Source organism: Melanotaenia boesemani, chromosome 12 (genome assembly GCF_017639745.1).
Source record: "Melanotaenia boesemani isolate fMelBoe1 chromosome 12, fMelBoe1.pri, whole genome shotgun sequence".
Taxonomy (NCBI): domain Eukaryota; kingdom Metazoa; phylum Chordata; class Actinopteri; order Atheriniformes; family Melanotaeniidae; genus Melanotaenia; species Melanotaenia boesemani.
The window spans coordinates 8,916,788-8,978,159 of record NC_055693.1 but is presented as its reverse complement, the minus strand read 5'-3'; the positions used below and the strand labels follow the sequence as shown (position 1 = coordinate 8,978,159).

The 61,372-nt window shown below is 37.4% G+C and overlaps 2 protein-coding genes, 1 long non-coding RNA gene and 2 other non-coding genes across 5 annotated transcripts; 3 read left to right on the top strand and 2 right to left on the bottom strand.

Annotated features, from left to right (window-relative positions):
* Positions 1-2,386: 2,386 nt before the first annotated feature.
* Positions 2,387-23,864, top strand: wdfy2 (WD repeat and FYVE domain containing 2). The gene is made up of 12 exons (XM_042001022.1): positions 2,387-2,703; positions 4,636-4,703; positions 5,675-5,748; positions 7,783-7,837; positions 9,614-9,764; positions 11,096-11,208; positions 12,364-12,490; positions 14,452-14,557; positions 17,264-17,365; positions 18,396-18,526; positions 18,633-18,741; positions 21,260-23,864. Exons 1-12 carry the CDS (start codon positions 2,567-2,569, stop codon positions 21,287-21,289), a joined length of 1,203 nt encoding a protein of 400 aa, XP_041856956.1. The 5' UTR covers positions 2,387-2,566; the 3' UTR covers positions 21,290-23,864.
* LOC121649903 lies at positions 14,823-24,022 on the bottom strand. The gene is made up of 3 exons (XR_006012179.1): positions 23,938-24,022; positions 20,243-20,248; positions 14,823-14,834 (listed from the first exon to the last, which is right to left on the bottom strand). It is a non-coding gene; the product is annotated as an uncharacterized LOC121649903 (long non-coding RNA).
* A 770-nt stretch (positions 24,023-24,792) lies between these two features.
* Positions 24,793-30,321, bottom strand: dhrs12 (dehydrogenase/reductase (SDR family) member 12). The gene is made up of 10 exons (XM_042001023.1): positions 30,183-30,321; positions 29,223-29,356; positions 28,924-29,006; positions 27,871-27,963; positions 27,705-27,786; positions 27,515-27,576; positions 27,297-27,401; positions 27,107-27,197; positions 26,794-26,931; positions 24,793-25,914 (listed from the first exon to the last, which is right to left on the bottom strand). Exons 1-10 carry the CDS (start codon positions 30,236-30,238, stop codon positions 25,802-25,804), a joined length of 957 nt encoding a protein of 318 aa, XP_041856957.1. The 5' UTR covers positions 30,239-30,321; the 3' UTR covers positions 24,793-25,801.
* A 265-nt stretch (positions 30,322-30,586) lies between these two features.
* On the top strand, positions 30,587-30,695 carry trnal-caa. Its single transcript has 2 exons — positions 30,587-30,624; positions 30,650-30,695. It is a non-coding gene; the product is annotated as a tRNA-Leu (tRNA).
* Positions 30,696-31,045: 350 nt separating this feature from the next.
* Positions 31,046-31,155, top strand: trnal-caa. Its single transcript has 2 exons — positions 31,046-31,083; positions 31,110-31,155. It is a non-coding gene; the product is annotated as a tRNA-Leu (tRNA).
* The last annotated feature ends 30,217 nt before the right edge of the window (positions 31,156-61,372 follow it).

Genomic DNA, 61,372 nt, shown 5'->3' with positions numbered 1-61,372 from the left:
AGTGAACTCATATATATAAATTCCTCGCTGGCACTTGATTTTCATGGATGACTAAATAAACATTGCCCTTTCTGCGAAAAGATCAATGGAAAAACAGGTTTATCTTAATGGTCACAGGGAAAGGGATTGACATGGGCGCGCGCGCACTCACGCCCAAGAGCCTTAAGATGGCCATACATTGTCTTTTTCCCGATAGTATATGCATTCATTACCATATCATTTTGTATAGAACCACTAGTGGACGGAATGGTTGTTGATTATTTTCAGATATAGCCTCACACAAACATAAACTGAAGTTATGCAAGATGATGTCTAAACTAATTACTGCACAAAATAATGTTTAAGTCTATTACTTAAACGTTCCACATTATCCTGACGGTTTATGGTCCACTCTTTAAGCCACATGAAACCTAGACAGGAGTGCACGATTGTGCAACACAATTTACATAATATAGCTCATTGGAAAACATCATCACTTCCGCAAAAACAGGACGAAACCATCCGGTGGCTCGCGATCATTAAGAGAAGGGAGGTCAACTTCCGCTTGTTTGATCATCACCAAATACACACTCGCACATTTCATTTTCCTGTTTCGCTTGTACTTTTCATAATAAAACCAAGCCCTATTGTTCTGTAATTTTTTTTTTATTAATGTTCTGTAACGTTTCTTCGTAATATACATTACAGAAAAGTAATACTGCGCATACATTTTACTCAAGTAATAAAAGGAAAAAATAATGTTTAATTTGTGCCATTGTAAGTTTCTTCTTTGTTTTTCTTTAATAATATAAATCTTGTTCCTCATTGAAAAAAAGTACTATCCAAACTATGTAAAATGATATGAAAAATAAAATATGTAAGTCCATTACAGTTTAACTCCACCTTTAGTCACTGATCTAAAAAGGTGACTCAAAGTTATTAGACTTTCGTTTTTGACAAAATGCTATTTTTGGCCATTATTCTGAAACGCCGAAACCGGGAATAAATGGAAAGTTCGACAAAAAAAAGCGTCTTGATAAAATTACTTTTTTCTTTTCATGGTTTGCATCGTTCTGTTTGTTGATGTCCATACAATACTGAAAACACCCTACGTCGATGATAACAATTTGATTAACAATCATTCATACGTCAAAACTCTGCATTGTCTGTTAGAACTTTATTTTGAAAAGAAAATTACAGGAAGTGTAATATTTCAACAAAAGGGAAACTTGCTTACTGCCTTAAATGAGTTTTGAAATTTGTCAAGTTCCCTAGAATGAGCGAACATAGACTGAAGAACTATACTACAGCGTTTTAAAGCAAGTTTTTCTCTTTTTAGTGATGCCAATTTACTAAGTTTAACGAAGTGTAGCCGCTTGTACAAAGTGATCCAATGATCTGTCAGCAATGCTTAAAATGAGTAGAAGATAAGTTTATTAATATATTGATTCATTTCACATTACATCACAGTAAATAAATGAATCAATAATCTATTCCGTTTGTCATGTTTCTATTTAATGTTATGGCATTGTAAAACTTTTTCATATCAGATAGTCCTTAAAATGAATGACTGTAAATTTGATTATGCACCAGTTATTTGGTTATCTTCCAAATCAAGGTCGAATGGAAGAAGGAAGGACAATTTTTCCATTACAGGGCTACACTAAAAGTATTCTTGTCAGTCTCTTATAGATTATTATTAATTCATACCACATTAACAACATGCAGTCAATTTAGTTTGCTTCACATAGTCACATGAAATAAATAGATATTGACTGTGTTGGCCGTAGAAATGGGTTTGGCCCTGGTGTCCTTTTATGTGGATTACGTGGCAAAGGATAAACAGCGACATTAAAGAGTGCTCTGTCATATTTAGCTGAGCACATGGTTTGAACATATTCATAAAGATTCTCAGGAAAGATTCACTACTCCTTCTCAGGAAGGAATCACTACTTACTCGTGTCCCAAATATGATGGGCATCGGATTTTTGACTTCATAAGTACAGACACAGGACAGCTATAGAAACTTTAGCAACAGGCAGGATTCGAGATGCAGGCTGTGCAAAGAGGTCTCTGAGACAGTCCAGTACATAGGAGCAGGATGTAAGATGCAGACAAATACGGCATACATGGATCGTGTGGGACTTAGCTGTGTGGACTCAGGAAGAGGGTGCGTATAGAGTTTATTTAAATATATGAATGTATACGCGTGAGACAGACATATTTTGAACCAACAGAAAATGTTATTACCATTTTAACCCGCTTTAAGAAAACAACAACAAAAACAACAGGTAAAAAAAACAAACATGTGGTTCAGAATTAATACTTTAATTTTGAAAATACAGCACCGAACGTATAGCGGAAGTTTAATTTTGCTGAGAGGAAGTTTTTTTTTTGTGTGCGCGCGCGTGTACACGACCGTAGGCGCCGTGTGTACATGTGCCGTCAGCTGACAACCTCTGACCGCAGTCACAACACCGTGAACAGCTCTAGCTAGCAGCTTCCAAACGAAGCTCAGCCGTCGGACGCAGTGGGTGATGTTTCTCGGAGCCAGCAACGTAGACAGAGGTTTGTGCACCACCAGCTCATGGCGGCCGAAGTCCAGCCGAAGCCCCAGGCTCGGAAGCCATGCCTGCTTAGCAAAATCGAAGCTTTCCAGGAGGTCGTGAGCACGGCGGTTATCATTCCTAAAGAAGACGGCGTTATAAGCGTGTCTGAGGACAGGTAAGCTGTATGCTGCACGATGGCTGTAGCTCCTCACCTTTCATACTCATCTCCGTTTAGAACCCTCACTTACGTCCTTTCACCTTTATAGCATCTCCATTCCGTGGCATCTATTGAATTTACTAATATTTTTAAAATATATGTCAGATGTGCAGATATAGTTCAGTGGTTCCCTTTTTTTTCTTTCCCCCCTTCATTTTTAAACACAAATGTCAGCTGACATAGTCACAGCTTTACACATCAGTTTAGGGCTGTAACTCGGACTATCTGCGTTTTATAACAGACCAGGTAAATTACCGTCAATAACAACGTAGTTTCAGTCATGGTCGCCTTTAAAAGCGGTAACGTTTGGTAGCCATAGCTAAAATGAAAATATAACAGTGTCCTCTATGCTGCATGGTATATTGGTGCGTTTGAGTGTTAATAGCTCAACTACTTATATATTTTTTGGAGCTATGTGTGGGTCTTCTCGATTGCCAAGAGCGTGTAATCTCTGCAATCAACCCACTGACATTTGCAGGTGCTTGAGGGGGAAATTAGACTGTATGTGTAAGGTGGTTTGTTCTATAATGCCTTCATAACTCTGTTAAATCTGAATTGATTTGAAATAAATAAACACGTGTTGTGACTACTTAAAGCTACGGTTCGTTATAAAACAATGTGAATTCTGTAAATATTTTTTCTGTGTAAAATGACTTTCATTTAGTCTATACTAGTCTTTTTTAGATAAAGATGACAAGTTTATCAGTGCAATATATTTCTGCAAAGACAACTATGTGGGTAGTAATAAAAAGCAGTAAGAAAGTGGAGAAATAAATCTCTGGAAGCATATATCTATATTTTTATAAGTCAAATTGGTTGATATCAGCAGTTTTCTTTGTCAGCTGTATATCATTATTAATCCCCAAAGGGAGGAAATTCGGTTGAAACAGCTTGGGCTGATATACCACCTAAAAACCTTTAGAATGTCTTCTGAGTAAGATTTACTGCCATTTAAATAAAGAATGATACACAGAATAGGAAGCCTTGTTTGGATACATGTTATTCATTATGCAGATCCAGATAATTATTCATTAACTAGCTTAACCAGCTCACACTTATTTCCTGAAACACTTAGACCAGATTCTAGTTACATTATTTCAGATTTCAGTTAGTGCAATTCATTATATTTTCTATTATAGGTATTTTAGTTGCAGTGTCAGTTTTGTTTGAAAATAAAGATATTCTCAGAAAAATGTTTGAAATTATACAAGCAGTTATCTAACTGTTCAGTTTAACATATGTTTGTATTAAAACCAGTTCTTAAATACAACAAACATGTAATGGGCTGCATGTGATATAAATGTTATTACCTGAGGGAGTGTATAAAGCTCAGACAAGCCCATTTCCCCCAGCCATTCTTTTCTGACTATTATAGATGGCCACATGTTGATTCTTGATACCTCTCCAGCCTCAGTGAAATGCAAGGATGGCTGGGCAAAGATACATTAGCACAGATAAGAAAATAGATATTTAAGTGAAGTGACTGGTGTTAAAGAAGTTATTAGCAAATAATAAAATGGAGATTGGAAAAAATACTAATATATCCTGTTATTAAATTTAAACTGGAATTGTGTGAATTGTGCCTAAGATTCATAGTTAATAAGGTTAGTTAATGATACTGTATCTTTGTGGGATTTGGAGACTTTTAAGAAGTTTTGTATGTGATTGACAACCCTGTTCGGACTGGTTCTATGGTTGTGAAATCTTTAGAACATCACATGCTTTCTCCTATTCTTAGAAACTGCAGTGATATAAAACAGGAGTTCACTTCTTGTAACGTTGGGAAGTTTGTTGGTTTCACCTAAAGCCCAGAGTGAATAGGCTAGTTAAAAAGTATTGACCTCTGCTTAGATGTCACAAGGGCTAAACTATTATGGTTTTACTCCACAGAACGATTCGGGTATGGCTGAAGAGAGACAGTGGTCAGTACTGGCCCAGTGTCTATCATACAATGTCATGTAAGTACTCCAGTTTTTTTTCTTCTTTTTTTTACATTGTATTCACATCTTTTTCTTTATATTAGTAGTTCTAATTGTGTGTCTGTCCTGTAAATAAACTTAATGAGATGCTTGTAATGAATCACACAGACCCCTGTTCTCAGACTAACATGAATGTTTGCAGAAAACATCCTCTTTGGCATGAGATCTTATTCCTGTCAGTGCTGTGATGCTTTTGTCTGTGACGGTTTGTCCTTGTTTTTCTCCAGTTTTGTAACTGAAGGAAATCCCATGCTATGATCAGCAAGTTCTGTCACTGACAACAGCAGAACATTAGAGTTACTAAAGAGAAAATAAATGTCCACCGGTGGCAAAGTGATCGCTCTAATACTCCCAACAGGCTCTTAAAATGATGCCAAATTTAGTAAAGTTCAGGTAGAATTTAGTGACTGCTTAACAGAGTTTTGATACAGTTGTTTCTGTTTTTTTCACCCATGTTTTAAGACCTATATATATATCTTTATTTTTCTTATCAATCTTTTCATGTTTGTTGTGCTTTATGGAAACTTTCAACGAAGGTCAGATTGTTGGATCTTCGGGGCCATTTTTTTCTTTCAGGACAACAGCTGCTACATTCCAGAAAGAAAGCACACTTCTAACTAAACTATCTGTAACATGCATTTTGGAGTTATGTGAAATGAACTAAAAAGGCTTTTGACAGTGAGGAAATTTTTTTTATTTTATCAGTGGGTGGAGTTTCCTTAGTTTGTTGCTCAGTCAAATGATGAAGGGTGTCAGATGCAGTAAAAAAAAAATCTAATAATGACATCTGCTTTAGTACTTAACTGCTCTCTCCATGGTTAAGAATTTAGACTCTGCTGCATCCTGATTTATTTCTTGTTAGTTCTCTGCTAGTTCTCCCATTTGTCCTTAAAATTTAGCACATATAGAGACAGTGTTCATTATTATTATTATTGTCTTTTTGTCTCCAGCGTCATGCACCTGTATGTCCTTTAATCCAGAGACCAGGCGGTTGTCTGTGGGGATGGACACTGGAAGTATCTGTGTAAGTCCAGCAGCAATCCTTCTGGTCTTTCTTTCCTTCCTCCCCTGAGCTGTCAGTCAGCAGAGTGTTGTCTGCTTGTTTCAGTGTCAATACCCTGAAGGAGAGAAGTCATTCCTGAAGAGGGTGTGTTACTAAGGGGGGTTAGTGGTTTAATGAGTTCTGTTGAATTGAAAGTCAACAGTTTTTTAGAGTCACATAGCTGACTTTCCTGACTAGATCACTGTGGTAACTCAAGGTGAATACATTGCTTGCTCTATAGCAGTTAATGATCATAAATTTAGATCAAATATTGTAAACGAAAAAAAACAAAAAAAAAACAGTATCATTTCACTGGTTTTCATCCTGATAATCTCCCAGACAGCAATCAAACTAAGAATAACCTTTAAACAGCATCTCTTAGAAATACCTGAAGTTTATGTCTGATTCTAACAAGACTGAAAGGGGTCAATTGATAATGAATAAATGTTGAATTTGTAGAATTACTGACAGAAAATTAATAATTTAACCGTGAGCAGTGTACCACATATAGCTTTTGATTTAATCACTAAACTAAGCCGCGATACAATGTTGATTCAAAGACATATTTTCAGCATTTATTATTTAAGATATTCCGCCAGACATGGATTATAATCCCATCTAAAAAGCAGGCCTTTTGTCAGAGTTGAATGAATTATTGCAGTGAAAGTTATGGCATAACATAATATTGGTAGAGTGTGGTGTTACCATGGCAACCATGCTTTGAGTTGGTGAGCCAAAATTTTCTATTTATGTATTTAGTATTAAGTCTTAATTTTCTAACTAGTTTGTTTTGATTTTGATATCAGACATAACCCATATTAGAAAATGATTTAATCTAATTCATATACAAGTAGAAAATCAATCTTGCTTGGATTTAGTTAATGTCTTAACCTGATTTTCTGTTATTGCAGGCCACTTTTGGAGCTAAATGCTCTTCTTATCACGTTAGTTATTTACTTAATTTCCATATTTAACTTATCCTGTCAGAATTTCTTTTAATTGGAGCAACTTTGTTGTTGTTTTTATTTTTTTTAAAGCCACCATTGTACCTGTTATCTCTGTGAAGATGTTTAGGTTTTGTCAAGCTAGCAAATGCAAAGAAAGTCTGGCTGTGTTTAACTTGCTTTGTGGTCAGTAGACTGTATTTTTGTTGGAATGTTGTCAGGAAAATTGTATAATATTAATGCAGTGATCAGCTATTTAAAATGTTAGTGCTTTCTCTGTTTGGACAAGTGTTACAGAATGATTAGTTTCTGAGGGCTGCAGAACTTTGTCCAACAATGTCAGACTCATTCTTACTTCCGAGAGGACAAACCTTCCAGAATAGAATGGAATAGAATAGAATAGAAAAATAGTCTTTCTCTGCAGCACAAGTATAAGTGCAGTCTTAATCTTTTCCAAGATGCAGCAGTGTTTCTGTCCAGACTTTGTTTTGCCTTCAAAGTTCACCAGGGGAGGCGTTTGTTTTTGAACAAGACAGCTAAACAGAAAGTCAACCTGTGACTCAACAGTACGTTTTAGTATTTAATCTGAGAACCAACTTGAAAGTCCAAGTTCCCACAGTATTTTAATAAGGGAGCTGACCTCAGTGGAAATGTTAGATCAGGACCTCCTGTTTTAGCTCACTGGTCCATGACCAGGCCTGCAGGTTCTGTACTTAAGTTATTTGGATTTATGCTTTTATTAAGTAGTATGTCTGTGTAAGAAGATTTTGTTCCAAACGAAAGGCTTATATGTCCTGTACTGTCAAAAAACCTGAAGCACTTTCAAGGGTTAACAAGATGAGGGGAAATGCTTCATAAATAGAAACCATTTACCATTTATTTAATGGAGTTGGTATTAAGCAATTAATTAAAAGCAGCGTCAGAAGAAGAACAAGAATATGTGAAACACTTGATAGAAATGCTGATTTTCAAGCTGAAATATTAAAACTTTAACACTGTTTATTATTGGAGATGTGTTTTTCACTGACTGCTGTCAATGTAAATAAGCATTTATCTGCTTCCTGTCTTTCAGGAGTTCATCCTGTCAGAAGATTATAACAAGATGACCCCAGCACTCACTTACCAGGGTGAGACAGGGAGTGTTAGAGTCTCGGTTAATACCACATTTCTAGAAGTGAGCCAGAAATTCCTCAAAAAGTGTAAATAAACAACTCCCTCACTTTAATACAAGTCCTCTCTTCACCTGAATGATCCCTAAAAGATTACAGCTTCCACCAGGCCAACATCCTTCCACTTCTTGGCTTCGTATCACCATTATTATTGGCATTCTTAATGTGTTTTATACACTGTTACGCAGCGAGTTTCAGGACGTTTCACAGCTGATAAATTCAGTTAGGCTCTGTTTGCTTTAGGCCCTGAAAACCCTGCAGCATGAGGGTGTTTGCTTTCTGGCTCTGTTCATAATTTATTTCTGTTTGTGGAGTATAATTCACTTGAGAATAAGGAGACTAGAGCACCACTGATCCATCAATACACATTTAATTATACTGCATACGTTTACTGGTAGGGAGCACATAACAATGGATGACTGATTCTTTAAGATCCCATTTTAAGTTTATTCACATTATTTTGGGGTCTGCTATAAAAGGCATGCATTATTAGATATTTAGAAAACTGTACTAAAATGTTGGTTGTGGTGAGATAAAATGGAGAACACATTGGGTAACAAACAAAACAACCCAAAATTTCAACTGTATACATTCAAAATTGAGCAGGAGCCATTATAATATCTTACAGAACCTAATTAACAGTTTCATTAGAAACTGCTGGGTTGTTCGTTTTGCTTGTGTGGGAAGACTCTTGTTTTTTGTCATTGCAGCCAACAACAGAATAACTGGCATGCCTTGGTCCTGACATATCTAAAGTAAAGTTAGCAGAGGTGGCTCGAGCAAATAAATGAAAATATCTGACACATAGTCAGCCACTCTTTTTTTTCTGTTTGGGGGAAAACGTGAACTGTGTTCACTAGAAGGGAAGTTTGAAAATTGTACACTCATGCAAAGCCTGAACTGCCAATGAAGCATTTCAGACAGTTTATTGAATGTGTTTGTTGTAGAAGGGAAGTGCTTTTTTTAAAATCTTTGCATAAGTCTTCCACACACAGATTATGGTTATTGTATGCTGAAGAAGCAGGACAAACCCTCAAGCATGCCTCAAGAATGCAGAGCAAAGCTGATATTTGACCTTCGTGTTGTAAGTGAAGGCTTGTTCCACAGGTCTCGGTATGACATGTGGCTGTGAAATTGTAGTCTCTAAATATGTGTAGTAGTATGAAACAGCAACTTCCTCTTTATCCACTGCAGAATTAGCCACTTCAGTGGTTATCAAGTCATCCAATACACTGCCACTCACTGTAGAATGAATAAACGCATTATAATAATACACATGCTGTAATTACCAAGTGCTCCTCAGTGATAAACAAGAAAAGGAAATTATACAGCTGTATTATTCTAGGATATTCATAAAACAGAAACATGAAAACATATTAGATTTTTTTTGTAGAATAGATGAAAATAAGTTAAATAAGTAAAACATGATTAAGAAATAAAGCATCACTACATGTCTGTAGAAGTAAAATATTTTATGTGAAAAACATGTGGCACAATTTTTTTAATTCATGCATGAAAGGATGAAAAAAGGCCGTGGTCTCACCCATGAATCTAAATAGGGACTTCCTTGTTCAGCTTTCAAAACAAGGTGGTAAATAATGCATTCTTGTATTATTCTGTAAATTTTTGTATATTTATTACATTATTTCACCCTTATGCCTTTTATTTCTGGGTAGACTCTCATGCTGACTGAACCTTGTGTTCTTAACTTTTGCTTGTTTTGTATTTGTGCAGCTCACCAGGGCAAAGTCACAGTAGTTCTGTTTGTGTTGGAGATGGAGTGGCTATTGAGCACCGGCCAGGACAAAAACTTCACCTGGCACTGTTCAGAGAGCGGCCAGCAGCTCGGGACATATCGGACTGCAGCCTGGGTTTCAGGACTACAGTATCCTTTTATGTTCACCCTTCCATCTGCTCTGTTTTCTTCTTTCTGTGGTCTTGATAGCATGGCTGCAAGCCTCCATGCTTACATGGAGTGCAGTGGCTGCGAGTAGCAAGCGATGAGCCATCTGAGCTGCATCAGATTTTAAAAAAATCTCTGACTTTTATTATTACAATGCAGTCTATTTTAAGGCTATGGCAACTTAAGAAAGTGCTATTGAGATTAGCTTCCAGTGAGTTTGTACTAATGGGAAGGACTAACAATAGGCATCAGTCATGCTGTTGTCAAGGAAACAGCCTGAGTAGGTTTCTGTAATGGGCAGATAAAAGCCTGTGAGGGCTCAGCAGCGACACTGATCCATACCAATGAGCTGCCATGAGGTCATCAGAGTGATGGTATCCTGTCAGACTCAACTAGTAGTAGTTCATGGTTTTTTGTTCATTCGCTGTAGATGTGATGATGAGTTACCTCTCTATACCAGTTAAAAGTCAAAAAGCCATCATTGAGTGAATGTAGCCTCACTTCACTGATTGTTATACAGCTACTGTTGTTTCAACAAAAGCCATAACCAGCGCATATATGAAACCCCCAGATGATCAAATCTAAACAGATTTGAACCATGAGCAATGCGTTGTCAAACCAAGGGGTGCTTCAGAACTAAGGCTGAAATAACCAGATCCATTTTGAGAGCTTTCTTGCTGTTAAAAATGTGATGTGCCAAATTAGTAAGAGGCAGTGGGAAAAAAGATTCTTAGATCATGTGATTTAATCCAAAGAACACAGGGTATTCTATCATGCTCTCGGGTTTATTGTTATTGTAGTCAGTTTCTGTTTTTTGTGTAATGTTTAACATTTCTTGGTGCAATGTACAAGTTTCCTCATCTGAATTTATGAAATTCTGCTCTTTTTTTTACTTTTTTTTAAAAGAAGGATTAAAATTTAATGGAATAGTAGTTTTATCATCTGTTCAGTTTTCTTTTTTTCCCCTTCATGCAGACATGTTGTAAAGATTGTAGTCTGCAGTGACTTAACCAGGTCAGAGGCCAGTTCTGACTTCAGCCAATGAAAGACTGTATCTGAGAGTCGTCCACTTAAATGATTCCACTGCTGTCTTTTTACATATATTACACGCAGTAATTCACACACTGTTAAATCCGTTTAGTGCTGGGTTTTATTGAGCAATGAAAATTGAAACTTGTTTTTTTTTTTTTATATTGAAGGACAGTTTGATTTCACTGAATAGTAACAGATAAGCCTCTGGACAAGTACATGAATGCATCAGTTTTCCTGCAGGAGATGGTCTCTGCTTTTCTTCGCCCTTAACCTTAAACCAGGTTTGATGTGGAGACAAGACACGCCTTTGTAGGGGACCAGTCTGGTCAGGTGACCATCCTAAAGCTGGAGCAGGACAGCTGCAGCCTGGTTACCACCTTCAAAGGACACACCGGTACACTACACGCACACTATGTACACACTAGAGCTGATATGAAAAATCAATTAGTTTATTAAAATCTTGGCATTTAGACAAGTTTTTTTTTTTTTCCAATTTTTAAACCAGAAAATATTCTGTTATTAGCAGATTGTAATAAATATAGCTGTTAGCTTAAGCCCTGGCGCATTGATGAAGCTCTTATTTCTTACAGCCTCTTGATGCTACAATATAATAAATATCTGACATCAGTTTTCTTCCAAAACTGTCTTCAAAATATATAAATAATTGATTACCCTGGTTGCAATCCAGAAACATTTTGCAATTATTAGTATGGAGGATGAATGAGCATTTCATGAACTGCTTGTTTCTTCCTATAATATGAAATAGAGAGAAGCTGTTACTAAATGCAAATCACAGAAACAGATCTTTCTAATTACTGATCATGAACTTTGCTTTTTCTAAAAAGTGGTTTTAGAAAATAGCCCAGCTGCACAAAATTAAAGTTCCTAGTGAAATGCCCTTTTACATAGCTATATGAAATTAATAACAGCTTTTCCTTGGGGGGCAATTAAATCTGTTTGCTTTAATTATTTAGGTTTTAGAGGAATCTCATAAACCACCAGACATTAAATTATAACTGCTTAAAATTCATATTCTGCCTCACTCTTGTTAACCAATGTCAACAGCTGATGTCTTAGGCAGGGTGAAGATTTGTTGAGACAGTTCAGAATTAACTTTAGCAGCTGTATGTCTCCAGTCATCTTTAATGTTCAAGGAAATCTGGAAGTTGTCATTGTGGAATCAACATTAATTAAAGAGCTCATAAAAATGTCTTTGCAACTTGATTATTTGAGTTGGAGGATAAGGAATTAGTTGATGAGTTCAGGGTCAAATTCAAAGCCTAAAGTGGCAAAATTAAAATTCATAAGAAAATCCTAAAGTGGCTTTGGGTTGGACCTTTTTTTCTGGTATTAAGTTGAAAAAAATCAGTGAAAAAATAAGATATTTTGGCTCCACACACAATATATCTGGCACTAAAAGAAACTGGCCTGATAAGCTCTAAAACATGATAGCCCCAGGTTACACCAGCTCAGATCCTAGATGAATCCGTTGGAAGGACATGATTAGATGTCATTACCATATTTGTCTCTGTGTTGTGCTTTTTACCAGGCAATGTGACGGCACTATGTTGGGACCCGGTCCAGAGGGTACTATTTTCTGGCAGCTCGGATCACTCCATCATCATGTGGGACATCGGAGGACGCAAAGGCACTGCTATCGAACTGCAAGGACACAAGTAAGAATCACACTAAGCATGTTTACATGACACCAGGGAAACTAGAGTTGGGAACGTTCTGACCCAATATCGGTATTGGGCTCCGATACTGACATGATTCATAGATCAGATATCGGGCTGAATTCCCCGATCCTACCTCACCGATCCAAGGAGGGACCTTTCTGGTCCCGTGTTTACAAATTATAAGTATTATGCAGGTTTAAGCCAAACAAAATATGATGACGCAAAGTCAGATCATGAAATATATCAATTAGTACTCGTATGTGAATATAAATGATTATAGAGGATTTTGATTATGTCAGTTTCCAGTTTAGATGCAGCGTTATTGTATAACTGAACCAAAGCTGATGAGAAATGAGCCTCCTTTGCTAACTTAGCATGTCACTAATTTGTATGTATTTTAGTCTGGAAAACATAATAAAGCAAGATGGTAACCTGAAATATGTTTGGGGCCAAGGGTTCCAGGGTAAAGCTGTTCATCTTAGAAGGGAAGAGAAAATAGTGCAACAGGCACTCCTGAAATGTTCCAGCGGAGCGGTCAATTTCCAGCAGACAACATGAAAACTAACGGGATTAGTCTACAGAAAAGTTGCTCCAATTTATCGTTCTGGTCTATCAGTGTCTATCTGTCAAGGATTATTCTAGAAAAGTCCACTAGCTACAATACTGTAACCATGTGGAGCATTTAAAACGTTCACAAGTTCAGTTTGTAGGCGCTTCAGACTGATCTAAAAGTTTTGCAAATCGGCTTCATGGCCAGATTGAATAGTAGCCTCTATGATCAGAAGTCCTCTTCAGCTGAAACAAGCCCTCTGTGCCGATACTGCAGACCACAATCTGTCTGCAATGTCAGACTATCTAATGTTCCCAGATTATTCGCATAGGTCCTGCTTTCCTTTTAACACAAAAGCAGTTGTTACTGCTAGATTAAAACTACCTCTGTTGTTACTGAACACGTGAAGCTACTATTGACCTTGTCTTTGATTTACTTTTAAATTGGATTAATTTAGTTTATCACTTGCTCCCTTATTAGGAGCCTAATAAAACCTTAAACAATAATAACAACAGCAATAATGACAATAATTACAAAAAAGTTCACATGAACTGATTTGGTATCAGCAGATATCCAAATTTTGGATATGGAAATCAGATCAGAATCCCTAAAGAGCGGATTGGTGCATCTCTAAGAGAAAAAAAAAAGAAAAATCTCACTATGACTTAAACTGCATATAGCCATGTTAGTCCAGTATGTTGGTCTAACGCATACAGATAATGTGGTCGGAAATTAATTTACTCCTGCATGTAAACACTTAGTAGACTCCAAAAGGTGCAGATGCTTCAAAATGAAGTATTTTTTGCATCTTCTTATAAAAATAGCACAGCGCCAAATTACCAATACAGTTCCTGTTATTTATATATTTTTCTTTTGTCAGCTTAAAGCATTCCCAGACTGTCACTCTGCTCTAATAAAATATAGATTTTATTACCAAGGCACCACCTGACAAAAATCAACACCCAAGTCACTTAAAGACATCTGTGCCGTGAATTCAACTGTACTTACATGTATGATGATGTTCCATCGAGAAAGTATATATTAGTATATATTAAATGTTTTCTGACACTGTCCAGACCATCATGATACCAGTTAATATCTTTATTCCCCTTCCATGCTTGTATACTTGGACAAAGATAATGGTCCAATTAGATGACCAGGTTGAATCTAACTGTAACCCATCTCATCAACATATGTAGCCATGGTGACTGTGATATTTGAACGGACAGATATTATATCCTCACTTGTTCAATGTTGATGCTTTATCCTGGGTTCCCTTAATGTAACTGAATTGATACTTAAGTACTTTAGCTTGTTTTTGTTGGTTTGCTATTGATTGTAATTGTGCTGTTCATAAAAAATGTATATTAAATTTTCATTTGAGTTTGTGCATGTACATTGTCCACAGTGACAAGGTTCAGGGTTTGTGCTACGCCTCTCACACCCGCCAGCTCATCTCCTGCAGCTCAGATGGAAGCATTGTCATCTGGAACATGGATGTAACACGACAAGAGGTGAGCGAGAGCCGATGAGGCAGCAGCTTGATGAAGAGTGACGTCAGTCCAACACAAATTGTGAGCAGTAACAAGGTGTAAAGAAAGTCTGGAAAATCACAGGGGTGGGCTTTGTATTTTCCTGGCTATTTGCAGAGGAGCACACACACAGATCTGTTAAATCACTGATGTTTAATCTTCCAGAGAACGAGTTTATCCATGAGAGGTCACCTGATTAGCTGAGCTTTCTTTGATTTTCTGTCTTACAAACACATTTAAATCTATTTTCATCATTTTCCTCTGCTCCCTGCTGGTCTTTACAGCCATTTGGGACTAAATTGCTTCTTTATTTAATCAGAGCCATTCTTATTCTGCCCCAACATTGTCCTGTTGCGCCACAGTTTTTGGCCCAAACACTCATCTCAACTCCATTTTCTGAACCATTGCTTCTCTTGAAGCTGAGATCTCACAAGGCAAGCTTTAAAATGACATCAGTAGGCTGCTGTTGTTTGACAAAGAATCACTTACTGCTACAATACCAGACATTTCTATGTGCCTTTGCTTCAGCAACAGAAATATGAAGAACAGAGGGAACAGGTGGTTTTTATTTATTTCCTCAGGAACTCAAAATGTTAAAGCTCATCAAAATATGTAGTGTACTGTGTCTGCCACTTGTTTACAAATAAAAGAATAATAAAGAAAACAAATATGTGGTTTTGCAGTCAAAATAAAGACATGAAGGGAAACTTTCGTAAAAATGAAACATTTAAAACCAAAGTTAAGTGTTTACATAGTTTTATTGGCACCGTACCACCTTCGTGTTTGTGATTGATTGATTGATTTTTTTCACACAATAAAAAATATATATTTTTATTGTATACACGTGTACATTCAAACACACCCAAACATGTGACGGTGTGTGGCAGCAACCCAGTCAGGCTTATGCTAAAAGCCACACTCCAAGACAGTTTTCCTTTACAGCTCACTTTGAGAAACAAACAATCGAAATCCGAAACAAAAATCACATTTGCTCAAAAAACATGTATAATAAATAATTTGGTCACAAAATTACAAACTAAATCTTCCTTATAACTTTTTAATGAACAAACTGATTCTATCAAGTATTCTCAGTCCCAAACCAATCCATTCTTCATCAAATTTACTTTTTATAACCTACTATCCTAAATATAATATTTTAAAATTATAATTTATAATTTGCAAGCAAAATCATTTTAAGGTTTTTTTTTGTTATTTGATATTGATGACGACTACATATAGTTTCCATATTCATTCCATAATTTAGCTTCATAATTTTTTCTAGAGTCATAACTATTCATAAACACATACTGTTTTCTGTCGTTAACGTAATTGAATAACCATTTATAAACAACTCCATGAAAACCATATCTATATAATTTATTTAACACCGTGATGCACCGTGTCAAAAGTTTTTGACAGATCTATAAACACACCTATTGTGTATTCATTATTGTTTAAAGCTGTGTAAATTCGATCAGTAAGAGCCATATACGTTGAAAAGTTCTTTCTGAATCCATACTGATAATGATAAATGGATCTTGGCTAAGAACAAATCCTACAACACTCAGGAGTACTCTTACGAACATCTGAAAGCCGATACGTTCCAGCAGAACCAGGTTTGTCTTGTTTTCTGCTGTTCTGTTCATTAAAATACAATAATTAAACTACATTAATGTTTTTGTCAGATTTTTAAATAACTTTTTGTAAAGTACAAAGCATCTTGCCATTTAAAATAAATACCAGTATTGCAGATCTAAATGTTATATTTTCCCTCAAGAGAAAATTAAGCTTTTTTTTTTTTATACATTTAATTCATTCAAGAACAAGTCACATTTAAGACGGATCTATCAGTGCAAAAGACTGCACACATACCAGATCCGTTCCCTCAGCCGCTAGAATATCCCTCCATAAATGTCCAAGTCACCTGTGACGTCCAGATCCACCTGCTGAGTGTGGTCTTTCATAATTACAATTTACCTCAACAGTGTGTTTTTGTTATAATAACTTTTATTAAGATTATTTCCTGGTTAATGACACCTATCAGACTCATCTGGAGGATTCATCAGATTCACCACTCGTTCCGTAGGCAAACCGCTTCTTAAAATGATGCCACAGCTAGTAGAAATTGGCTTTACAAACTATATACGGTGACGTTTACCTGTGCAAAGTAGAGCCGGCTGGTCCATCATTTTGGCTTACGAGAGATTGGTATTCACCAATCCAAGAAGAAAGATAAGAACAATTCTGCAGTCTACAAACATGACGGAGGGTTTTCATTAAAAAAAAACATTACAAGTACAACTTAGAAACACATTTAAGAACATTCGTAAGAAGATATTGGTGAACGAGGCCCATTGTCTTTTCCAACAATTCTGTACATTTGTTGGGTCAGCGAAAGTTTAGGGTTTAGTTTTATATGAGGACAAACCCACAATTAATATATACAGTATAATAAGACAGTCTTTTATTTATTTAGAAAAGAAGTCAGAAGAAAACTGATAATAGTATAACCCAAACAAATTAAGCATGTGAAATATGTAAATACATAATAAATAGTGCAAAATAAGGAAAGCCAAATAAAAAGTGACTGATATATTGATGTCCCCAAAATCTGATGGATTTAAAATATTGTTTTTTTGGGTAATTTTAACAATGAAATGTAAAATTTTGAACTTTGTCTGTGCACAGACCCCAGAATGGCTGGACAGTGATTCCTGTCAGAAATGTGAGCAACCTTTCTTCTGGAACTTCAAACAAATGTGGGACAGTAAGAAGATCGGCCTGCGACAGGTACTTTACAAACCTGCTTTTTTTTGTTTTGTTTTGTTTTGTTTTTTTCTTCTTCATGACACTTGTTTATGAAATCTTTCCTAATGTACATCAGCAGAGACAAAAATTACTGCCACAGCCTCTCTGCTGTTACAAACCCTGAATTACTCTCAATGTAGTGATCTCATGCAGTGATCACAGTTTATGAGAAAAGTTTTAGAAATAGTTTGTGTAATCTGGTCAAACATTGTGTAGCAAGAAACAATCACAGGACAATAATGGTGTTTCTGAAGTTGTTTCTGTCTCTCTGAACTTTCTTTGACTCCCTGAAGAAGGCTAGTAAGGTGTATGTGTTGATGAGACTGTATAACTGTGCCCTAACTTGGAGGATTTTTTTTTATTCAAGTTTATGCCTACACGGTCTCAACGACACATCCAGTAAAGATGCTGAATCCAGGAACCTCTCCTACACAATATTTTTTAGTTGGATATAAAAGTTAAGGTGGTATTTTTAGAGTTGTTTCTGTTTCACTGCATTTGGAGACAAAAAGTCCCCTAACATTTGCAACTGTGAATGTAAAAATTCAGTGCAGAATCAGAACATAACTCTGAAGAGGACTGATGGTATTGCATCATATGTTTATTGCTACACACAAACCAGTTTCACAAGATGGTCATTAGTTCTGAGCTGTGGCAACAGATCTCATATTTTGACATTTTTTACTCATTTCATATTGAAATTGGATCTATTTGAAACATATCTGAGAATTTACTTAACAACAGTTGCTAAGATTTTTATCCCAGATACACCCCTGCCCTCTAACATTGTGTGTCTGAATCTGTATACCTAAAATGTGCATAATTCATTACCGATTACTTTGGTTGGGTCATGCGGACCCAGGTTCATCTCCCTCCAGCTGATGTGCTGTCTGATTAAAAGAATGACTCAACTTTTCTTATTTGATGTATTTTAAAAATTGTGCTTCACTTCTTAGAAATGAAACTATTGCTTCTGATGACTGACACATTCAAGCTCCCATGCATTATTCAGCACCACTGCAGGAAATGTGGCCAGGCAGTTTGTGGCAAATGTTCCTCCAAACGTTCCACCATCCCCCTCATGGGCTTTGAGTTTGAGGTGCGCGTGTGCGACAGCTGCCACGAGTCCATCACTGACGAGGAGTGAGTAACAATCAGCCTCTGTTGTTGTCATATACTGACTCTTTGTGCTGTCTGCTTTCTTAACGCTCACGCAATAAAACCATCGCCCTCCCTTTGTGTTTTCCAGTCGAGCGCCCACAGCCACCTTCCACGACAGCAAGCACAACATTGTTTACATGCACTACGAGCCCACCACTGGAAACCTGCTCACCTCTGGCATGGACAAGGTTATCAAGGTCTGGATGGGAACAAGCAGCCTCTGTTATATGCATGGGTCTCACATAAGACATGCAAGCACACAATGACATTCAGTGGGTTCACACATTTGCATAGTGAACTTTTAACTCTGTCAAGAAGGTTAGGTAATTTTTCAACATGTTTTATCTCTCATTTACTGCCATGAAGGCTGCATTATCCTCCAAGGTGGGCCCTGTATTTTATCCTGAGGCTTACAGTGCAGGGATGTTGACTAATTTCTCCTGACAGTAGTCCAGCTTTAAACACCATGACCAAGAAAAGGTTTAATTTCATTGAGCTCTAATGGAAATCTGGAACATAGTGAACATCAATTAATATGGATATTGTGATATAATGGGACTTTTTAACCAGTCTAAAGACATATGCAAACTGAAGATCTAATATTTGTCTTCCACAAAGAATGAACAAATGTCTAAAAATAATCTGTATTTCTAAACCCCCTAAGAGGTACACAGTTTGTATTTTGCTTATTTGTTGTGGGTTCTCCACAAATAGGGAATGACATCCTTAATTTATATTGCCAGTTTTATTTCAAGTGAACTTTACATTAGAATCCAGTTAATTCATTTATTCAAAAACATGACACAAGCAGCATAGTCAATGCAAGAGTGGTAAGTAAGAGCACTTCTTACCACCACCACCAATCTTGCAAGACAAGTTCGAAGACCTGGTTTTCACACATGCTCTGCAGCCCTGATGTGCAAAATGCAACTCAGTGTCCAGTGTCTTGTGTGCCGTTAACATGTGTGTGAGCTTCACTGCACAAACTCTTAAGTGATAATTTTTGATTGCGGGAATGTGTGAAAAGAGCAGGAAACTGTCTGTGGCATTCACAGAATACAAGTTTGCATGCAGACAATGCTGCTGCCTAATCTTGTCTAAACTCCAGTCCTTTATCATTAATAATAATGCATTTAAACTACATATTGATATTGATCAAGCATCAGCCCTCAGGGCTGAAAAGTGAATGCACACTCCCACCATACTGAATCCAAAAATTTCTCTTGTCTTGTAAACTTGTGTTTTTAAGAGCCTTGCATTTGTCATGTGGCCTTCCTCGTCTTGGGTGTGTTGGAGCAAATGCAAATGATGAATCTGACCAAGTATTCTATGCAAGTCCTTTGAGTAGCAACCACAGAATTAACTTGTCACTTATTTGTGGGACTGCATAGCTTTAAGCCGTAATACAGTTTAAATTGGTACGTTATATAAAAATTCACCCCTGTATGTTCATCCCTGCCTGAGATCCTTAGCTTTTGTCAACTTATTTTATTTTAGAAAGTTGGGTATATTAACATGCCTAACTTTAAACTGACACATTTTTTCACTTCTGCTGTCTACTGTACTCAGCTTTAGTCCTACCTACATGTGATGAATGTGTTAATCAATTTTTTTAGCATTATTTTGGGATAGAAAGTTTTTTTATTGGTAATATTATGTTCATAAAAAATTTTTCCACAAGATTCTACACAGTAGTACTAAAAGCTAAAGTAATGCCAAATAAACTTGGTGGTCAAATAGGGAATCTTTTGACATTTTAAATATCAGTTGTCTCAATTTTTCAAAATTTAGAATTAGAAAAATACAGTTAAATAATGTCCTATCCTTAATGTCAACAAGTTCCTCAGATTTCACTGATAAACAGGTGTCATACAAACACTAATGGAAATGTATGCAATGTTTTTGGACACTATTGCCCAAAGGAAGCATTCTTAAGGATAAGAATTAGTTCCCAGCCCAAAACCCTGTGCAACTCCATAAATAGTTCTGGTATGTGTAAAAAACATGTTATTTACATGTACAAATTAGAGATTGCAACTTAGCCTCTGCAATGTGGATGTTCAAAACCTTGGGTTCTCTTGCAGTCTCTGGCTCCAGATACCAAAGAAGGCAAATCTGCAAACTTCACACTTGAAATCAGTGGTTAAAAAAAAGTCATAGACATCACTCTAGCTACAGTCATATTCAGTCTGATACCAAAACAAAAACCATGTTTACTACATGTGTGAAGCAGCAGCTGTCTGGGGTTCATGTGTGAACAAGGTTTATGGTTGAGTCTGAACTCAGACAACTATGATCAACTTAATGCAGACAGTCAAAGTTAGAAATTAACTGGAGAAAAAAGCAGGAGAACATGCTTCTGCTGATATTTCTCTCTGGGTATTTTTAGAGACATCTAAACAAGACAGACAAGCTTTCACTGAGCAAGTGCACAAAAACACTTCTGGGGTGATAATATTCTGTCTGCTATGTAAGAAGGTAGTTTGTCCACACTTTAACTCAAACCTTCCCATTTTAACTCTAGGTTTAAATGTACTAAGCAACTATTTTATATTGCCTTCAGAGGAACTTTATAGTCACTTTGAAATTGAACTGTTTCACCTCTTTGTAAACCAAGTTACACAATCATTCTTCCAGATTATCAACAGAAACATCTGAACAGCCAGTTTATCAGCACAGTCTCTACTTTAAAAATATATTTCATTTTTTCTGCAGTTGTGGGACATGTCTCCTGTGGTCTCCTGAGGACTGTGGACAAGCAGCAATCTGCAGGAATCTCTGGCAAACTGTGACGGTTTCATGGCAGCAGTCGCACTTGGAAGAGAAAAAAGGATGGATCTTCCAACAGTATCAGTGTCATCTGGATAATATTTAACAGTTAATCCACAGTGAATAGTGGTTGTTGCAGATTCACAGCAATGACACTGCAGGCTAGTGAAGTCTGGGAACAGTACAGGCCTTGCTCAACAAGTCAGCAGAGACTTACTGGTGTTTGCTTGTGAAGAGTTCTGTTGTTTGGAGAGTTCTCTGTGAAATACGTTCAGGCGTTTCACTTTGTAAATAGTTACACATGATATTTACTTAATTTCCATGCATTCCTTGCCAATTTCATACTGGAAACTCCTAAAACAGTAACTTTATGACTAGTGGATAACAAACTCCTTTTTTTTCTCGATTACAAGCAGTCACTGTCAAACACTTAATAAGCACATTCTTCACATGAAGAATTGTTTGATTATTGTCCTATCAAATCTGCATCTGCCATCCTGCATTAGCAGCACTTCAGGCCTGCAGATGTAGATGTTAATATTCTACACTTGCAGTTAAAGAAAGAGTTAACACTTGAACCACATGCTTATATTAGTATATTTATTTTCTTTGTGTTATGGTTCACGCTTGATAACTAGTCACTATCACATTGAGCTCCAGGAGGCACAACAAATCTGAGCTTTTCAAGGTTTGTCGCTTTTCAAAATACATTTTTACGGAGTATAGCATTAAATATTTTAGGCATTGAAACCACAAAATATCCCAGATTTTGTTGTTTTTTTTTTGTATGTATGTTGTAATAGTTGCTTGATACATACATACTTGTTAGGTCTGCACCAAATCCACCAGTCAGTTTTACTTCTTTTTATTTTTTATCTCTGTGCAGACCTGGTGAAATATAAAATATGGGGACTGTCATTGACACACTTTGGATTTCAGAAGTGTCACAACTGCAAATGCACTCATCAAATACATCGTTTTTAAGCTAAACATATTAAATATTAATATTATAAAACAAAGAAAAAGGGGAGTTGTCACAGTGGGTGGCTCCAGGGTCAACTCTGAACAAGCCTGCAGATGGTGCTAGTTACAAGGGGATTATTTCATCTACAGTCTGTTCCTGGTTCACATCTCTGTCTGTTCTGAATCATTTTCATGAGGCAACGTGACACACGGGGATTCAAATTATGTCTTTTGGACCTTTTCTTGCTGTTCCCCCACTCATCGACCACTAAAGGGAAGAGTTAGCTTCTTCAAACAAGCAGGGGAATGTTTTTATTTAAAATTAGGCCAAAGGGTTGTGTGAAGAAGCATAAACAGTATCTAATGCAGTTTAAAAGTTGTACTTTTCTGTATACGGATGCCCCTGACTTGTGTGTAATTGTGTGTATGATCACTCTTTTAGAGGTAGCTGATGTATACCTCTTTATTTTAGTAGTTAAATCTCCATGTTTACAAAGACGCTAGACATGTTAGGCTACAATCTGGGAAACTTTAAATGGATCAGAACAAGGACTTCTTTGATTTGTTCTCTGATTGTAGCATCACAAAGCTTCAACATCGTTTCCAAACAAGCAGATGTCCCTCTGTATTACTGTTTTATGTTTGCTCTGGAAAGGAGATTGGAGAGGATGCTGACGAGGAATCTGTTGTGTAATTGTGTGACTGAACCAATCAGACTGCTTCTTGATCTTCAGTTATGTCAGCTTAGGTGCAGTTTTATGAGGTTATTTATCAATGAAATACGGCTCAAGTTTTTCTCACAAGTAAAAATCACATATCATCAAGCTAATCTGCGGTAGCGCACACTCGTTCCAGGACTGAAAAGAAACTAGTTGTGGTTTGAATTGTTACTGTTTTGTTTTTTTTTTACTCTTAATTGTATGCTGACTTTATTGTTGAAGCACTGGAATCAAAGAGCAACACTATCTCATAATTGCTGTAAAGAGAAAATTACTTCTTTAATTATTACATTTGTTTTAATGAAAACCTAACCAAGTCTAATTCAGACATACTTTTAACCCCACTGATTATTTTCCAAAGATCATTTATTTTTATTGCAATGTTACTTTAAAGATTTTGTCCTAACGAAAAATGTAAAAAGTGATCAGCTTTACTATTATTGTTAAGAAGAGTCTGCACTTTCATAGCTTCTCATACATGTCCAACGGCTATTTACTCATAAACAGAAGGTACTCTGTGGTATTCTTTTGCTTTCCAGTTCAAATGCATGGCAAACCAATGTACTGTAACTAATGCAAGACTAATTCTGCCATGTAGTGTTACAAAGAAAAAAACACCCAAAGAACTGAAACTTGTCTGCTTATTGTGCAAGTATACCCATATTTATACAAATTTAGACATAAACAAGCCAATAATGAGTAAAATCTCTTTAGCGTACAAATGTGTGTACAAAATACTTATGGGATTGTCACTTCCTAAATGAAACATGGCTTAAATCAATATGTGGCCAGTAGTTTACGTTTCTGCTCCAGGAAGGAGAACAGGATTTATCATGCGTCTGTTTCCATTGATGCATAAATGACATGCAGTATTGAAAGAAATGAGGTGAGTGACAGTTGAGTAAAACTGTACTGGATCGTAATAGTAACCAATTCATTCACTAGGCCCCTTTGGCCTAGTTTTATACTTTTGCCTTTTCTTTTTTTGTATTGTGTTTAGCAACTCCTGCTTATAGGTTTGAGCTTTTAAAGAATGTGGCTAATAACTAGTTATGTGTTATGTCACTGTTACTGATTGGAGTCACCACAGTAAAGCCAGAGTAAAAGCTGGAACTTGTTTTGGTTGGCAAAATTGGCATTCAAATAGCTTCCCATTGTAAAGATTCCCATTGTAAATAAAACGGTTAGTTGCTCTGATATTTTAGTTTTTATTTCGTGACTCACTCTGAAATCTTGAAAGTTGCCTTTTAGGCACAAGAGACATCAGCAGCTGAAAAGCTGAAACCAGAAGAAGTCTGACCATCTCTTGAATTTGTTACTGTGAAAAATAATTTAGAATTAAACTTGTTTTTTTTTTTATGACAAAGTTATTCTTTATCCAGAAAGGAAAAAAAGTTAAAATGTTTCAATTATTGAATTTTGTCATTATTACCAAGTTATATATAGACTGCATGTCCTACCTGTCAGACCTTTACAGCCCCATAAAACTGATTACAGTACTAAATACCTTTTAACCTATTATGATTTGACACCATTGTTCAAATTAAGCTTGTAAATTTTTAAATAGTTTCTTTAAACCGCAAGTCTTTTAAATCAGCCTCACAGCTTTATTTATTTCATCTATCACTTTCCTAGTCTGATGCAGTACAATGGCTAAACTCTAGTTCCACATATATTAAAAAATACATTATGCTAAAAGAAAAAAAACAGTGCAAAAGTTGGACATGTTAAAAAAAAAAAAAAGAAAAAAAAAAAGTTGAACATGATCAACAATTCCTTGAATAAAACACAAGAAAACAGAGTTAATCTGTTTAATTAAAACATTAACAAAATTACACATTTTTATTTGGTGTGCAAACACTTCATATTAACACTCCAAAATGTATAGATTAATCTGGGCAAACGTCAGAAGTAGACCCTTCCTTCCAGATAATTTTATCATAAAGATAGCCGCTGTCTGAGACATTGAGGGGGGGCAGTGGTTGACAGTCTGCTGATGGTGGTGTGTTCACAAGGGAGGAACAGTGGACACGCAGCAGAGGAAACAGTGGATCTTATTCCCAGCAACAAAACCACAGTAGATTTAGGTGAACAGTTGCATATCGGACACTAAATTGTACGTATCCGTGTTGCCATCCAGCTGAACAAGGGGCTGCGGTGTTGCTGAGAGTAAATGATTAATTTGGTAGATATTGTGAAATGTAATGTTATTTGCTCTGGTCAGGGCAACGTTGTGACTAGAACATAAAAATCAGTAACACAAACAGATCACAAACACGGTGTCAGATGAATCATAGCTTACACGAATGCACTGATGTTTAACTAACATGACAAACGAAATGACTAAGATCTCCAGATAAGATGTCCATATCAATAACTGTAGATCCCTGTCTAACGTTGTCAGTCCAGATATTCATGCTGCTCCCCGATGAGGTAATTAGGACTTGCAACCTTAATAATGGCGGCCCGCAAATTGGTGTAATACACAAAATGGCTGCTGGATTTGTCTATTCATCTCCCAAAAGGCTTGATAAAGTCTGTATGCAGCATTGTATATTTAGTGTATTCAAAGAAAAAGAAACTGGATAGTCCTTTTCACAGTTCTTGTAGAGAAAAGCTTAAAAAACAGCACACAATAGTTTTTAATTAGTTTTTTCCTTCCAAAAAACAAGCTTTTGAGGTAGGCTATCAGTCAAATATTCAATTTAATGAAGAAAGTAAAGTTATGTAAACAAAAACATGTCACGATTGAGGAGTGTTTTAAAATAAAGTAAGAGATTGAAAAATACGAGATTGTTTACAGGCTCTAAGGTTTGAACTTGAGGGCCAACTCCTCCACTGCTGCCAGAAGCTTCTCCTCCTCCTGAGGTGTGGAACGGGACGAGGCCAAGGGCAGGTGTGTCGCCACCGGTTTGCGATCTGAAACAGAAGAAGATAAACTTAGACTTAAGTTATGTTGTTATCAGTTTCCATAAGCACTATTAACCAATAAATTATAGTTGGTGGTCAGGTTCATCAATGTTCCTCTCTATTCTTAATAGTTCCCCTGTAAATTTTGAATTTTAAAATACAAAAAAGAAATTTAAAACAGATTGAATAAAAAAAGTTAAGACATAATTTAAAGCAATAAAATCATAAATAATTTATTTTAATATTTTGCAGAGAAGAACCAATACTACTCGACTCAGTTTACAGAGCACCTTTCAAACAAGTGTTGCTCAAAGTAATTTACAGCATCAACTAAACTAGGATGAACACAGTTAAGCTAAAAGGTGAAAAACCAGAAAAAAGATGATTCATAAAAACAAATTAAATTAGAAGTCACAATGAAGTTGTTGCCTTTCATCTGTCAACTTGCAGCTGCCAACTGAGACACCCACCATATGCAAAGCAACCTTCTCTTTGATTAGGAGTTGACTGGATTCATGTTTAGCTCTACTTTGGGTTGTATCAGCTCCTGATGCTCATTCAGTATACAGCTTTGTTATTTGCTCATTGACAGATTTCTCTGCCTGTTGTTTAACCCTCAGTAGAACGTTAGTATACAGTAAAGATTCATTTGCAGGCAACATCTGATCAAGGTTGATGAGAGTGATGATAGAAACACATGATACTAAAATCTATCAACAAACTACCTCATTGATCTGTAATGTGTAAGAGAATTAGCCTCTTAGCCACTGAAGTGCACATTTCTGCTACAATTTTTAAGCACGAGCTATGTATTAACCCCCTGCCTCTATCACCACGATGAAAAGCTTTGAAAGAAAAGAAAACAAGTATGACAAAGTTGTTTCTGACCCTGGAAGAAGAGTCCACTTGGCTGTTTGGTGGCGGCTGCAGACACAGCAAGCCACACAATGGTGTCAGCTCCCATGGCTTCTGTCCTCAGCTTGGACTGCATCTTGGCGTGGAATGAGGGCATGGATGACTGGACGGCTAAAAGAAGAAAAAACAAAACAGACTAAACCTTGAATCCAAAAAACAACATCACCCACATGTAGACTGAATGACTGAAAATGTGTGTTTTGGGGGCTAAAAGGATTCAGTCTGTGCCTTTAAATCTAAACAGCGATCAAACTAATGAGTTGGAAAACATTCAGTCTTGATTTACCTGGTGTGTCAGCCCAGCCAGGGTGCATGGAGGAGAAGTGAATCTCTTTGTGCTGAGAAGCCCATCTCTCCGTCAGAATCACCTGCTGTCTCTGCCACACAGGAAAACACACGTTAATGACCACAGATACATGTCACAGACGTCTCCATACAGACCTCTTTATAAAGCTGCTGTTAAGTTAATGTCTTACTTTATTCTGAGCATAAGCCATTGTGCCATCAAATGTCCCTTTCTCAAACTGCAGGTCATCCACGTTCAGTTTCTGAGTGAGCATGCCACCTGATGACACAGTTATCTGAAGAGGGGAAACAGCAGGAAATGATGTTTTTGTTTTTTTTTTTACTTTGTACCACCCGCCTACTAATTTTAGACATGATTTTCATTTCTTCAGTTTAAAACTGAACCTACCACTCTTGGGTCTTCAACCTTTTTCAGTGCAGGTATCAGTGCAGTGGTGAGGATGTAAGTACCTGATAATAAAAGTTAGCACAGATGCCTATGAGCAACATTTACCTACCCTAGAAATCCATAAAGGAAATAAAGATAAATAAATAGTTACATATTGTACTAAAACTAGCTCTAGTAAGGCTTCTCCTACCAAGTGTATTAGTGGCAAAGTTCTTCTCCAGACCCTCCTCAGTTAATTCCCTCTGGTTGACCATACAGCCTGCATTGTTAATCTGAGACACACAACAAGAAGTTAAAATGATGACAAAAACTGTTAGTGAATCAAAAGGTCCACACGTGTATCTGCAGACACCTACCAGCACATGCACTGTGTTGTTTTGTGAGAAGTTCTGGGCAAACTCCCACACTTGCCTCGCGCTTGACATGTCAACAATGTGGATGTGAACATTCTGGGAAAAAAGGATTAATGTGCACATTATGAACCTGATGAATTCATGTAGATCTAAGGCAAGGAAAGTTTCTTTGTACAGCACATTTTCAAATTAAACAATCAAAGCATTACAGATGGTGCCAAGAAAGCATTAAAAAGTAAAAATCACAATCATAATAAATCATGAATGAAATAAAAATGATTAAAAGCAAGATAAAATTTACCATGGAGATTTCATGTATAGGTGCAGAAAATAAATGTTTAACTTTGATTTAAAAATGTCTACATTTGCTGAAAGTTTATTCTCCACTGGCAGTTTGTTCCACTTGTTTGCAACGTAACCATATTTGCCAGATTTTCTCATTCTGAATGTTTGAATTATAAAAATTTCTTAATAAATCTAAAACTGATTAATTCCATAAATCACGTACTGCATGGTTCAAAAGTCAGTTAGATCTTTGGTGTATATACAACAATGTACAAATGTCTTGAGCCACTCATTAACAGAGAAAAAAGGAGGTGCAACTATTTCTTTTTGTAATTTTTTTGCTTTAATTTAACTTATCTGAACAATCAAATTACATAAAACACAATGAAACTGGTTGTTTTGGGACTGTATTTGAGAAACGTTGGCATATTACCATAACCTTCCAGCCTGTGAGCTGAGTGTTGTTCTCTGGCAGAATGTGTTTGGCCTCCCTCTACTGGAAATAGACTTGTCCATTTTGTCTGTCTGTTTTTATAGGATATCAAAAGACTTGTATTTACTCTCCGGTCTTACAGCAGATTTATAAGGAGGCATGTTTAAAGCTCAGGTTTGTCTGGCAGGCTACTATTTTCTCACCGCAGGTACTATTATCAGATTGCTCTTTACATTTTGATGCTTTACTGTTTTCTGACCTCTGGATAGAATTGCAATTTCAACTTGAAATTGTTTAATATCAGAAATGTTATGAGTGAAAAGATCAATAACACCCACCTGATTTTTACTCTGTTCCACAATTTCCTTTTTAGCTGCTTCTGCTCGACCCTTGTTTCTACAAATCATGTGAACAGTTCCTCCTGCAGTTGAAGTTAAAACTCATCAGTGGACAAGACAGCAGTACTGGTCATCACCTTATAGGTTATACCTCTCTTTGAAATTACTATAATATACAGACAAAACATGGGGTTAAAATACTTTTTTTGTTTAAATGCATTTATAAATAAAACATTCATAGGTATCAGCAGAAAGAAAAATCACTGATGATCACAAATGAGTGTGTTTAAACACCTCACCTCTGTTGGCGATTTCCTGGGCTGTAGTTTTACCTATCCCACTGTTAGCACCTGTGACTATAAAGGATCTTCCATTCAGGTTTACATCTAGGTCAGCTGGAGAAAAATGCTTTGCTGCTGCTTCATAACCACTCCTGTAAATATCAAAGTATTACAGTGAGTTAAACAACACATACTAAAACACCCATATGTGCAGCATGTACTATTTCATAGGCAAATTTTCAGACAAAGGTGATTTCATGCTCTCTTCTTTTTCTTTTTTAAAAACATAAATAAGAGTTACTTATTTGCGTGCCAGTGGTTTAAATTTAAAGGAGGGCCACGTGATAATGTTTCTGTGTAACAGATTAATGTGCATCACATGTTAATTAAGTCTGCCTGTAGAATACATTCAAACTCAGTCTTCCACTCCCTAGTTTTAAGTTAAACAGTTCACAACCAGCCCAACCTATGTGGTTTATCTGATCCCCCACGTGCACTGATCCACAGGTGTACCTACCTACTTACTGTGACATCACTTTTGGGAGTGGATACACGTGCTAGAAAGTTTATCAACCAGATTGGCTCTGGTGTGGTCAAGGTAAAACATATTAAAAATAAATAAATAAAACTTTAATTGGCCCTGTAGCGAGTTTATGTTTGGCTTAAAGCTTAGGTTGTTAGCAGACAATTTTAATTAAAAGTACTTTTGTCTTGCCTTGTGTTTGGTCTACTGTCTAGCAACGGTGCATCTCTCAATTAGTACCAACTTTTTTAAATTAGATTTTTGTGTATCCGTGAAGAGTTCACTGTAACATATTGTAAAACGATACGTTTAACTATATGCTATGTTACTCTGAAATAGTGGCTTAAGAACTGCCTTAAGTCTGTTAATATTACACAAGAAGGGCTCGTAAAATGTTACGATGTTGATAATTTAAAACGAAAAGATTACTGTAGAAATAATGTTCTCATTCTTACTTTGTGTACTCCTGCAGTCCTTTCACAAACCAAACGGCATTCCTGTAGAACGACATTTTCACACATTTGATTACGATGTTGTAAATGCGAGGGAGACTTAAATAGTCCAGTATTTTGTTTCATAAGAATGACTGGGAGATGGGCGGAGAGTCATGCGCATAACCACCGGAAGTGTATTTTATAACAAAATATAGCGCCCCTACTGGTTAACTCATTTGCTATTGTAATCGCAAATGAACAGCAATACAGCAGTGGATTATTCTAAGTGTATTTGCTTCTCAGAAAATGTGAAAAGGAAGGAAAGGACATACAAAAGAAAACCATAAAAATCACATATAACCATACGAAATCCCACGCTGGATAGCATAGCTTATAGATGCAGACTCGCGAGCTATAACTCCGTTGTCAGGATGGCCGAGTGGTCTAAGGCGCCAGACTCAAGGTAAAACCTTCCGGTAAACCGGGATTTCTGGTCTCCGAATGGAGGCGTGGGTTCGAATCCCACTTCTGACAATATCTTTTCGACATTACAAATCTCATATTACTATACTTAGTTTTCTCGCGAGATACAGCGAATGGAATTTGGCCTACTAGCACGTAATTATCGTGAGGTGTTTGGTAGCCTATTTTCACATTTCTGCTAGTAAGAGCTTGTTCCCAATAAGACAAAGTCTCTCTGGGTTAAAACTATCAATGACTCTTCAAGTCAACGTTCACTGCTACGCTTCATTAAACCAAATATTAAACACAGATAATTTATTTTCTCACCAAACTTCAACTACATACAAACATACCTTTACTTCATAAATGTACAACAAATGACAGCCTTCAACTCTCGTTTTATCGCGATCCGCGGCGGGATTGTCAGGATGGCCGAGCGGTCTAAGGCGCCAGACTCAAGGTGACAAACCTTCCTACACAAGGGACTTCTGGTCTCCGAATGGAGGCGTGGGTTCGAATCCCACTTCTGACAATAGCTTTTAGTTGAAGGTTTCAGAACACTTGTAAACAACAATGTTGGTAAACTGTAACACTTAATTCTGTTTTTTTTTTTTTTTTTAGAGAGCAGTGACATATGAAAAGCAGAGGTGCAGGCTGCTTTGCTGCTTTCAGCCATACCATCCTGAACACATCTGATCTTAGAAGCTATGCAGAGTTGGGCCTGATCAGCATCTGGATGGAAGAATGCCTGCAATTAACAATTCCTTATCTCAGAAAGTCACTGTCAAAATTTCGTGAAGTGCAAAAACAGAAAAGACGCAAAGCGGTGAAATAGACAAAACAAAATTCTTACATCACCTGGTAGTCCCAGGCAGTCTCCCTGGTAGTTACATTTTAAAGCTTCCCTCCATATACATCAATTGTTTGACGTAGCAAATGTAGAAAAACTAATCTGGATGAGTGGAGTTTAACAAGTTTATTACAAAAAGGATAATCAATGCATGTACAAGGAGAACATCACATCAGACTCACAGAAAGTCTCAAGAGGCTCTGGAAAACCAGAGTTATTGGGTAGTTTTCTACCTCTGTGCTATTCATAGAGGTCATCATGACCAAGACTGACTACCTCTCTTGGACCTTTCCCATAACAACCTGTCTTATGTTGCAGATACCTAGTACACAATAGACTCAGTGGCTCCCACAAGTACCAGGCTGTTCCAGATCCAAGGTGGGGTCATCATTCTGTACTCAGGTAGAAAGAAGATATGATATGATATGAAGGAACAATGTATAAGATGAATAAAATATGTAAAACATAATTGTGGATCAAAATGAATGTGTAATATATAATGTTTAATAAATGTGATAATAATCAATGACTAAATGTAATAAAGGGTGATTAATGAATAATAAATGGAGTAAATAAAAATTAAGGATATTTCTTCTTCACTAATCAGCTGGATGTTTTTAGCCGAGTTGTTATGTTTGAAGCATTTCCATCTACAGTGTTGATCTCTAACTTTCTGGTCCTCATTACATTTGTTTTACCTGCTGGTAGCGATCAGGTAACGTGTGGGTTACTTCCTTTATTTCGACGTCCTGAATTGATGTCTGTAGGAGCCATTTTTAATAATCTGTATGTATTTTATTTGCCCGCCAGGTGGCAGCATTGTATAGTCTTTTGTCACCGGCTATTTAAGTAGGAACCTTCCTGCAGGCGACAGCAGGGCCAGAGCGGGACTCATTTTCAGCCCTGGAGTTTAATGCCTCAGACCGGCCCACTTTAGGTCCCAACCTATTATTATTAAAATCATGTAATTATAACCTTACATGTTAAGTTTACAGGAGCACAATGTTCTGTAAAACCTTGTAATTCACTTCACAATTATTGCAATGCAGACACAAAACATGGACATGCATATCAACCCAAAAATAAGAAATAGTCAAGACTATAAAATATTCAAAATGGCTCCATGTATAAATCCTTCAAAAAAGTAATTTGTTGCCTCAATAACAATACCCCTTCAAAGTATCTACACATGGTACCTGCCATGCTACCTGCTATATAAAGACATTTGGACACTCTCCATTCTGGTTTAAATACTCACCAGAAGGCATGGGCTACACCATGACAAGCCCCAGCTATGCTGTCCATCGACAATTAATTAACTGATTATTGGACATTGACCGAAGGGTTATTGACAAATTTGTCCAGTTTAAAGTTTGACGTGCATCCTTTCTATTCAAGAAGTAGACAACAATGGTGACCCTTTTCAGTGACCCTTTATTTGTAATGCTATGATTAGAATAAGTTGTAGCCTATTCTTGAATTATTTACTGATCAAACTGAGGTTGTACTGTATGTATGTATGTATGCATCACGGAAGGAGGCTGTAGTGTGTGTTGTGCCCCACTTTTCATGCCAGAGATGCCACTGGTGCAGAGTCAATGTGCGATCTGCTGCCATTGTCTGATGCCTGTATCATGATCAGCGAGGATGGAGATGGTGATGGTGGCTATCAAAATGTGGCTGAAAGTTCCTCCAATAAGCAAGCCACCTAGGATTACCAGGTGGTGTAAGCTATTTTTTTCACCAGCAAAGGGAGTTGTTGCCCCTTCAGTAGAGCCACGGCTCACTAACTCACTGCCAATTCAGTTTTGTTTTCATTTGTGATGTCTTTTACCTCTTTGTTTTGGTCAGGCCTATCCTAAAAATGGTGTTTGTCAATAAGTTTGATCCTTTTACCTTTTTGAAATTTTGACATTTCAGTTCAATTTATGGGCAACAGAGTTTTGTTTATTATCAAGAACTGAAGCCCAAATTCAAGCACATAGGTATTATAAAAAGAGAAAAATGGTATTCTGTAACATTTAAATTTACAGCAGGGATAATTAATTCTGGATCTGTTGTGGCAGTATCCTGCAGGTTTGAGATGTTTCCCTGCAGCCACACACCTTGCTCAAAATAATGGGTCATTGGAAGCTTGGTCCAGTCTTGACAAGTATCCGTTTGTTTGAATCAAGTGTATTGAAACACATAGGACTGAATATGTCTGTGAAATTACACACACAAAAAAGTTTTAAATGACAAATCACACAAACAAAAAGAAACCATTATGCCAGATAAGATGGGCTTCATTAAACTGTAGAGAAGGCAGATAATACAAGCTAAATTACTAATGTCTGCCCCTTCTCATTTTAATATTTTTATATCTGAATAATAAGTATTGAAACAGACTTTAAAGCAAATTTATGAAATAGAATTATCTGTTTGGTTTTCAATAAAAAGGAAAAACATGGTTTACAATAAGGTTTTTTCTTTGTTAAAATTATCTTGTGACCCAATCACTATTTATTCTATTTATTATCACTATACAAAAATCACTAAGACAACTGCAACTATCCAGAATGCTGCTGCTTGTGTTCTTACAAAGGCAAAAAAAAAGGGAAATGATCACACCAGTTCTCAGATCTTTACCCAGGCTTCTTGTGCAACAAATAATTAATTTAAACACTTTAATAAATGCTTGACTCAAATCATCTTTTAAATTGCCACAGGCTAATTTCTTTGGCCAAGGACAACCGAACAGCTTGATTCAGTTGTACTGACAACCTGGTTAGAAGCTGCTACATTCAACATGCAAACTCATTGGATGAGTTTCTAGTTTAATGTCTTTTTCACAGTTAGAGACAAATGTCTGATCATTGGGCTGCACATCGGAACATTATCTAATTACACCTAGATGCTTGATCCAGCACAGGATTGTTTAATATTAATGTGTCAGGGGCTTATTCTGACCAAATCTTGCAATTTTTGCTATTCCCATGAGCTGTGCTTGCTGGAGGGGGTTGGGGTATTTGCCTCCCTCTTGTATGTCTACCCCTTGGTCAACAATGAGGTGAGGTCACACAGCCTCTCCACAAGTGGCTGAAACAATCTGAGAAAGAGGCTGCAGCCAGGCATCACCTCAGGCTCCGTTCTTGACAGTCCAGTCAAACCCCTTCTGGACTCTCCTGGCATGCTGATCAGAGGATTAAGCTCCAGTGGCAACATCAAGTAAAGAGCACACTGGAGAAAGGGAAAGGCTTGCAGGAAACATTAGGTACATGCTGGTTTCACACGCACCCATATATCTTAGGGACCTCACACACACACACCCACTGCCTGCACCAGCGGCACCTTGTCAGCAGAGGGTACCACAGTGCTTTCATGCAATAGATACTACTGTCATCTACTGCACTTCACAGTTTAATGTCTCTGAGATTGAGCATTGTATCAAAATAAAATAACATTGGTAACAACACTATTTTAATATCCATTACTTAAAACAGAACCCCCCCCCCCCCCTCCCCCAAAAAAGGAAAAATTACAAACAGATGCAAAGGTTTAATTCTTTAACATCTAATGTATCATAATGTGATTCTGTTTGAGACCTAGTGCATCACTTTATGGCAAAAAAACTTTACAATCTTGTAGTGTCTTCTGCCCCCTGGATGACACTATTTGTATTACAATAATTCTGATCACATGTAATAAATGATACATGTAGCATATGCTCTTTTTTATTTGTTTTAAAACAAAATGTAAAGAAACGAAAAACATAAAAAACAAAAAACAAAACTAGTAGATAAATTACTTTCCAAATTGTGCTCATTTTGCCTTCGCTTAGTGAATTGACCTCAGTATAAAAAAAAATACAACTCTTGTGACTTTGCACAAAAACAAACCAAATAAAAAAAATCAAAAAAATCTGCACATTTTAACAGGGTCATTAGAAATGCTCCCTCCCATAAACTCCAGCCTATTCAAGACTCTTGTGTTTGGTTCTGCCCACTGACGTGGAGGCAGGTGGCCAGAGCTCAGACTGTACTGTGTTACAGTGAGATTAAAAAAAAAAACCACCACATACACACACATACACACACAATTATTGGGCACTTTGTCAGATATAGAAAAAGACCAATGGCTCTTCCAGTGGCCCCCTTTCTGTTGAAAAACATTGTTTTGTTAATTTTTTCTTTGTTTTAAACATTGTTCCTGATCTTGCTCATTTTAAATGTCATAATTTAAATACATGTACATGCTTATGATGTATGACTTTTCCTGCCTGCTACCTGCAGCTGAACTTTTAGATCCCTACTCAAAATTGGTGCAGTGCATTACTTTTCTACTATACATCAAAAATGCATTTAGCACACAGGTTGTAACTACAGTGCCCCTCCAGTTTCTTCTTGTTAATGCCTTGCATTTATGTGTGAAGCTATCTGTGCAGAAACTGAAAATTTAAAATAATATTATAACAATCAGGGTAAAATCCAAGCTTCATGTTAGAGGAGCAATTACAAATCCTTGGGAATCAGGAAGTCAGACAAACTTTGGACAAGAAAGGATATAGAAACCATTTAACAAACAAATTACAAACAGAAACATGCAGCAGTAAGATGAACAAGCAATCAGTCACAGGTGGAAAATCAGGCGCAGGTGAACTCAATCAGGTCATTAGAAGAAATGCAGCTGAAGGGAATGAGTCAGGAGAAAAGTGAAAAAAGTGAGAATCTCATGATAAGACATGAAATACAACCTCAGAAGGAAAAAAAAAAAAAAAAAAAAAATCATTACTCTTGAACAATAGATCTGCTCAATTTAATATCTGATGACCAATTGGCGAGCCGGGTGGGTGGGTTTTAATTTAATTTAAAATGGGTGATCAGCCCGGGGGGGACAAACAAATCAGAGTGGGTTTGCAGATAAACTTAGAAAATATCCCAGCTTTATTTAAATAATGTTGATGTGTGGCCTTTAAAAGGGCAAAAACATCTCACTCCAAAGCTTGCTGTTGTGTACTGCCTGTAGACCAAAACAAACACCTTCCTCTGTCTCTTCCCCGACTACAGCTCACCTCGTTTGTGAAGAATATGCAAAGTGCAAACACACTGAGCAAAATGATCTTATGATTCTGATTAGTAGCTTTAGTAAAGTTATGTCTCAATCCAACTCATTTATATTGGTTTGCCCTCATTTGTTGAGAGACCTTCAATGGGCAGTGTTGCACTTTCTAGACTACATTCTGGAACAAATGCGTGTAAAAATATGATTTATCATTAACTTTTTATAATTATAATTCCAATCTTCGCTCTGAAATATCCATGCTTCCTTTGTTTGGTAAACCCTCTTTCCACTTGCAAACGTTTTACCTTCCATTTAAGCGGCAAACTCCTCCTCTGCTCATCATCTCTTCTTCCCAGGTCATTGCATGGCTGACTGAAGAGTAGTGGATTTATCAATTCAGCTGTTTTATTGATCTCTTTTTTTTAGCAAAATGAACAAAAAAAAAAATGTTTCTCAAAAACTATTAGATATGCAATTTTTTCCTGATTTGCTTTAGAGAAAAAATTATGGTATTACTCAACCATGAGAAAAATTGATCATGAATCATTATCTAAACAAAGGAGAAAAAGAAATCACTTTTTTTTCAGCGTCTCTGTCTGATGACCCTCATATTGTTCTCCCTTTCTTGTATGGAAGTTAAACACTCAGCTGTGCAGGATGGAGCCTTGTTGTTTACCTTTTTTCAGTTTACATAATAAATTTAAACTGACTGAGATCAAGACAACTTATTGGACATATCAATGAGTTTACTTCCCTCAAAAACATTTTATGCTCCACTCTGTGGCAAGATGCATCATTTTCATCATTACCAACTACTTCGAGTTGAAATTACGAGATAAATGTCCCAAATTTAAATGTCAACTTGTGCTTTTACTGATTGCCAACTCCTCTGGTCCTGTACCACAAATACAACCTCACATCTTCTGTCATCTTTACATGTTTTATTGGACCTACACCAAACAAAAATTCTTGGATCATTTCTCCTTGTCCAATGCAGAGTTGTGATTCTTCTCTAAATATCAATTTTGTGCAGTCATAATCCATCACTGCTTCTCTTTAGCCCATTGCAGGTCCTTCTTTTCTTTTTTTTAAGTGTTAATAGTGATTCATGTTAGTTCTTTATGAATATACATAATTTTTCCACTGGATTTCTAACAGTTTGGTCACAAAAATGAGTCAAATTTACAATAACATGGTTACAATTCCTATCAAAACTGTACTGTTATCCACTCATGACATGAGTTAACATGCATCACATATTTGAACACAATCATTTTGACATGTGCAGAACTGTGTGACTCTCCAGAAACAGACCAATTATTAATCTATCTAAATAATATCAATCTGATCAGAGATTCCAGCTGATATGTTTACATGGATGCTAGATAAATTGATCCGATTTACTTGATGGAAAAATTTAGTTACTGCTTTTGACATGTGCAACGTGGATTGATTCAGTTGCAGACAAATAAATTTTTTTTATTTTTCTATTTAGAGCTTTTCAACCAAGATGTATCATAATCCTTAATTCTTTGAATTTCAACTTTGTATCTGCCACAGTTCACTTCTGTTTTGCTGCTGCCATTTTTCATGCTTTCCATGAAACTCATAGTAACACCAAACCCCCACATGGTTCAAGCATATGTAGCAACACTCTACAGCTTCAAACTGAATGTATACATGTTTATTTTTTCCTGCTTGTTCTATCATGAAAAGGTTTAAACCACACCTCTTAATCGGACTGAAAATTTCACATTTCATTACATAATACATTTTTATTCTGATTGAATGTTTGAGCCGATCAAAAGTGCTCCATGTAAACGCAGCTACTGATTTCCAATGTAAACCAACACTCCTGTGTATGTGTGTGTATTTATTGCCATCTTACTGATTTATGTTTCTCCCTGTTAACAATTTTAAGTTCTTTTAAAATCTCAAGCATGTGTTTGTATCACATGATGGTAAGTTCTGTTGTTGTCCCTGCATTTCTTTCCCACGAGCTGTAATGCTTTGTTAAATTTTTTTTATAAACTTCATTGAGAAAAACATACATTGCAACACAATTCATAACATAAAGTGTATGAATGAGTTTTGTTGATGTACGGCAGATGCAACAGTTATCCAAAGTAAAGGTACATTTTTAACCAAATCTTGCATTATTTGTTCACTGATCAGAAAAACAATAAGCATAACCCATCTGTCTTCATTGGAATGAAATTTTGTTCTGAATAAGCATGATTGGATCCAAATCTTACATTTGTTTATTTATTTATTTCAGGTAATTGATTCAGTTTTATTCCCTAAATCTTTTTACATCTACTGTTTTCTTTCTATATATATATATGGCAGTTGGGTGCATAGCCCCTGCTTCCATCCTCTCCTCAGCCATCCTAAATGCAGAGTTTTCACACATTATGACCCACAGTAAAAATGTGACTATTTTACAACATGCTCTGTGCTACTCTGGATTTTTTTTTAGTTTTCTTAGCATTAAAAACAGCAAAAATCATGTCAGTGGACAAGTTAATAGACACTTCACATTTTGTCAGGTACTCACTGATGACAAATTGCACAAATTATGTTACAGCCAAAATGGAGATACATCGATCAGTTTAGTGTCTTTTTCCTTTTAAACATTTAAGTTATAAAAGATCTAAAATTTTGACACATTATTTCTAGCAACTGGCTCCAGCCTTCCATAACCCTGCAGGTAAAAATGTTGACACATTATTCTTCAAGATTTGGTCCTTTTAGTTACAGAAGGTGGTCCACTTAATTGTTCAGCAGAGAGAGAGAGAGAGAGTGTGTGTGTGTGTGTGTGTGTGTCTCAGTTTGCATGTGCTTCGGGTTTGGTTTATGCAGGTTGGGCACACACGGCACAATATGGGCTTTAATTCAAACCAACAGCGGCTCTGTCAAAAAGGAGGGGACAGGGCAATTAGCCCCAGGGAAGGGAGAAAAAGAGGGTAGAACGAAGGGAATTGTGATTTTGACACATTAAATGGTGGCCATCATTAGCATGTGGTTGTGTAGAGTTGGGGTGTATTCACTGGATCCTTGAATGCATATTGCTTCACTACCACGACCATACCCCCACCTCTCTTCTCAGTCTGTCCATCATCCCCATGGCCACCTTTCACTCGTAATCACCCTGTTTGGCCTCCTTTTTCTTTCAGTTTCTTCAGCTTTTCTGTTTCTTTCAAGGTTTTTATGCTGTCATGCTGTTTGGAATAGAATCCCTGGAATCCTTAAATCAAAACAAATTAAGACAGATAATTAAACATAGGAACAAATGAAATGTCTAATTCTGGTTAGTAGATACAACATCAGCAACAGCATGAGCTTATCTTTCCAGTGTCACAATATAAATCTGATACTGTTTACAGAGTGTACGATAAATAAACGTGGATGATAACCAGCTGGTCCTGCAGGGTTTCTGAGAACACATTAATGACTCATTTTGACTTGAATAAGTCTTAGAAGATCTGACACAGCTTCTGTTCAAGCTGACTTTCACTCAGCTTGTTGTCTCCCCTACATGAGCCTGAAAAAGAGCAAAGTAGCAGGCTCAGTATGGTGCCTTTTCCTTCATTGTGCAGAGATCACCTCATGCCAGCTTTCCCCTGTCACATTAGTGTTTTATCAACGCCATCAGCGACACACAACCAACACAGAAAGAAAGGCTGTCATTTGATTTTTTCTTTACTCAGCATGAACTTTGGAGTTGTTTAGTGTTTTGGTGCAGATCGGTAATTTTGCAGGTTATCACTGATTTGAAAATGATCATGAATGACATTATTAAAGTGTGACAAGTACTTAACAAGCACTGGGATTTTCAGCAATCTTTATTTATTTATTTAAAATGGGACAATGCATATTGAGTGACATGAAGTTCACTTTGTAAATATACCAGTTTTATAGAATAAACAAACAATGTTAATGTACAAATAACACATATAGTAAGATGGTTAAAATATGTTAACAAAAGACTAAGTACAAATGTGTGTGCATGTTTCATTGTCCAGAAGCCATCTTTTGACTGATTTGGAGAGAGTTTTCCTAAAGTTTCCTTTGCTTTGGGGTCAGTTGCCCACCCTGTTTTTAAATTTGATGTATTTTTGCAGAGGAGGCGGAGTCATTCCATATAATTATATTTTGAAAGAATATGACAGGGATGGAAAGAGTTTTGTTTTCTGTCCAGAGTTTTGAGTGTTCATTTGTAAAGTTGTTTTACATGTTTGTCTCCGACTGGTCAAACAGTTATGAATGCGTGAGAAAATCGTGGCACTAACGTATGTCTGTGCAGCTTCAGTTGTTAAATTATTTTGAATTTGCCGAAGTTTGCAATGTTGAATTTTAACTTAAGGAAGTAATGTGCTAATTATTTCATGCTTTAATATTGTTTGTCATTTGATTAAATCCAGTCTTTTTTCAAAATGCAGTTTAACAACATCTTATGGTTGATTTATACTCCACGCTTAAGAAGGATGTAGAGCTTTCCATCCGTTTTCTGTGTCTTTTACATGCATTATTTGGTCCATTTTCAGAGCCCTTGTACTGCAGTACTGCTGGAAACCGCAGGGGTAGTGTTGAGCAGTATATCTGGTATACAACCAGTGAAAGGAACAAAGAAGATGAAAACACAGTGTATTTGCTGTACATACAGACTGGTGACGGTACTTGGAGATGAACTCTGAACACTGCAGTGCCCTCTAGTAGATATATTGCCTTACAACCATACCAATATAAAGGATGCATGAGACTATGCCGCTGTTTGGTCCACTTTAAATGCACTGTGGTCTGCTTCCATGGATACTACAATTTGTTTGGCACATTGTGAACACCAACTGCACTCACAAAGAAGCAGACTTTGGTGTGCTCGAAAGCCGGGGGTCAGGGTTCACTTTGAAATGGACTGTCAAAATGACTGACAAAATGAAATTGACATATGCCAACCATGATAAAGTATCAAGAAGAAGAAGGAAGTAACACAGAGCATTGTTTGGGAAGGAGGAAAAACAAAGCCCACAATATGCGTTCTGCACACCACAACACACACTTGCCCAAACCCTTTAGGGTGATTACCAAACAAGACCCATTGATATCTCCCATTAAAATCTGGATCCAACACGACCCAACCCATTGATGTATAACCTGTGACCCGACCTGAATGTTACCACATTAAGTAATTGTAAATACACCCTGTTCCTCCCGTCATTACATTACTTTTCTTTATTCATTCATATTTTTAATGTTTTGTCATCATTTTTATTTCCATTTAAAAAGGAAAAGACAACAACACAGTAATTATATTTGAAGATTTATTTTAAGTAGAAGTTAACATTTTTTTTTAACTTGCATAATATTGCACTGACAGCATTGGGGGCTTCATTCATTTAATTGGGAGATTGCTGCATAAACAAGATATCATCCACCATCCCTGGTTTCCGCTGTGTTCTCTGTTTCTGAATCACCAGCAGCGGAAAAAGTCTCTCTCACTGACTGCACTAGATGTGAGGATGGCGAGAACATTACTTGATTTAATCACAACGTTTGGAAATACTCTTGCAGGACTTCACAATACAGGTAACCCAGGTGCCTGATGAGTAAATCACTTGTCATGTCCACATAAATGAGAAAGAAAAAATGAAATCCTATTGTCACCTGCGACCCTCACCACATCCGTTCCGTAACATTTAATCTATGTCATTTTTAATATAATATTAACAGCATTTTTGCAGGTTACCTGTCGGTACCTGAACCTTTGCAGGACTCTGCCCAAGACTGCATCATGTGGCTCCATTGTTTACAATTCCATTGCAGGGAAGGAGCTGGATGGAAGAGGAAAGATTTCCTCTGTTAGACCTGGCCAATCAAGGAACCTATTTTTCTTCTTCTTCCTCCTGCTTTATCATTATTGATCAGTAGTTGTTTTGGGGAGTACTACCCCCTATGGAGCAGTTGTTTTAAAATTAATGACATTGTCCAGGTAATTTGGTCTGCTTTAGTTAGTTGCAACTTGGACGGAAACCAAACCAAAGGCAAGTGTGAAATTTTTCGGAAATCCCTGCCCAGTCAAACCAAGTACATATACAAAACAACCTGTAATAATGTTTGAAGAATGCACACCTCAAGAGCATGTAAAAATGGTATCCAAAAAGGTACTTGTCATGTTGTAAAAGAATGGATTTTAGTTCTAACCACCAAGTTGTTTGGATTTCTAATTCTAGCCAAGTGATGTTACCACCCAAATCCATCTCAGAAGTAAAAACGTTTTATCATAACAGGTTTGTGCAACTGGCAGCTGGACTTCCTGACCGGGAGACCCCAGGCAGTTCGGGTTGACAGGAACACATCTAGCATCACCACACTGAACACAGGGGCCCCTCAAGGATGTGTGCTGAGGACCCTCCACTTCATTCTCCACTGTGGTGGATTTCGTCAGGTGTGTGGTGTGAACGCAACAATCTCTCTGAATATGGAGAAGACAAAGGAGATTGTTGTGGACTTCAGGAGAAAGCACTCCCAGCATGCACCTCTGACCATCAATGGTGCTACGGTGGAGAGAGTGAGCAGCACCAAGGTCTTGGGTGTGCACATCATAATGGACATGTCCTGGACCATCAACACCAAATTGCTGGCCAAACTGAGGAACGCTAGAGCCCCGGCCCCCGTCATGTGCACCTTCTAAAGAGGCACCACCGAGAGCGCCCTGACCAGCGGCATCGTCGTGCGGTACGGTGCCTGCGCCACGTCCTGCAGCAAGACCCTCTGACGCAATGTGAGAGCAGCTGAGAAAAACGTTGGTGCCTCTCTTCCCTACCCACCCACCCGTCACACAGCTTCTTTAGCCTGCTGCTATCAGGAAGGAGACTGCGGAGCCTGTGGGCCAGGACCAGCAGACTGAGGAACAGCTTCGTGCATCAGGCTGTCAGGATGCTGAACTCTCTCCCTGCTCTGCCCCCCTTCTACACACACACACACACACACACACACACACACACACACACACACACACACACACACACACACACACACACACACACACACACACACACACAGGCTGGACTCTGACACCCTCCATCACTTTTTACACCCTCAAGTTGACAACCCCAGGAACAAGCACGCAGTCACCTAAATCACTTTAACCAGACCATAAGCTAACTCACTTTACTTTTTTTGCAGTATAACCATAAACATATTTTGCACTGTCTGTAATTTGCCTTGTCTATTTATTATTGTGTTTTATTTACTTAGTGATAGTACTTGCTACACGCTATTATAAGAAGGTCATATTGGCTGAAGTATCAACTGTAATAAACCCCAAATTCTATACACTTCCTGCCAGGACCAGCTCCAGTTTTGCATAATTTTCATACAGTTTTAGTGGTAATAAAGGATTTTGTCAATATAAACTTTTTATTTGTGTTTTTACGGAATGATTAAATGACAGATTAAATGCAACAATATGGCTCACTGAAATTTTTTGATCGTTATTGGACAACAAGGCAAAGAAACAGTATTTGGATAAAGGATCAATTTATTTTAGTTTTGGGATTTTTGCCTTCTTTGGGCTTTTTTTTTATTAGAAAATATTTACTTCTTTTTCACATGATCCTTGAAAGTGGCTTGAATCTATTTCAGTTTTTCCCCAATTCTTTTTTGCTCTTTCCTCTACTTCAAATGTAGCCTTTTTCTTACTTGGCCTCCCTCTTTCTGTCCCCTCCTTCTCCTCAGCTCCTGTTAGGGCCATACAGCCTGAGCTGTCAGACCAGCAACAATCCCAGTCCATTAGTATGGTAATGAGGCTGTGGACCGACAGGTGGCCTGGTAGACAGCTCAATTAAACCGCTCATTAAAGAGGAAAGTTAACGAAGCTGCAGCCCGGTGCCAGTACGGCTTTAACACACAATGTGATGTCACAAGCAACAAATTGCTGGTGAGTAGGGAAGTGTGTCAGTCTGCCTGCATACAAAGCTCTGTGTGTGTGCATGTCCAAGTGTGTGTATGTGTGTGCACATGTATGAATGTTTAAGAGCATTCTGACTTGAGTGTGTCTGTGTGGGGCCAGAGATTGAAATAACAGGACAGATAAAGCTAGATGGATGTTATTAATAAGGCTGCAGTGCAACTCAGTGATCAGGTAAGATAAGGGAATGGGAGAAGATGGGATGGAGAAAAATAAGTCAATCAAATTTGACCTTTTACTATTCCATCAGGCCCCATAGGCCATGTTCATTGTATGAATAACTGTAAAATACATATTATTACTCCAACTGTAAAATCACAAGTAAAGACAGGCACAAGTTACTGCATTTTATTTCAACCGTTTCCATATATTTACTAAATGCTGCAAAGAAAATTCCATGTTTTAAGATGTCAGCTTAGACACATTTCCAGTGATAAGATCCAAATTCCCCTCTATGATTATAATACATGTTGTTATTAAATCAGGGATGAGACTATTGCCCCATAAAAATGACCCCATATGTTGTTTGTGCAAGCAGCTTATTTTGAACCATTGTCATGTTTTACTGTTTCGTGACCTCTAGTGTGAGAAAGCAATTTTAGCAAATCCCCCCAAAACCACACACGTACTGCTACACTGACACTGAAGTATAGTGTGTGTATATGTACAAAGAGGCATATTGCATTATTTAAACTGGATTTAAGTTTATTTTAATCCTCAGAGCCCAAGGTTGCTGTGTTTGGCTGTAAAGGCTTACTACTACTGCTACTACTTGTTGCTACTACTGGCTGAATTTCATTTGTTTTCTATGACCAGGGCTTAAAGAGGCAATGCTCAACAGCTTATGAAAAGAAGTTTTGGATATTAGAAAAATTACATACACCATTCAAAGCAATCATTCATTTTTTTATGCTTTGAACATTCTGTGAGAGCTATTCATGAATATTTGAAGCTCTGAGGTTAGGATGGGTGCACGGCTGATGACCCTGGTTCAGAGGCTGATGATGAATTCATCAACTACAGCTTGGCTGTTACTTTCAGCCTCCATGGGACTTAAACTTGTAGAAAACTTTTGATATTTAGTATCTAAAGCTTTGAAGTAATTTCAGACCACTGATGGGATAAAAATTATTTACTTTGCTAGATCTTGCTTACATGGCTGCAGCCTGCAGTTTTGATGTGTTTTTGTATGCTACTATCACAGTGTCAGCATTGTTCACAAACTGTACACAATGCACTAAAACTATAAGTCTTCAAGAATAATGAGCAATAATTCACACACACACACACACACACACACACACACACACACACACACACACACACACACACACACACACACACACACACACACACACGCACAATTTTTTATCTCTTTATTGTCATGGCCTAGAATAGTTTTACAATATGGATGGTAAGGGCTGTCACCTGCAGAAAGGTCTTTAAAAGAATTAATGACAAATGAAAGACTAAATTAGAAACTTAACCAAACTGCATTAAAAAGTTCTTAAGAAATTCAAAAGAATAAACCTGTTGCTGAAAATATTAAGGAATAAATCTTACTGTTACATAATGTGGGTTTATTTATTTTAGTTTTTATTTAAAATGTATCAGTCTGATAGGGATGGGGCCAGGGGTTAGAGCACAATATGTTTAAATAGTCGCTCATTGTTTATTAGAAATGCAAATAAAGATGTAACACGACATGGTAATCAGTTTGTAACCCGGACATATTTAGTCTGTAATCCGAGGGGCGTGCTCTCTCAAGTGTGAAAATGGGGCCGTGTGTATCTTGTTTCTCTCTGTCTCACCCTCTTGTTTTTTGATCTGTGTGTGTGTGAGACATAAAGGATCATGGGAGTTAATGGGGTAGGACTCTGGTCAACAAACGGGGTTATGTATGGGCACAAACAAGAACACAGTGAGAAAACAGACCCGCCAGATTCCCTTAAAGCTGTCTGAAAGATGTCTGCCCTTATGAATATGCTAATCCCAGTTTAGCATGAACTAAAAAAAAACCAGCTCATTAATTAATCATCAACAATGGCCTCCTTATAATGGCACTAGCTGTCGTTAGAGATGGGTACTAGCATATATGTGTATGAGAAGGTCTAATATAATATTAATCCTAACGGTCTTGTGGGTGATGTGACATTTTACACTCATAATTATGAGCAGGGGTGGGTGTAAATTTAAATGGGGGAAAAAAAAGTTCAAATTCATGACAGAGTCTGGAAACTATTGATAAAACCTATCAAATTTATTCAAAAGAGTAACTGAAATGGCAGGAAGACAGGCCGGCCCGTAGCCAGACATCAGAGGTGTGTGTTTTGTCTGAATAAGCTGTTTCACTGTGCTGGTTATTAACCTACATTAAACAGATCCTCCTCAGCTCTGAGACGATGGGAACCAAACTAAACACACACAGGCCTTTTTAACAACAAAACCTTCAGACAGTTAACAGTGACAAAGAGCCATTCATTATAGAATATCCACTGTGACAGTTAATGGCCAACAACATCCATTTCTTTCATCTTCCACACAAGCAGAGACTCTTCTGCCTTCATGAACGTGTGTTAACATCAGTAACAACAACTGATGTTAAAAGAATTTATTCATGACCAATTTTTCATGACAAAACTACTGGAAACTAAAAACATGACAATATTTTTTGTTTGTAAATGATTGAAAGAGTTAATTTTTAAGAATTACAAACAGGTAACAAACAGTTAGATAGAATAGGGGCATCATAGGGAATCAATAGAGGTGACCAAAACAGACTGGTAGATTGCTACACTGGCAAATTAACATTCCAGATTCATACCATTCTAGATTCACAGAAAAAAATTAAATACACACCTATTTAAGACTGGTTGGTATGTAAAAAAACAAAAAACAAAAACAAACAAACAAACAAAAAAACCCAAACACTTTTGCATCTGAGGGACGTATTCAATAAAAATTGTTAGGATGAAATGAAAAAAACGAGTCTGGATAAGGTACTGTATGATTAAACATTTCTAAACATGGAAATTAAACCAAAATCCAACATTGTCTGTAGTCAAAGTTAAGGCTCTATATAGTTTCTTTTATATAGGACACATAATCTGCCACTCCTGACCGCGCCTCTGTAAACATCAGCTGATGATCATGTCACTTTCCACTGATACATGTAAGGTATGTATGACTATGTATCTGAAAAGTGTGTAAGAAATGGACACTATGAATTAAGGCTTATTCCACCCAATTTAAATAAGTAAAATTTTTCTAAATTAGCTTTGAATAATACTCATGCTCCACCAGAAACTGATGGGGAAAAATACTGGAAATGAAACCGTTTTAAACAAATTTAAAACAAAAACATTTATGTCAGTGGCAAGTGTGGGCAAACCTCAACAACATCAACAGCTGAAAAAAAAAAAAAAAAAAAAAAAAAAAAAAAAAAAATATATATATATATATATATATATATCTATATAAGTGGTACTTTAACGCGTTAATTATGATTATTTAATTAATTACAAATAAATAAATAACAAATAACGCCTTAAAAAATAAATGTATTTAATTGCAGTTTGAATTCCGAACAGCGTAGAACCTTGTCCGTGCACAAGTTTCTTGTACACCAAATACACTGATGAACATGCCAAAGCTCGGCTAACAACTTAGCCACTTTGGCACCAGCAACTCTAAATAAATAAACGACTAGCGACAAATGTAGTTTTCTGATATTATTGGAAACTTTTGGAGACGGCCGTGAAAGCACGTATAGTTAACTCTTCTCAATGCTGCCACAGGCCCCTCCTCCTTCCAAAACAACACACAAGAGGCTTGGTCCTCACAGCCTGCAGCTCATAGCTTCCGTCATGGTCCAAGCACGAGATGATCCCCTCCTGCTGGGGTCAGACAGTCAGATGCTAATGCTTTGTAATGAAGTGAGTGTGACAAAAACATTAAAAAAAAAATTAAAAATACTGTAACATGTTGTAGTCTCTTAATTAGAGAACAACCAGAGCTGCTGGTTAAAGTACAGGTTTGTTCATTTTTGGCCAGGGATGTTTTCCATTTCTTTTTCTGCTGTTTGGAATGGAAATGCAATTAAATACATTTTCCTAGACATTACTAGGTCTTGAGTTTACAATATTAATATCTGCTTCTATTATTTGATTCAGTGGTAAGATCCATTTAAATTGAAAAAAGCTTTGCTTTTTAGTGCAACTATATTTATGTGATTAAAATCCGATTAATTGAGATCAATTAATTACAAAGCCTCTCAATAATTAGATTAATTTTTGTAATCGAGTCCCACCCCAATATGTGTGTACATATATATATATATATATATATACATACTGCCCTGTGAACTTCATAGCACCTCTCCCATGGCTTTTCATCTGCCCTGCAGACCCATTGGCAGAAGTGGATCACTGAGGTCCAAGCAGTCAGTCAGTGGCCTGCTGCTCTATTATGTTACTAATTGGTGGCATGAGTGAGATGGCTACTATATCAAAAGGCAGGAAGCAAAAGCTAGAAGGAGTGGGGGGATGAGGAGATGGAGGGAATGAAGGAAGGAAAGGAAAACTAAGAGACAGAGCAGAGAAAGGGTGAGATTTGTTCTCATTAGAGGTGGGCGTGTCCATTCTCCTTGTTTGAGGCAAATTAAGTTGACAGGGGAGTTTTGTGAATATGTGTGTGTGTGTGTGTGTGTGTGTGTGTGTGTGTGTGTACGTGTGTGTGTGTTTGTGTGTATGGCCATGTCAGTCCAAGTGGTTTTAGTAATAAGTTGGTGCGCATGAGGGGGACAATGGAATTACGAGGTTTTGTAGGAGGTTTTCTGATAAGCTGCCCTCATAATGCCAGCTCTGGTGGTGGGAAACTTTTTATGTTATTCGAACAAGTAGCTCTTCATTTAAGAAGGTACTGAAAATAATAATAAAGACGATAGGGCCCTAAGCTTTTCTGATGGAGGACGGTTATGAGGTAGGAAGCAAGTGGACCTACAATAGCCTTGAAAATAAGAATCTGCCTAGTCTACATGTTAACAAGGAAGACCATTCAAGACTCTCACGCAGTAAACTGTGAAAGGTGGGAGTTCAAAACAATATTACATCGAGTGAACCACTTTTACATTTTCGCAATACAAATTTACATCCAGAGAAATACTTTTACAAGTTTACAGAAACACAATTACAAAAATAGGTGTTTCACCAAAATCTGTGACCCATCAGAATCTGTGACTGCTTGGAGCCCTCAGCACATATGTCTTAGAAGATGAGCAAAGTCTTGAAAACACTTTTTTTGAAGTCTGAGTTCATTATAATGCAGGTACAGTAAAGTAACACAGTCTGATAGCTATCAGAAATGTGTTTTCAATAAAAGTGTTCAGGACTTTGCTCGTGTTCTAAGACGTACATGCAGGGAAATGTACACTATCGCCCCCTGTGGTCACAGATTTTGATGGCTCACAGCTTCAGATGTAACACCTATCTTTGTAATTGTGTTTCAGTAAACTTGCAAAAGCATTTCACTGGATGTAAATGTTTATCACGAAAACGTAAAAGTGTTTCTTTCGATGTAATATTGTTTTGCACTTCCTGGCTACCGTACAGACAGGACATAATCATGTGATAAAAACCTAGTTCCAATTTCAACCTTTTTACCGGTTGATGAATATGTGGACCCAAAGAAAAGAGTTAGATAAATTAAACCATTACAAAAAATGCTAGTTAACTTAGTCAAGTGAATCTGAAAACTGAGCCAGGTGGAGAGGCATTTTTTTAAAGACAGTTTAAGAATCTAGTGGAATAACAAGATTAAGCAAGGAGCTCTTTCTGATACTTGTCATTGGATAGTTTTATTGTGGAACCACAGCCAGATGTGAATTGTGACCAACAGAATTGACTAATAACAAAACAAAGAAACAACAAAATATGGAGATACAATCAGAGGCGTCACTTGCTAACAGGCTAACCAACAAATGCTTGGGGCCTTGAACAAGAAAAGGGGCCGAGAGGGCTGGCCATCTTTTAATCAAGACAGACCAGCGACACTGTGGAGAGTTTGCAATGATAGTGATCAAACAGTAGTGAACTCCCTAAAGGTGCCCCACCTCTTGGTCTTGCTGTGAGTAACTCTACATCCTATGTAAAGAAATTGTTTATCAAAATGAAGAGAAATTTTCTATCTGGCAGTGACAAAAAAAACAAAAAAACAAAAGCAAAACAAGAGATCAAGACAGTGGTAAGTAGTGCAGATAACACATATGCTAATTTAGCTCAGAGCAGCTCAGTCTGTCCTGCTCCTGTTGCATACCTGGGTGTCATGAGGCTGGCAATAAAAACTTCTAATTTGGATGATATCAAATTAAAGCTGTGTTTAGTTCGACTTAACTATAAAGCTAAGAAGCTTAGCTTATACACTAGGCAAGAAATCTGATAATGTACTAAGGTATATGGATGTCACTGTGTGCAAGTGGAGTTTATCTTTTATTTTCCACAATTGTCCAGCAAGCTTTATGCTTCTGAAAACTGTATGTATTATTTATGTGATGTATTGGCTGTAAATGTCATCCTAAAGAGTCATAATACAGGTTTCAGCACAGTTTAATTCTCTGCATTGGAACTATATGAAATCATATTGCCCTGTTTAATTAAATTAAAATGGTAGAAGTCAGTGGAAGAATTGAAATCTATCAAAGGACATTTAAAAGTTGCAATTGAAGAATTTATTGCTGTAACAACAATCACTATAAAGATAATATTAACATGTTATGCTTAGTATGTTAAGTAACATATTAGGGATACAATGTAATAAAAAGGCAATGAACATTGGTTGGAGGGGCCCCCTTGTGAAAATTTGCCCGGGGCCCAGAAAGACCCTAAAACTCCCCCTGGATACAGAGTAACTGCCTGAGTGATGATGTGTAAAATGACAAAAGTAAAATAATATTTTGTCACAACATGGAAAAAGGCATAGGGGATAATGAGTTAGACAAAAACTAACAACAAAAGTCAATTCATTGGTAGTTACTTTAATTTAATGAAAAATCACATAGGATCCTTCTTTAGAAGTACCCTCCCTATTGTTTCATGAAAAAGATGAAGAGTTGGGTTTGAAAAGGACTACATACTTTGTACTGCTGTTTCATCACTTAAAAAAATGCCAAAATAAGTTATATATATATATATATATATATATATATTAACTAAGCCATAATTTTTGTAAAATTGAGACTCCACTTTGAGGAGAAAGGAGATTTCTCAAGCCTTGTGAAACTCATTTCACAGTTGTTTGCTATTGAGGGTAACGGCTATATTTTTCTCTTTAATTATTTGCGAAAAGATTTCCTCTCCTCCTCCGTCCATACATACTGCGCCATCTTCACTTGAAATGAACTGGTCAACGTGTAAATGTGAAAAAAAGTTTTTCCATTACACTTTTGCAATATACTTCTATATCGAGACATCTGAAAAACAACCTCATGAGAGCATTTTTGAAATTTAGGTATTTTCATTACCAGTTTTAAATTGTGATATTTAGGTTTGTGTGCAGTTGTAGGGGTAATATATTCATCAAGTACAAAACTATAACCTCACACACATGAAAACAAGTGATGGGTGATTTTCAGTTTTTGTATTGTGAGAAACACCACACTAACACTGTCATGTCCAACATCCCCTCGAGCCTCGCTCTCCTTTGCCCTGAGGGCGCCTTCTGCAGGATCATGCGTCCTAATCATCCCCTTGTCCCCATCACTTCCACTGATCCCCTGTTGTGGAGGGAGAGAGCAACATTACATCTTAATCTCACCCGCTTGATGGAGAATGCAGGTCCCTGAAAGACAGCATTTTCTGGTTACATGAGCACATTGGAGGTGGATCAACCATATGCCAATTGACATGGTTGGGGCTGAATAGCTAACGTGGATTGTAACAGTGGTCCTCTCACAAAAAGCCCCCCGCCAGCTCCCACACCTTCACCAGCACTGAACAGACGTTCAGGCTGCTGCTGACACAAGGCCAGACCCCCCCCACCAGCATTGACACAGACACAGACAATATTGCCCCCCCCTTCACCATTTCCTGATGTTTATGTTGTTAATATAATGTTGCAGTTACACCATTGGACCAAAACAAAAGTTGTGTGTACAAATATAATACAGTTCAACAGAACACATATTTCCAGTTTATCTTGTATTGGTTTACATCATTTTTAAGAGCAAAACTACTCTGCTGCAAGTTTAGTTGATTGATTGGAATTGATTTTCTCAGATGAGACTGCTGCTAAAAATCGTTTTGCCATGTGTTAACAATATATTAAATGTGCTGGCAGTTCAAAAGAACAATAGTCTAATTACTCTTTAAATCATTTCTTGAATTCACATTATAAAAGTGTATGTATTTTATATTGCTGTTGAAAAATGGCCTCTTGTTTCAAATGGACATTAATGCCAGCTTCTAAAAACAAACCTTTACCCATATTACAATGGCTTAAAATTAAATCATTTCTTTCTTTTTTTTTATTTCCCTACAGCAATGATAGATTTTTTTGCCAAAACAAATAAAAAAAATAATAATAATAAAAAAAGAGAGAAATTTTATGTTAAGTCCAAGTCTTCTGATAATAATGAGCTTTTACACAGTTTGATTATCTAAATATGTAATTTCTTTTTAGTAGTAAATAAATACTATCCAACCACAAGTGTAGCCAAAGTTTTGAAGAAATACCCAGGAAACATGTTTTCATGCCTGAGACAGTCTCCCTTGCTTTCACAATAATAAAGTTAAAGATTTATTTATGTAATGCTATAAAAGTAATTTATGTGTGTGTGCGTGTGTGTGTGTGTGTGTGGAGAAGAAAAACTTGATGCAACTAGATGTTTTACAAAAACATTTAAATGTGTAATTAAATTGTGATCTGTTAAACGTTCCTCTCTGTGACAAAAACCTGCAACAAAACTAGCCTGGTCTTTCTAAACCAGTGATCCCACATGAGAGCGTGAGAGAGCGAGCATACAGTAGTAGCGGTTTAAAAGTTCCCATCCAAGCTGAAAGCCAGCCGAATACCTGCTGGCTTCCAGCCCAGTTCCATTCCAGTTCCAGCCAGCTGCCTTCCAACTTCCAGCCGCCAGAGAGGCCCCCTCCTTCTCCTGGGAGTGTCGATGTTTTAATCAAACTCCACCCATTCCTTGTAATATAGGGTAGACCCAGAAGATGGCGCTTCTCTCACAGACTTCTCATCGCCCGTAGTCTGTCAGATTTTATCTGAATTTACACTGACCGGCAGAGGCGCCACTCAAAGCACCTCTGATGGCCAGTCACAATTCATAAAAATGCATAAAACTTAATACATAATCATTGTTTGACGTGGAATGTGAAATTGTAACATGCTTGTGCGCTGCCAATTGTTTTATTCAGAAATGAATGCTAGTAGGTTAATAAAACCTTTCAAATACTGGATCACAGCCCCTAGCTCTATTCTCAATAGGATGTATTTATCATACTGATTAATCTTTTAATATTAGCATTATTAACATAGACAAATCAGATTTGGATCAAGCAACACAGAATCTGTTTGAGGTAGCTAGGAAGGGTTATTTTATTCTCATATTATTTATTTCACCTCCATAAGAAGACAGGGCGACAGATAAAAGCCCCACGCAGGATCGGAGATAATTTCTTCCACTTCAATGTGTCTAATCGCGGGGGGACATCCAACACTCGCTGTGCTGCGACTTCCTGCTCGCCGGGAATCCCGATTACGTCACCCCTCCAGGTGGGCTATTCCCCGACACGCTCTGATTACCATTCCAAAAGGTACTGTATGCAGCCCCCAACTTGAACATGCGCCTTCTTCAACATTCGCACTTGCTCCAGAAAATTACCATCTCTTAGGCTCCTCCACCACCACTTTGACTGTGGATTGATACGTAAATGAGCCGCAATAAGGCAGCTGAAGCAGTGACCCAGTTTTGTGATTGTTGCACATTGGGTAAGAGTGGTCAAACGAGTCCAGTTTGTGTTGTCATGCTACCAGAAATTCAGTATGGCTAGTCGGTCCTAATGCAGTGAATTTCCATGTTAATGTTGCCAAATTCAATAGCATAGCAAGAGATGAAAAAAGAAACAACGATATTTCTTCAACATGTTAACCAAAATATTTACCTCTTAAAGCATAAACCAAGTATTTACAACAAGCAGTGTGCTTTTTAACGTTAACGTGTGCCATAGCCTACTGCACCGCTGTTCCTCCTTCCAAGTCTTCTTTTTTATTATATTGTTGTTTTATCATCTGAATATACTACAACAACACAGAGAAAATATATGAAAGTTTATTTTACGCTGGTATTTGCGCAGCAGAGTTTTCTGCCGCCGGATTTGTAGTCCAGGAACGGAGAACACAGCTGCTGCCAGGAAAGGTGGATTACATTTTGTTAAAGCACAGCAATCTCCGAGTAGCCTATTATAAATACCCTCTCAGTGGCAAAATAAAACACACTGGTCTGGTTTAGTCTTCACTCTGAAATGGTTCAGTCAGAGGAATATAAAGCTGTTTTAAAAATGTTGAGCAAGCTTAAAATAAACATTCATAGGCTATCTATGTGTTTTAGATTAACACAATGATAAAACAACAATAGGCTATAATAATGGAAAAGAAGCGGTGCAGCATGGCAATGATGCGTTAATGGCTCGGGTCGCGGGTTAAACATCAGTCTGGTTCGGATTTAAATGGAATAAATACATTGGTGACGAGTCGGGTTCGGGAGTCATTCTAACGGGTTAGGGCAGGTATGCGTAGCAAAACGGAACCGTGCAGGACTCTGCTCTAAGCAGTTCGGACTTGGTTGACCTGGAACCATTTGACAATAAAATCTGGAGCCATCCTGCAACGCGCTCGCTTAGGCGTCCAGTTAAACCGTGTTTATTCAACCAGTCCCTACTTCATTGCATTCATTCTTTCCTCATAGCCTACGTGCACATTTTTTTCAAGATTGTTTATGTCAGTTTTGTTTTGGAAAACGAAAAAGGAGTCTTTGCGCAGAACTTATAACATTATTCTAATCTTGCCACTTGCCTATTTTATTATTGTGTATTTTTGTAATAACATGTAAATTCACTGCATAGGAACCAACTAGTCTACTGAATTTTGTGTGACAACACTAACAGAACTGTTTTGACAATGCAACAATTACAAAACTGCGGCTCATTTACTTATCAATCCATAGTCAAAGTGGTGGTGGAGGAGCCTTGGAGATGGTAATTTTATGGAGCAAGTGCGAATGTTGAGGAATTTAGCCTTTGTTCAAGTTGTGGGCTGCACAACTTGGTATACCTTTCAGAATGATAATAAACAGAACAAGACACACCAAACCAGGAGCTAAGACCACGAAGTTCAGCATCATGCTTATCTATCTTTGGCGTTTTTACACCAACATTTTTATACACTGGATAATGATAATAATTATCGATTAAAGTCACGGATAAAACTGCTGTTGTTAAAACACACCCATCTCTTACAAAATCTAAAATGTAAAACAAAAAAAACAACAAACAAAAAATCTGGATCACTGTAGAAATATCTTTATTCATTGCTGATCATCTGGCCATTGAAGCGTTTTTATTTGGAATTGGGAACAAATATTTTCCACCCTGTTATATTCTGTTCCACTCTGTTATGTTCCATTCCACCCTGTTAGTAAGGTGTTTTTTAATTTTTTTTTTTTTTTTACTAAAAACATTGAGGACTGTGAACCTTGTTGCACCATATTAGGAAGTGAGGAACATTAAATTGATTTTGCTTTTCTGTTCCCAGGTCAAAAGGAATGTAATTATCTCTCATTTGAAATACTTGATTATGCTTTCCTTCTTGCCTTTGTGGAAACAGAAACGTGATAATCTCTCACTTGAAAGCAAGCTGGGCGTACAATAGTGTGATGACGATGAAAACTCACATGACCAATGCTCAATAAAGGGTACATGAAAATGTGAGAAATGGTCAAAAGCACAAATACCGTTTGTGGTGAGTGAAACTATACAGCACAGTCCCTAGCTCTTTTCAAGCACACTCCTCCCCCCAAGGAGTATGCTTGAACAGCTAACGGCAGGTAATGGCTGTGTTTACAAATGTAAAGGTGCTAATTGTTGGCCATTGAATTGTTAATTTCAAACCGGGCAGCCTTTTGGTTGTACTCTGGGCATGGTAGAGGGATAAGAAATCTCTGGGTTTTCTAGTGTTAAACACTGGAAGCGTCGCCAGCGGTCTTTTGATGACCGCCAGTCACGCTACCATGCTTATAGTGTATTAAAAACTAAACGGCTGAACCTGGTATTTTAGGACTTTTATTATATAGTTGTTGTCTATAGTTTTACCTGCTTACTTGTTTGGAAAAGTAAACACATCAATATTTACGAGCAGTTTAGCACGTCTAAACTTCCACAGAGCCGCTCAGGGAGACTCTTTCTCAGCCAAACTGTCGTATATCACGGCTATGGAGTTGTAATAAATGGCCGCCCTACTCTGCTTCTGATTGGCTGTAAGATCACAAACCCTGTGTGATGATAGGCTGCTGGTTCCTGTCATTCCTACCAGCCTTTGCGCATGTGCCTGCTTCAGACAGCAGGCAGGCGGCTGTCCCACCACTGAGACACAGCTGTATGACGTTTTATCACGTTTTATCACTAGATCGCTATGAATAAAATCCAGGGACACTTCATTTCACAGTATAAACCATTTATTTACTTATCTACTTAGGATAATAGCACTTTGAGGCCTAATTCAGAATATAGGTTGGGCTGGGTCCGGACTTTTGTGATCCCTGCTTTACACATTATCAGTATTATGTTATTTTTACCTGTCGATATTACGTTATGATTTTGTCAATATTCAGTTATGCAGCAGCTGTATCAACCCCCACTGTGAATAACTTACGTTGCAGTCAAATGACCGCTGGCAGCGCTCCTCGGGATGTTTAGAAAGCTCGCTGCTAGTGACATTCACCACTTAGCCGACTTGAGGAGGTTGTGCTTTGCCTCATAACACCATTAGCTACACATGTCGGCTTTTTTGATACATTTATTTGACGCCATTTTCAAATCAAATCATTTTTTAAATGTTGGCAAAAATGCAACAAATGAGCGACACAGCTCATTATAAACTGTTTAGAGAGCAGCAAGATCAAATCACTGCTCCTCCCCGTGGACAAAAGAGGGATTGCAGCTGTTTTTTTACTTGGGCTGCTTGGGGGCAGAGCCTCGCTGACGACGTCATTGCGGGGGATTACATTACCCCCACAGACCTGTGAAGGATCGGCCAAGGATCAGTCAAGGACCAGTCAAGGACCAGTCAAGAACCAGTCAAGGACCCATCATGGAAACAGGGGAACTTTTAAACCGCTACTACTGTAAGTGAAAATGTGCCCTGATTGGAGAGGCAAGCTGTCCCCACCACTCCACCGACTGTACCACTGGAGAGGCCAGTGCGTTCACCATATGGGACAGGGATGGTCAATAGGATTACGTCCTGCACCTCTCCTTCTCCCTCTTCTGTTCACCACACATAATCAACCAGGGGATGAAGTCCTGGCCGACCAAGCCTCTGCTCAAGTATCCAAGATCCCCTTTACCCTACTTGGGCAGGGAGAGTGGGGCCGTGGGGGTCTCGTGGACAGAGAGAAAGAGCAGGGGGACCACCAGATGGATTAACATATTCAACAGAGGCAGAGATCAAGCCTTTATAGAGTGAGGACAGAGGGAGGCTTTCTCTCACACATACAGATTCAGAGAGAAAACAGAAATGAGTGTAAGCTGGATTTGTTGTATTGTCATGGAAAAACAGCGATGGGACAAGTGATAACTTTTTTTCTCACTATTGCAAGCAGGGTGTGAACAAACCCGGGTGGTAAGAAGTTACAAAATACCGCGACTCAAAAGAAATGAGAGCAACAGTTGACTACATGTAGTATTAAATTAGCGAGTCCATTTGATACCATAATACTATCATACATTTAGACAGAAATATGAATGTTTGAATTGCTATTCTTCTTCTTCATTATACTATCAAGTCTGATTCTGTGTTCAAAATGGCACTTTAAAGAGTTGCGCAACATTCAGCTGTATTAGAACTGTCTAACAACAAGGATGTTATTTAACCTGCTCCTACATGGACTTTTTCAGTATTTGTTTTGGTACCCAACTGCCTCTTCAGTCAAAGACGGACTCAGTACAAGGGGATTTCCAGGAGCAGGCAGTTTGAATAATTTAACTTTGACGACATTAATTAGTTTTGTAGCTTCTAATCTATTAATTTCTATTTTATTAATTGAACAAGTCTTGGTAATTAGAGATAGAAAAATATATAGTTATTAATATTTTTCTTTATCCGGCACTTTGTTTTAGTCAGCATCCTTCCAAATCATTACATATCATTACTAAAAAGAACACACTAAATTTAAGAATCACATAGGGTTTTCAATAAGATGAGTTTTGGGGAAAAACCTGATTTGCATTTAAAGCAGTGTTTAGTTTGGGGTTGGGAGACCTCCATTGTCATGGTCATGATCAGGATTGAAGGAACCAATGTGAACACATGTCTTGTGGTAGAAATGGTTGTTTTCTTGAACCAAGGTCTGGAAGTACTCTAAGCTACACTTTTAGTTACTTACATTTACATACATGTTCTGCCACTGACACACCACACACATGCTACTCAAATACACTCAACCAGTACCGCAAGCAAACTCATGGCCTTGTCCCAGCATGAGCACCAGATTAAAAACCCTGTTTTCTTTTTGCCGGTTTGTTGTTCTCATGACATGTGAATGGCCAGTAAAATAGTGGACCACATTCATCCGGACATCAAAGATCAGCCCAAAGGGTGAAGGAATACCACCCTGAAAGAGAGCAGAGATCCTGCTGCTGAAGTTGGATTAGAGATCCAAAATCAGAGAGTGTTGTGCTTTTCGGAGATTGTTGATATCTGAAAGGCTAAGTTCTCTTTTCTTTTAATCAGGACACTGTTTAGTCTGTCTGTGAAGCATTCAGGCTTGGACCGATCAGACAAAGGTAGCTTGACATGGGAATATCACTTTAAATCCACCTCATTGTATTCATTAAAGCTCTACTGTGTTGCCTTCAACCCTTAGTAATCACTTTTGTTTCAGTTTAGCTGAACCCATAACACAAAGCACTGATATAGACCATGATGACCAATGTATGAAGCACCCAAACATCACACCCATGAAACGTCTTTACAAAACAATAGGGACTAATCTGCCGCTGTAAGGGCATTATTTGTGTTCATCACTGAGGTTTGGCTTTATCAGCAGTCGCCCACAAGATTTAAATGGTCTGCATGGGAAAGTTCTGTATATTCATACAGTATTCAATAGTTTTACAAGGTGCAATAAAAAATGTAGAGACCAGGACATTCAGAACGGAAAATTTGGACGCTGTCCCTTTCAAAAGCACAACTTTGTGTTGCAGCAACATGGGTCCAAGCACTCCTTCAATGTTTGTTACACTAACACACAGCAATTAGTCAGAAGCCCTTCATATAAGTTTTGAACAGACAGGGTACCATTTCAACTTCAACAGACAGTCCAAGTGCAGTTATGGATGGGAAGCGACTTTACTATGACTCAAAGGCTGTCTGTATCGAGGTTGTAAATATTAAGTCTGGCTGAAAACAACTAATGTGCATCCTCATTTTAATTTTATTACCTATACTGTTTTTTAAGGTATATTTTACACACATATCACATTAAATGTAATGAATGATTTTTTATGAAAGCATATTAATAAAATCAGAGTAAAAATCAAGTTAAAAAAAAACAAAACAAAAAAAATCCCCGATCACATTTAGCTCCCTGAGAATTTATTTAAAATAAAATTCAGGCTAAATAGAAACTCAGGGGGCACATTATAGAACTTTTTACGTGCATCTCAAATGTTCCAACATAGGATTTTAATGTGAGATGCAATGTGGCCTTTATTTAGTGTTGTCAGGTGAGGTGTGCCCCAGCTTGCTATCTGCTGCATTCCAGAAGTGAAAAATATGACAATGGCTCAGCCAGAATAGAGGAAAATACTAAGATCACTTAAGACATTATAAAGAAGCTGTGGGAAGCTTAAGGGCTCAGTAAGTGAATGTCAGGCAGAGATAAAAGAACTTATGATCGATTATTTTAAATTTGCTCAGCAGTAAGATTTAGTAACATGGTGTGATTTGTCAACTTGGCGTGTTTGCAAATCACAGTGAGTCTAGAGGGTGGGATGATAGAAATAAGACAAGTGGAACAAGAGAAAGAGTGTTGTGTCAATGTAAAGAAGGAGACAGAACACAATGCAGCCACAGCCACAGAAAGAGGGTGAACCTGTTTCATGGCTGCTGATGTGATGGATGAGGTCACTGAGAGGGCTTCCCCAAAATGCAGTGTCTTCAGAGGGTCATGCAGAGGTTGGCTGGAGGTCAGAGTGCATCCAAAGGGGAGAGACAGAGTCTGAAAATGTCACAACAAATTAAAATGACAGGGTGTTATGCAGGTGTATATGAAATCCCAGTGCAGTCTGAATAGATGATGTGTCAGACAGCACATCATACAAGAGCACCAGGATCTCAGTCTAAAACAGACAAAACTGAAAATGACAATAAAAAGCAGAACTTGCAGCGTTTCTAGCACTGCACAAAACCCTTGGGAAAACCAGAGCCATGTGGACATTTTCATTGTAGGAAGCTTTTCAAGCAAAGGACATCAGTTTGCCTCCAACTGAATGCTCTAAACTGCTCAGTAGTGACTCAGATATACTCCCATTCAGCTGGACCTACTGCCAGAGCAAAGCACAAAGGAGGCCAGTTTACAACTAAAATAGAAGGAGAGTGACTGTGTCCTAAAAA

Bases quoted from the DNA above. Each gene is read 5' to 3' on its own strand.
- wdfy2 (XM_042001022.1), top strand. From the start codon at position 2,567: ATGGCGGCCGAAGTCCAGCCGAAGCCCCAGGCTCGGAAGCCATGCCTG. The intron at 11,209-12,363 runs GTACACTACACG...GCTTTTTACCAG, and splicing joins CACCTTCAAAGGACACACCG to GCAATGTGACGGCACTATGT. The intron at 17,366-18,395 runs GTACTTTACAAA...TGCATTATTCAG, and splicing joins AGAAGATCGGCCTGCGACAG to CACCACTGCAGGAAATGTGG.
- dhrs12 (XM_042001023.1), bottom strand. From the start codon at position 30,238: ATGTCGTTCTACAGGAATGCCGTTTGGTTTGTGAAAGGACTGCAGGAG. The intron at 27,787-27,870 runs GTAGGTGTCTGC...TGTGTGTCTCAG, and splicing joins ACAACACAGTGCATGTGCTG to ATTAACAATGCAGGCTGTAT. The intron at 25,915-26,793 runs GTCAGAAACAAC...CTTCTGTTTCAG, and splicing joins AAGTGGACTCTTCTTCCAGG to ATCGCAAACCGGTGGCGACA.